We start from the raw sequence: 72089 nt of genomic DNA on the forward strand, positions 1-72089 counted from the left end.
CTCAATCTCAACAGCGCCATGAGGAAGAACAGTACGGACCACAAAAGGACCGGTCCGCCGAGAGCGCAACTTCCTGGGGAATAGATACAAACGAGTTTGATACAAAAGAACTTTTTGACCTGGAGAAAATGACTTTCGTAAAATATTCCTATCATGCACAAGTTTCATTTTGTTCTTATACTCCTTAGCACTATCGTATGCATCTCCACGAATCTCGTCCAACTCATTGAGCTGGAGCTTGCTTTGAGCTCCTGCCTTGTCAAGTGAAAATTTTAAATTCTTAATAGCCCAATAGGCTCGATGCTCTAACTCAACAGGTAGGTGACATGCCTTGCCAAACACTAAACGATAAGGTGACATTCCAATGGGTGTCTTAAATGCAGTATGGTAAGCCCATAAGGCATCAGTAAGCCTCGACGACCAGTCTTTCCTATTTGGATTTACTGTTTTCTCTAGAATACGTTTAATTTCCCAATTGGAAACCTCTACCTGACCACTAGTCTGAGGGTGATATGGGGTTGCTACTTTATGTAATACCGTATTGTTTCATTAAAAGAGCAAACAGTCTATTAAAAAAGTGTGAACCTCCATCACTAATTATAGCTCGCGGCGTACCAAAACGTGTAAGTATATTCTCTTTCAAAAACTGGACTATGAACCTGTGGTCATTCGTTTTACACGAAACCGCCTCAACCCACTTAGACACATAGTCTACAGCGACAAGTATGTAAAGATAACCAAACGAAATAGAAAATGGACCCATAAAATCAATCCCCCACACATCAAAGACCTCAATCACTAAAATAGGGTTCAAAGGCATCATATTTCTACAGGAAATGGTTCCTAACTTCTGGCAACACTCACAAGAAACACAATGACTATGGGAATCTTTAAACAACGAAGGCCAGTAAAATCCACACTGCAAAATCTTAGCAGGAGTCTTCTTAGTACTAAAATGACCCCCACATGCATGTTCATGACAAAAGGAGATAATACTAGACTGGTCACTCTCAGATACACAACTCCTAATAATCTGGTCCGGACAATACTTAAACAGATAAGGATCGTCCCAAAAGAAATGCTTAACCTCGGCTAAAAACCTAGAACGATCTTGCTTACCCCAATGTTGAGGGGTTCAACCAGTAACAAGATAATTCACTATATTTGCATACCAAGGTGATTGGGAAACAGAGAACAATTGTTCATCAGGAAATCTATCCCTTATAGGAAGGGAATCACTAGGGGAACTAACAACTAGCCTAGACAAGTGGTCTGCTACTACATTTTTTGTACCCTTTTTGTCTCTAATGTCTGGGAAAATTCCTGTAAAAATAGGATCCATCTAATCAATCTAGGTTTGGTATCCTTCTTAGATAAAAGGTATTTCAAAGCAGCATGATCTGTATAGATTATGATCTTAGAACCTAATAGGTAGGACCTAAACTTATCCAAGGCAAACACGATGGATAAAAGTTCCTTCTCGGTAGTTGTGTAGTTCATTTGGGCATCATTCAGAGTTTTTCTAGCATAATAAATCATATGAAGTAATTTGTTTTCTCGTTGTCCAAAAACGACGCCTATAGCATAATCTGAAGAATCACACATAATCTCAAAGGGTAGGTTCCAGTTAGGTGCCTGGACTATCGGGGCAGTAGTGAGTAAAGTTTTAAGCTTCTCAAAAGCCTCTAAACAAGCATCATCTAAGACAAACTTAACATCTTTTGCAAGCAAATTGCAAAGAGGTCTAGAAATCAAGCTAAAATCCTTAATGAATCGACGGTAAAAACCTGCATGTCCTAGGAATGACCTAATATCTTTTACGGTTTTTGGGACCTGTAAAGTCTTAATAAGGTCAACTTTGGCTTTGTCTACCTCTATACCCTTTGAAGAGACGATGTGCCCTAGCACAATTCCTGATTTAACCATGAAATGGGATATTTCCCAATCAAGCACTAATTTTTTTTCCTTACACCTAGTCAACATTAATGTCAAATGATGCAAGAACTCATCGAAAGATGAACCAAACACTGAAAAATCATCCATAAAGACCTCTAAGAACCGTTCTACCATATCAGAAAATATGCTCATCATACAACGCTGAAAAGTTGCAGGGGCATTACATAGCCCGAAAGGCATGCGTCTATACGCAAAGGTACCAAAGGGACAGGTAAAAGTGTTTTTCTCTTGGTCTTCTGGGGCAATAACGATCTGATTATAACCGGAGTAGCCATGTAAGAAGCAATAGTGACTATGTCCAGCTAATCGCTCTAGCATTTGGTCGATAAAAGGAAGTCAATACACACACGCCATCCCGTGGTCACTCGGGTTGGGATTAATTCATTATTATCATTCTGGACTACAGTGATACCTGATTTCTTGAGGACAACCTGAACAGGGCTGACCCACTTACTGTCTGAAATTGGGTAAATAATACCTACATATAACAACTTAAGCACCTCTTTTCGAACTACTTCTTTCATGTTAGGGTTCAGTTGACGTTGCATCTCCCTATAAGGTTTGGAGTCTTCCTCTAAATGAATCTGTTGCATACACATAGTAGGACTTATACCCTTAATATCTTTTATAGTCCACCCTAAAGCTTCCTTATTATCTTGAAGTACATTTACTAGCCTACTTTCCCGATTACTATCCAAATTTGAAGATACAATCACAGATAAGTCTCAGATGGGCCTAAAAACACATACTTTTGAGTATCGGGTAATGGTTTAAGGTCCAACTTTGTGGGCTCTTCTAAAGAAGAAATTAGGGTAGTCTCAGAAACTGGTAACGGTTCGAACCTAGCTTTCCATCTATCAGTGTCTAACACAGGGGTAGAATCTAATAGAGCATTCACCTGTTCAATAGTGCTATCGTCGTCAAAATCTAAGCCAAAATGGGATAGACAACTTTCTAATGGGTCTTCAGACAAGATGTTTGGTAATGACTCCTGAACTAAGGCTTCTATCATGTTCACCTCTTCAACACATGTGTCATCTAGCTCATGAGGTTGCTTACTAACATTAAAAATGTTCATCTCCATATTCATATTACCAAAAGATAAACTCATCACACCATTTCGACAGTTAATGATCGAATTAGACGTGGCTAAAAATGGGCGACCTAAAATCACAGGTATCTGGTTCTCTGGGTCAGGGACAGGTTGGGTATCTAGGACCACGAAATCCACTGGATAAATAAACTTGTCGACCTCAATAATAACATCCTCGATAACACCTCGAGGGATTTTAACAGACCTATCAGCTAACTGCAGTGTCATCTGAGTAGGTTTCATTTCACCAAGTCCTAGATGTAAGTATACATGGAATGGTAGTAAGTTCACACTGGCTCCTAAGTTAAGTAAAGCTTTTTCTACCCGGAAGTTACCTATTGTGCAAGCAATGGTAGGAGAACCTGGGTCTTTGTACTTTGGAGTTGTGGTGTTCTGAATGATTGAACTTACGTGACTAGCTAAAAAGGGTTTCTTATGGACACTAAGTTTTCGCTTTCGCGTACACATATCCTTAAGAAACTTGGCATAAGCAGGAATTTTCCTAATTGCATCTAATAAGGGAAGGTTTATGGTAACTTGCTTAAAAACCTCCACTATCTCATTAAAGTTCGATTCCTTCTTTGTTGGTACTAATAGCTGAGGAAATGGGGCTCTAGGCCTAAAATCAGAGCTTTCAGGAACCGAATTCACATCATCAGAAACTTTATCAGTCTCTTCAGCTACTGGTCCTGAGAGGTGAGATCCTGAGGGGCGAGATAAAGTATGTTCACTATCGGGCATGGTTACCTTATTGTCTACAACTCTACCACTTCTAAGGGTTCTAACAACATTCAATTGATTCGATGGTTTTTCACCTAATTAATGAACTCCCCTAGGGTTGGGTTGTGTTTGACTAGGAAACTTACCTTTTTCTATCAAAGAATCACTTATCAGACCAACCTGGGTTTTTAACTCGGAAATAGCCTGACTATTTTCTTTTCATATCCTGTTACTAGCTTGTAGACTCTGTTCTACGGATAACTGGAATTTTGCAGTTTGCTGAGTTAACAAGGCGAGAGATTCCTCTAAACTTAGGATTTTCTTATCTGACTGATTCTGAAACTGAGCTAGTCCTGAAGGATTCTTAGTATAGCCAAAACCTGGGGGAGCATTAGAATTACTAAACTGACCTTGACTTTGGCCCTTAGACCACGAAAGGTTCGGATGGTTTCTCCAACCAGGATTATAGGTTTCTGAATATGGGTCAATCTTTTGACGGTTATCAAATCTAGTGTTATTATAAAGAGCATTGGCCTGCTCTTCAATATTCTGGCCTTCCCAAAAAGGCTCCACTCTACCACTAGTCTGGCCCACTTCTAAGGCTTCTAACCTTTTTGCTATAGCAGCAATTTTGGCATCTGATTCATAGCCTCCTTCTACCCTATTAACGTTTCCTCTACTTAAAAGAATTGTTTTCTGGGGTGCCCTACTATTTTCCCATTGCTGGGTTTTTTCGGCGATTTCATTAAAAAATTCCATCGCCGCATCAACAGTTTGGTTTTCAAATCCACCAGTGCATAGAGACTCAACCATGGTCGTTGTGGAATAATCTAAACCCTCATAAAGGATCTGAACTAGCCTAACCTTTTCTAAACCATGATGAGGACACTGGGATAATAAATCATTGAACCTTTCCAAATACCTATATAAAGATTCTCCCTCTTGTTGTGAAAATGTGCATATTTGCGTCCTAATAGACGATGTTTTGTGCCTAGGGAAAAACTTATTGAAAAAGGCAGATGTAAGTTGTTCATATGTCTCAATTGACTCGGAGTCCAAACTATACAGCCACGACTTGGCCTTATCTTTCAGGGAAAATGGGAATAACCTAAGTTTCAAAGCATCATCATCTAAGCCTCTAATTCTTAGAGTACTACAAATTTCCTCAAAATCCCTAACATGGTAATAAGGGTTTTCATTTTCTTTCCCTAAAAAGATTGGGAGCATCTGTAAGGTCCCAGGTTTCAGTTCATAGGGTGCCTCCGTTTCAGCTAACTTAATACACGAAGGACGGTAGTCCTAGTTGGATTCAACAAAGCTTTCAAAGTTGCCATTTCTGGCGCTATCGGAGCAACAGGATTCTCTCCTCAGTCAAAGACGTTCAAAAACAGACTCTTCAAAAGTCGGACTTTCTAGATTAAGGTAATCGAGACGCTTCGAACTACTAGGTTTCTCTTTAACAAATCTACCTAGTGCGTCTCTTTTACGTTCAGGCATACAATAGAATTTTCTAAATTGGAAGGGTAAGCAAACACAGATCAAGGCCGACTCAACCAAATCAAACCTATTGATTTCTAGCAAACAAAAAGCATGATGGCTCCACTTAGATTGTTTCTAGACCAGCTTCTAATCCTTCGAACGGGAATTCGTTACAATTTAAGCAAACCCCTCTGGAATCAATCCGAGTTAACGTAAGTTGAATAGAGGCGAGGGAAGCTCGGTGGAGCTTTGATACCCAAGGCCTCACCGGTATTACAAGGCGGCGCAGTCACGCATTCAACTTACAGAAACCGTCAAGAACTTCGAAGTATGCTTAAAAGAGTAACCAATATTTTTCGAATGACTTTCCTGTTAAGCTCGTTACCCTATCGGTCTCGTTCTAGTCAAAATTTTAGGCTTAGGTTCGCGTAGGTTACGTGTTCCTAAAGCGGGCAAGAAGAGAACGGTGATGAAATCCGAACCCTTATCTTGTATGGCCAGGCCTTGCCCTTTACTAGAAAAAAATGTCCGTATTCAGTCCTCAACATATATGCATACGAAGGAGTCCAGTAACTCGCTGACAGGGGATTCGCGAGTGTTTAGAATCTTACCTCCCGTTCCAGACGGGGGATGAATCGGTTGTAGTCGACTCGGGCCACTGACTCCGATGTCTAGTGTACGAACCCAAGGTGCAGAGACAATATCGTAATTGTCCTCCTTCTCTGCAAACAGTTTATATTTAAAGTACCCTTCCGTAGGGTAATAAAAAAATAATGTCCCAAAGTCCAAAAGTCCAAAAAAATAAAGAAAAATTACAAAAATAATAACCCTAATACAGTTTTTTTTTAAAAAAAATAAACAAACCCTAAACTAAAATTGTCTAAAATAAAATTGTCTTCTTTTCTGTTCTTTTTGCTTTAATCTTTAGCTCCAAGTCTTTATGAAATCACCAAACTCCTTGGCTCAATTTTCTTTATGATCCAGAACCTGTAGACACAAGATAAATACCCAAAAACATAAAAAAGGACAAAATAATAAAAAAATAAATAAATAAAAAACCCTAAAAACAAGTCCGCGTCGGCGGCGCCAAAAATTGATGTGATTTGTAGATAGTGGTAAAAGTGGTTCGATTCTCAGACTTGTGAAGGATATTAATTAGACTTAAATTCTAATATTAAAATAGAAAACTCACTAAAAATTATAGCAAACTCAATCAAAGATGATATCAATAAAAAAAACACTGAGGCTAAGATTCCACTATTTTCCAAGTTCAAAGTGATTAAACCAATACTTATATTTATGCAATTTTCTTGTTTAATTTGATTCTAAAATATTGCAACAAGTAGATTTTCAAAAGTAATAATTGTAAATACCAAGTATGAAGCATCAAAAGTCTTAAAACTAAGCATACTCCATCAAAATAGATCACAATCACTCAAATAAAAATCATATTCAATAATAGTTCAAGGCAAATAATCATATAATTATTGCAAATAAAAAGATAAAATAGAATATACCACTTTTTGTTGGAAAAATAGCTTCCTCTATCGCCTCAGCAATGGGGTTTAGCTCCTCATATTAATCATGATCTCAAAATATGTGTTTGTTGCTCAAAAGATGATTAAAAGAGTGAAAAGTAATAACACAGACTGTTTGCAACAGTGTATTGGTGTTGCAAAACAGCTGTTACAATGGAACTGTTACAGAAAACTGTTGCTTTGTCGCTGATTTTAAGACCCTAAATACGACTGCCCTGCACAGCTTAATGTTCTTCAGCTGTTAAACAACGACACTGTTCTGCGACTTTCCGTGCGTCAATGTTCTTCGCGTTCTCTTCAGCAGCAGCAGCAGCAGAAACAGAGTTTGGTAAAGCTCTGATTTCTTCTTCTCTGGCTCTCCTTAGGTTCCCAAACTCTCGACACCTCTTCTATATGACCCAAGACATCTATTTATATCAAAAATACCGATTAAATCTCTCCCAAATCTTCCAAAATCTCTTTCCTTCTCTTCACGGCCAAGTTGCGGCAATTTCTTGTTTTAATTTCTACGCGTTTCTGAGCTTTCCTTTTTATTCTAAACTCTTCCTTAGATAGATACAAATCTTTGGGAAGGTTTACCACTTTAATCTCTCTAAAATTCCCTAAAACAGGTCACACACGTGACTTTCCATATTTTCTTGTGAGAAAAATCCGTCGATTGAGCCCAGTCTAATCGATTTAAACACCCATATCAGATTCCTAGACCCATAAGGAGTCTATCCTATGAAAATCAGAGGTTTAATCGACCTCAAACTCCTCCAAATCACGATTGCCAAAACTGCCAAATATTTCCCGCCAATTTTCTGGATTTGAAACTGTGAAGAACAAAGGGCGCCCCCTATCTAGAGTAAGGGTGCCTTTAGCAGCTGCCTTAAGGGGTGTCCTGGGGTTGCCCCTTATCCATGATGGGGGTCCGAATAGCAAGTGTCCTCCGGGTGCTTTCGGTCAACTTTTCGAGCCAATTTTTTCCAAAAATGTTTATTAGCCAAATATACCTACAAATAAATAAAATACCATAATAAGTACAAAAATGAGCCCTAACAATATATAAAATCGAGACAAATCGGACACAAAAATGTGTCTATCAGTAAGATACGGCGCATTCGTCGGTTTAGCATGCTGAGATGCAGGAGGACGATTAACAGCATATCGGGCACCCTGAGAACTCCTCGGAGGATCCCTCTCTTAGAAGATGAAACTCGGGGACCAGACGCAGATGTAGTCTTCTGAGCTCGGAGATCTGGCTGGGAAGACCTAGGTGAACCACCCTTCCGCGGAGATACATCGGGACTTTTGGATGGTGGAGATCTATAAGGGCTCGATGGTGGAGTCTGATATGGAATCCGATGACGATCAGCCATATCTACAAACAAGACGAACAAAGAAAGTGATGAAGTTCATAAAATGAAGCTTTGTATACTTATGTCGTTCGCCAGAAATATCATCAGAAACACAAATATAAGTAACCCAGTAAAATATAGAAACCCTAAAACCCTAATCCAGTCATGACCATCAAAAACTAGCTTCAAACAATCAACGGGGAATCCTTAGGTTTCATGATAAAGAATCATGGGCAAGTATATATACTTTCGTATATTTGTTCTTCATCACAAAACCTAGGTACAGTAGCAGGAAAATAAAATTGATCGAAAGCAAATAAGAGTTGGAAAAACTCTATACCTGAATCAGAAGTATCCATAATAGGATGAAGATGATCCGCAAACACCTGAAGAGCAGCAACAGTAGGGGACCTCCAAGGATCTTGCCGAAACTAAGCAGCACCAACAGGAGTAAAAAACTGAAGAACAAAAGAAAAAAATGAAGAGGTTCAGAGAATATGAACTGACAAGAGAATGAAGAAAGAATAAAATTTATTTCAATGACATCCTCTCTCCTATTTATAACAAAGATGATAAAACCGTCCCATGATTCAAGAAGGAGTTATTGCAAGGAGTGGGAAACGTGCCCTAAAATCTAGGGGAAGTTATTGTGGAAAGATGAAGAAGCTGTGAAGACAGTTTTCTTTTAACTTTTACTAACATCCAAATCAGAAGAAAAGGGGCAAATTGTATACACATAATTCATCATTTGCCACGTGTCGGAAGAATTACACATGGAGGATGCACAGCCTGAGACATCAAGGAACGATGCCATGTCTCTACACGCAAGGGACAATTATCATCTACATATGTTCATCATCGAGCGGATTGGAAGGCTAAGAACCTAGGAGCACTGAAGTATCGAGCCACTGAGAACCACTGAAGAACACCCTAGGATATACTTTATTCCATCTCTAGGAGGACCCAGGATCAACGGTGGAGATTGGACATACTGACGTAGATGGGACAGGAGCCGCAGACACCTATCTGACGCGTGCAGACGACCCAACCACCCGCATTAAACACCCTAAACATAGAGTACGTGTCAATCAACCTGTGGAGAAGAAAGAGGTGACCCATCGTTACCAAGCATGACCGTTGAGAGTCATCGGTCGAAAACGAAGATACCAGCGGGATTAGTCCAAAGATCAAGAAGATAAGGTTGCAACTGTCTCTAACAGTGGAACCCATATTACATCCCTATAAATACCCCTCTCTACTGAGAGATAAGAGGTCGACCAATTTAGAGTGAGGATAGGAGAAGATAGTAAGAGAGAGAAATAGGAAGAGTAGGTATGAATTCCATTTCCCCTTTAGCTTCTTCATTCACACAAAGTCATTTGACTATCTTTGTAACTCTCAAACACATAGTAAAACATAAACTTACATGGACGTAGGCCTTAGTGCTGAACCACGTAAATCATCGTCTCATTTACATTCTGCACTTTATCTTCTGTACTTATTGTTACATTCTGTTGTATATGCCCCATGCTCACGAGAGCAACCGATTTATTCTCCAATGACTAGATAAGGACGAGCCCGAAGGCTCTGATTCGATGAGTCATCGTATTTATATCATTTTATGTCTATTTTACTTCCATTCGATGATTTTATATGCAATGCGAATATTGTTTGTGAACATGATGATACCATCTTTATTTCTGTATTCACACTTCGAGTAGAAAACATTTGTAGTACTTATAAACCAAACAAGTACTTTCCCCGTTAGGATAACTCCATCTTCGGTTGCTCTAGGGTGAGAGTGAAGTGGATTAACACCACCAGGTGCATAATCGACACGATTCATTGAAAGTCCAAGTTTGTTTAACCCAGGAAATGAAAGAACATTACCTGGGGTGACGGCAAGCCCAAAGTTATTGCTGGTGTTTCCTTCCTGGGTGAAGCCACTAAAGAAGAAGTCACTTGATGAAACTTGGGACATTGGCTTGCAAGGAAACCCATTCAGGGAAGTTGCGGTGGCGTTTAAGTCAGCAACACAGAAATCTTGTAGCTGGTAGGGGCCAGAATAACATCGTGAAGTGAAAAATAGGATCACAAAGAAAATGGGATTCAAGAAGAAAAATGAATTTGATACCGGACTTCACAGCCATGGTCTTCTTACTTGAAAACTTGGTAAGCTTCTGAAAAACTCAAATATTTGCAATTATAAAGATAATGTCTGCTTATTGCCATTATTTATATAGGCTTAGATTTCCATTGTACGGAGGTGGAATTGGTCAGGCCACACCGAAGTACGTGTTTTGACAGTGTAGTGCTTGTGTTTTGTGTAGCTTCTTATACTATTAGGTGCAAGTTAATGAAAAGGAAATGCAAAGCCAATTAACAACTGTAGTTTTGTTTCAAAGATCAATTATTCTAGAGGTTTAGTCAACTTTACATACTTGAATAGATCAAGGATGTTTAGCTTAGTTGAACTTGGGATATAGAGAAGGTAAGACTTGTTCTAAAGATAAGATTTCAACCTTTTTATCTCAGAAAAAAAATAAGACTTGTTATAAGGAACCACATTTTCAAAAAATAAAAAGTGATTTAAGATTTTCATCCATGAGCACATTGACTATTATTTGTTGATGGACTTAAATATGACATGACTTGTAAAATAATCTGAGTGATGCAAATGCAAATGTGGACATGATGTTATCAGACAGTCATATAAACGTCCTGCTTATTAAGCTTGCGATTCATCTATCGGGTTGTTTTTTGTATCAGATGAGACCCAGTCACCCAAGGTTACACGATGACATAAACTGAGAGAATTAAATTAGCTAGAACCATGCACGAACATGTCAGATCAGGCATGCAACCTAAAGTTGGATATATATCAGCGGACCAGTTTGGGTATGTGACAACCATTACTACAAGATGGTATTGTCCAACATAAGGGCAGTGTGATCTTACGCAACAGTCTTTGAAGCCAAGGAATCCCTCAAAATGGGTTAGAAGACTGAGTTGGCAAATATACCGATTTATGAGCAGTTTGGAATAATGTAGAAAATGGAATCCAATTTTGTGAACACTAGATTTTGTGATAAATAAGATCTTTCCAAAGATGAACATCAACTATAAAAATACCTGCAGCAGCTCATGCAAAGTGATTACTAAAAAAGTCTTTTTTTGTAAATTAAATACACTCAATGTTTTTTCCACTTAAAAAAGAAAAAAATGAAATTGCTGCGGTAGGACTTGGTGGCATTTGCTTAAACATGTCTTCTATCATCCTCACAGTGTCTATGTCCTTGTTTCGACCAAGTTCTCCTCCATCACCTTCCTCCGTAGCCCAAGCTCTTAAAGAAATCAGGTTTTCAACATGATTAGTAACATGATAATTGGAACCACATTTACTGCCAACTCTTACTTGATTAAGTGCTCTCGACTCCAAATCGTAAAATTGTATCATACGACTTCTTCTTCCTTTATGAATCTTTAACTTCCCCCAATAAAGAAAAATTCTACCAGTGAATCCAATAATCCGAATACAAGCAAGATTTATATCATTCTCACTAGGAAAAAAGGTAATCTTATGGCAGTAAGTAGATGGGCGTATAGTTGTTGGAATATCAAATGTAATAGTTTTTCTTACCCAAACTTCCTTGATCCTGTCTTCCAATATGTATAGCTTAACCATGCCACTATGAGCATCCGATTCCTTAATACTAGCAACACACGGACATTTTCTATTTTCCAATAGAACATCTCTTAGTTTTGAAAAATTGTACGGATTACATTTCTTAGGTAGTTTAATCACTTGAAACTTCTCTTCGTGCAGGTCAAATGATAACAAAGTTCTCATGTATGAAACTTTCAGACAACCACCAATATAGACCTCATGTTTGTATGGTAAAATTACTTCTACCCCAAACACGATGTTGATGATGATTTTACTGAAGATCGATCCACTGTTTATTCTCCAATTGAATTGAGTAATGGGGTACCTGCAAAAAACCCTCCGATGATAAAGTCATATTAGGATTTTTCACAGATAATTTTGTGTGTAAGATTGCATACCTTCTTAGGTTGCGAACCCCTCTATTTATATGTTGCAAATCAGGATCTCAACCTTATAACTGGTCGTTGCATGCCTCCTGTCTTGAATTGCATAATTGGCCCTTGCATGCCTCCTTCCTTGAATTGCATAACTGTCTCTTGCATGTCTCCTGTCTTGAATTGCACAACTGGCCCTTGCATGCCTCACAGAAGTTTCCAGAAGCTTCCTCTATGGCTATGGAATCAACCTAGCCAAATAGTGCAAAGGGTTGCCCAACCAATTAACCAAGCCTAATAGTTTTTCACATGCTAAGTCCAAAGGGAGATGTGTGCATAAGCCCACAGTGGGGTGTAACTATCCACAATACAAATCAGAATGGGTAAATCCAAGGGCTGTGGAATTAAATTACACCACGATTTACTGAATCAGGGCTATGGGGTAAAGCTGCTCCGCGACATACCGAATCAGGAGTACGCTATTAAGCTGTATCGTGTTATACAGAATCGGGACTATGCATTTAAGTTGCATATTTGCTATTTTGCTTATCATATTTGCTTATCCATGAAATGTACTTTTAATAGTCTATTTCCCTTTTATCAACGATTGATTTTCATAAATATGGTTATGGATGATACGAAATATGGGGATAACTTCAAGGTCTTATCCTGGAATCTTCAGGGAATTAGGGCAAACTTGAAACAAGACCACTTGAAACACCTTTGTAAAACACATAAACCAGACATACTCTTCCTTTCAGAAACAAAAGTTAAAATGCAAACTGTAGAGAAAGTTTTTAACAAACTGCAGGTTAAGGATTGGTTTATCATCCCCTCAATAGGAAAATCAGGGCGATTTGCTATTGCGTGGTATCAGGGAGTTTCTGCAAAACTCATATCTTTTATGCATTATGTCTTTAACTTTCATGTCATTAAAGATAATTTAAGTTTTTATATTTCATTTGTTTATGGTGCTTTAGATAAAAATATAAGAATTAAACAATGGGAATTTATTTCTAGCTTTAGTGACCTAAATGAACCCTGGGCTATAATAGGAGATTTGAACTTTATTTTGCATAGGGATGAAAAGGAAGGTGGTAGTGATGCAAACTCAAGTAGCTTAGCTTATGTTTACCGCTGCATTCGGAAACTTAGATTAGTGGACTTAAAATTCACAGGCTTACCTTTTACTTGGACCAATAAGAGACTAGGGAACGAGAACATTCAGGAAAGAATTGATAGGTCTCTAGTTAATCATAAATGGTTAGAAATCCTTCCTATATCAATTACACAATATTTAACTAGAGACATGTCTGATCATGCGCCTATTATGCTAGAAACTTTGCCGAATAGGGAGAAAGAAAATAAACCATATAGGTACATGAGATGCTGGCAAGAACACAAAAATTATAAGAGCCTCGTTGAGGAATCCTTATCTATCATTTAGGTTAGAGAGTTAGATTTTTGTGGCACTATTAAAAAACTAGAAAATGATCTTAGAATATGGAATACGAAAGAATTTGGTAATATCTTCATAAATATCACTAGTATACTAAATGAGATAGAAATAGAGAATAAAAGAGTTTCTAACTATGAATCTAAAAGGAGGCTAGAATTTTTACATAATGAACTGGAATCTTGGTATGCTATAGAGAAAATATACTGGGGGCAACATGTGAAAGAAAGATGGATAAAGAAAAATGATCATAATACGAATTTTTTTCACCAAAACGCTTCTGAGAGGAAAAGAATGAATAGTATTTATGCTCTTAGAGATGATAGTGCATTGTGGATTGTGGATTGTGGATTGAAGGTCGGGATATTTTAAATGACCTTATTACAAAACACTTTAGGAATATATATCAAACTAGTGACAAACCTATTGACCTTATCTTTGAAAGAATTATAAAACATAAAATTAAACAGGAGGACTATGAAACTCTTTATAAAATTCCTGATGAGAAAGAAATAAAAGAGGCGCTTTTTAGTATGAATTCTTGGGGTGTACCTGGGTTTGATGGCTTTCCCCCAGGATTCTATCAAGATCACGAATGAGTTAAATGGAGGTATAATTAGTTGGGTTTAGCAAGTTTTTAGGAGCAAGAGATTTAACCAAAAGTAGAATCATACTTTATCTCCTTGATTCCAAAAATAGTACGCCAAAAACCCCACAGGACTTCAGATCCATCAGTCTAAGTAATGCTCCTTACAAAATTGTAGCCAAGATTATAGCTAATAGAATTAAACCCTATTTAGAAAATCTCATTTCACAAAATCAAATCGGCTTTCATTCCAAAAAGGCAGATAACGGACAACGTCATAGTTGCTCATGAAATATTACATACCATGAAGACTAGTAAAAGAAAAAATGGTCATATGGCTATTAAATTAGATCTCTCCAAGGCTTTCGATAGGTTAGAGTGGAACTTCATCATTAAAATTTTCAGTTGCCTAGGTTTTTCAAATGAATTCTGTGATTTATTACATGCTTGCATTTCCTCTGTTTCTTATGCTGTGCTAGTCAATGGAATTCCAGGAGATTCCTTTCATCCCACTATGGGAATTAGACAATGTGATCCGTTATCACCTGTCATTTTTATAATTTGTATGGAGGCTCTGTCAAGTCTGTTAAATTACGAAGAAGAGTTAGGTAAAATTGTTGGAATAAAAGTTACAAAAAACTCTCCGACTGTTTCACATCTGTTCTTTGTGGATAACTCCTTTATCTTTGTCAATGCTAATATTCAACAAGCTCGTAATTTGCTTGATGTTCTTAATATTTTTAGTGACTCTTCAGGTCAGCTCATAAACTACAAAAAATATGGTATATACTTTAGTAAAAAGGTTCAAAATAAACATTGTAAACTGTTAGCTAGGATATTAAATGTAGGTAGAATTACTAAAACTGACACCTATTTAGGTACTCCTGTTTTCTTTAATAGATCGAAATCCTTTAATTATCAAAACCTCTTAAACATAGTCTATAATAGAATACAGGGATGGAAAAAAAAATTCCTTTCTCAGCAGGCAGAACTACGCTTATAAATTATGTTACTACTGCTATGCCTATGTTTCAGATGATGTTCTTTTCTCTTCCTAAATAAACGCTAGATAGAGTTGATGCCTTACAAAGGGATTTTTGATGGGAAAAAACTAAAAACAACAAAGGTATATATATATATCAAAGCCTGGGATGCTATATGCACCAGTAAGGATAGTGGAGGTTTAGGAATTAGAAACCCACATAAATTTAATCTAGCTCTACTAACTAGATTAGCCTGGAGACTAATTAAATTTCCTTATAAGCTTTGGTCTGTGATTCTTAAATGTAAGTATTTTAATAACACAGACTCATTAAGTTATAAGAAGAAGAGAGTTAAATCTTGGGTTTGGACTAGTATTTGTAAAGGTCTAGACATTATAAAAGAAAACCATAGTTGGGACATTGGCAATGGAGAAAAAAATAAAAACTTGGACTGAGAAATGGATTCCAGAAAATGTTATTCCAGTTCCTAGAGAAGATTTCCTTCCTGATTTAAACCAAAAGGTCTCTGATCTTATAAATAGTAATTGTACTTGGAAATTGAATATGTTAACTGATATGTTTGATGATAATAACGTTCAGTTGATTAAATTGATAGAACCCAATAATGTTGGTGACAATGACAACATTAAATGGATAGGTACTCGTGATGGAGAAGTCTCTGTCAAATCTGCTTATAATTACCTGTGTAACAGGAATCATTTAAATGTTAAAGTAGATTGGATAGGTATTTGGAAGCTTAAGGTTATTCCTAGAGTCCAAATGTCCTTATGGAAAGCTTGCAGTGACTGTGTACCTGTTAAAGATGAGTTAGGAAGACATATACCAATAGATACTCAGTGTATTCTCTGTAACAAACTAGTGAGTGAAACTACTTACCATCTGTTCTTAAATTGTCATTTTGCTGAAGGTGTCTGGAGGGGTATGTCTCTCTCTACAGTCTTTTATAATGGAAAATCAATATACTTTAAAGATTGGTGTGTGAAGTGGCTTAAGGATAAGGATAATAAAAAAGTTTATGCTTATGTTTTATGGTTTCTATGGAAATACAGATGTAGAGTGGCTTTTGATGGCATTAAACTAAACCTAGTTGGACTGATAGAAAAGATTAAGACAGAGTTAAAAAAATTTATTAACACTAGTAATAATGGTAATGATAAACAAAGGTCTAGTTCTAAAAATAGTTGTGACTGTTTTCATCCAAACTGTAAATTTGGAAAGGATGGTTATACTTGTAGTGATCCTCATTATATTATGTTTGATGCTTCCTTTAATAAATCAAATTTGAATTTTGCTTATGCTGCTGTCTTGTTAGATTGTAATGGAGCTATTCTGAATTTTGCAGGAGGGACTGGAAGATGCACAAGTTCAGAAGAAGCAGAATCAAGAGCTTGCCGAGAAGCAACTAGATGGGCAAAAGACGCAGGAGTAGATAGTATAACCTTTCTAAATGACAATCTCAATGTTATCAATGGCATCAAGAGGAAAAATTTTGCAGTCAATTGGAGAAGTGAAGCTTTTATCCCTAAGGCTTTAGAAAACACCAATTCTTTTGCTTCTTCTTCTTTCTTTTATATCAAAAGGAATTGTAACTATATAGCGGATAGTTTAGCGAAGTATTTTCTTAAATGTGGCTTGTCGGAAATAGATTCTAGGAACTGGAGTAAAGATAGGAAGAAGGTTTTCTTTTCAAAAATATGTAATATAAACAATGTATGTTCTTTTGCTTAGTGTTAATGAAAGTTTCCTTTTATCAAAAAAAAATCAAACTAAGGAATAAATATTAAATAATAAAAATTAAATAAACTAGTATGTAACTCGTGCTACGCACCGGCACTAATGCGATTATCATGTTGGTGTGGCGGGGCGAAGGTCAAATGCTTCTAAACATCTTCAAAAAGTTCTTGATTAATATGATTTTTCTTATGGGTAGGAAAATTTGATAGCCTTTGATAATCCCATTATGATATGTGTGCTGAGTTTTTAAAAGACTTAACATGAGGAAAGTATGAATGATATTTTAAGTTACTCGTCACATAATTTTTTGTTAGAAATGATTAAATCACAATGTAATCAGTTCGTACATACACCCTTGACGATGGCAACAAAACACATTAACCAAATTTTTATATATTACTATGTTCAAAAGTTTGGTCGAACTTTAGTCATGCTGGAAAAGATTCCCAAAGATCGCTAGATGAGTACTTGCCGGGCATGAAAACACTGAAATACCTAGAGACTCCATAAAACTGAGGGTGTGGTCCAAATAGACACGAGGGGGAAAAAAGCACTTAAATGCTACTTAGAGACTCCAGGTTTATACTGCAGGTACCTTCCCGCTGGAATGGGCTTCCCTACACCTGCCTCGTGCCATGCGTACCTAATGCATAACAGACGTGTAAGCTTTTTATTCACCGAGGAAAGATATGTCCCTAAGGAGTTCTGGATGGTCATCTTTTTTTTAAGAATTTCATTTTCTCATTTTAAATGAACTTCCCAAATTTTCAATCTTCTCATTTTCCAATCCGTGTGTATGAACTTCCCAATTTTCTCGTTTAAAAAGATTAGATCAATTTTCTTGGATTTTATTTATGTTTTCCAACTTGATAATTCTTATAGTTACCAGTGCTCACGCTCCTTAGATAGGTTTTATTTACATTTTTGAATCTTATTTAAATTTTAAGAAATAGATTCATTGAAATAAATAAACCAGTTTCGAGGATGATAGAGCTGAAAAATTATCCAAAATGATTGTGCACATTGTCGTGCATCTCCACAAAGAGAAACTGGACCAAAGAATAACCTGCAGGCGTATCACTCTGGACCCGTGCTACGTAAAATTAATTTGTTGAGATTAGAAAACACACCCAACTATCAACTGGAATCAAAATGAGGACTCAAAAAGAGATTAAGACGGGTTTGTGCCCTTAACAGACCACATAATTTGCTCAATACTTCAGTAGTAATTGAATATCGTTCTAATTTATAGGTGTTAATTTCTGTTCAGATATTTTGTTTGTAAATCAGAATACACTATATACATCCTCTTTACCCCCTCCGCGAAAAGTACTATCTGGTCGAATTGAAAAATTGTCTTAGTCTCTTGAAAAACTGAACACCATGAAATTGAAGTAGAATAATAGTCAGTAACTCCAAACTAAATTCAAGAAGGATTGGATTAAAGACTATTCACAGGATAAATGAATTTGCTAAATGAAACTGCAAAAATCTTAATTGTTTTCAAAAGGACATTGCTACTGTTGTTTGTCCACAATTTCCCGATATATGTTTCTTCTCATAAGAACATTATAAGAACCTGGCCATATGATCTGGTTGAACAGTTTCCGTGGTATATAGGGTCATGCCCAAATGTTAACGTCGATAACATATCATCTAATGGATGGTAGGGAAATGCTCCTGTAACAACTTCCGGATATATAAAATGTGAACCCGATATGGAAATGCTCTCCACTGTACGATCACGAAGAAGTTTGAATAATAAGAAGCCTTTAATTCAATACATATTTCATACAAAGGGTCCAATAAAACAAAATACAAATATAAAAGCTTTCATCAAGTCAAGAGTATGGTATAGTCTAGATGGTCCGTTTAGCATGTACCACACTGTCGAAAGGACAATATTTAACCACATAATTAGTAACGGAAGCTATAAGATGATCATCATTGACTACATACTGTATGTTATATTAGTTTTCTAACTCATCATCATATGATCAGATCCGTAACTATCTTTAGTAAAAGTTAATCATATGATCAGAACCATTACTATCAAGTACCACGAATTATCATACAAATTGTACGTACTCTTTCTACAAACCACGACAGTGCAATCGTATCCAAGTAAATAGTTTGCAAGTCAGATTTATATGAGTGTAGCTATGTGTAAATACTCGTGAAAATCGTAACTGAATTTCGTTAGTATGTATTTAAACTCACAGAAAAGCACACAGTTACAAATTTGAGGAGTCTATTAAAGTGTTGCCGAGGCTGAGGTGCTAATGAAGTATATATTGCATCTTTAGCACAGATTTAAACTGGACTACTTACCACAACTTGCTCTTACATAAATTCTAATATCACAAAAAAACATACTCTTTAGTCCTTTAAGAAACAAACCTACAGGCCGACATAAGACTCCTGGGGTGAAAATTATAAGAACTTCTTCCAATTTATAACATTTCCACTTGGTATTAGGACGAAACTCGTACTAAGCCGTACAGTTAGATATACAAATTGTTCACAATTGGAAGAAAAAAAAAAAGTAAAAATTTTCTTGGTTCTGTTGTTTGAAACATTTTCCCCACCAGGAGTTTAGTGGCAGAAACAACTACACATACCTGAGATCAGTTATAATACCTATCACCCCACTAATAGTGCCCTAATCACCGGAAGCAAAATGTATTTGTTAGTCAGATCATACCTTGGTGTCTCTGTGTGCTACAAAGTTCAAAAGTATATCCACATTATAATAATCAGATCGATGGTAGTCTAAAAGTGTTCAAATAGCTACCCCGAAACCTCATCCTCCTATTTGATGTCTTTATTTCTATGTATATCAACATAAAGTACTTGTTATCATACTTAACTTTCTCGCGTCCCATATTATTTTACTTACTTGGGATTTTCATCTCAGCAACAGCACACCACTGTTAATCGCAGGGCGGCTTCTCTATTAACCCTTAATTTAGGAGTAACCATAACGCAAGGGAGACACCACTTCTCTTTTTGTCCAACAGTAGGCCACCCAACTAAAGAAGGCGACTGAATAACAGCACCGCTGTTAGCATCAGCTAAATAAATCCTTCTCTTTTAGGAGTAACCATAAACATTTTCACTGAAGCCCTCAAGCATACTAAGCGACGTAGCGTCAACGTCAAGCTTCTTAAGCACAGCCAAATAAACGGAATGTGAAAATGGCAGCGACTGTGTGTTAAGTGATCTACGGAAATGAGAGATACTGGCTAAACAGGCACATGGAGCTAAAAGTATATGTCAAGAAAATCTATTTTTACGATAATTTAAGCAAAAAGTAGCCTCTAGACCAAAACCAAACTGCAATTACCTTTAATATAATTCACAGGGATAATTTCAACAAATTTAGGGCTTTTTACAAATCTAGGCCTGTTTTTTTTATGGTTTACAAAACTAAGCATCTTTTTTTATTTCTCACAAAATTAGACCTTATTTGACCAAAAACGATGGATAGAAAGTTAGCTGCAGTTATCTACCACTTGTCAAAATTTCCCCAACTTAAACGACGTTTTAGTCCTTCAAAGCTCCATCAACTGCACATATTGCCTTTCAAAACAAACGGCTATGATTTCGTATACAGAGTACATGCTTAAGAAGTCTAGCCACCAACCATATTAGTTCATACTTGCTCTTCTTGCCAACTCATTGGCCTGAACCCAGTCCACCTTCCTACATCCTGAGCAGATAAACAAGCACACCTCTCTTCATTATCGGACGTCTTCCTAAATCTTCCATCCATATCACCTTCTTCCACTGATTCAACACTTCATACAGTTTCATACCAAACAACATATATAATCAAATCCGGCAACAAACAATGCCTTTGCTTAGTCTGTTCACAACCATGACCAAGGCAGCAACAACTTCCTTACCAGCACAATCAACCACCACCATTGAAGATTCAATCGTTCAACACTTCTGGTATAAACTTCAGACTGAATACAACTCAAATCTTCATTGATATAAACACTAACTTGGTTGTTGTCATAATCTTCATTGAAATTTCGATAACTACCCATACGACCAACACACTAAATCACCCAAATACCCATTGTTGCTGCTGTGAAATCACGAACTGCAGAGACCCCATAATGCAGATTTGAACGCCGCCTGTAGAATATAGGTTCGTTGTTCTTCTCTTGATAACTGCAGACACCAGCCATCATCACCGGCAACTATTTAATCACCTGATTTCATATCGCAGTTCCTTTCCTCCAGCTCAAGAATTTGTCAACGAGCCATACAATTTCAGACCACACCAAACCCCCTAAGCTCCCAAAATCTGTCCTGTTGAGAGAAACTGATATAGTTTGCTTGAACATAAACCTCAAAAACACCACAGAGATCAACCTAAAACTATCTCAAGTTTGTACCATCTTCTCTTTGTGCTGCTAATTGCTCTCCAAAACCAAAAACTCATCGATGTTGCGGTGTAAACACCATTGGTTCAACCAATTTCATCTCCTTCTGGAACCTTGATGCTGTCAATTCTTAATATGAGAATCAAACTGCCAAGAACAATACAGATTTGCATCGAACAACCCCCAAAATAGATCCATTTAAGAACCCCCAAATTCAGTTGATGTTGTTGTTGTAGAATGACCATCACTGCCTGCGAATCTTCACATACCGGTATTCCAGGTGGTGCTAACACCAAACCCATCTAACTGTTTATTGCATCTCTCTGTGAAGTCTCGATCTCCCGTTATGGATTGGAAGATGGCAGCAACTGCTTGAATGAGAAATGAAATTTCTTAGGAAGAACTTGTCTCTCACGCATTTTCTCAAACACCTTGCTGATGATTTGTGAACCCCCTGTATCTCCTTCCATGCATCAAATTCCATATTTAACGTCAACCCAACTTTCCAAAACAATTACAACCGCTACACACACGTAACATCAACCTAATCCATTTAATTAACTCAAAAATTACAACCTGTACCTATTCAATCAATCCCCCCTTCCAATTTCTGTAATCACAACTCAGAACCCAAATTTCCAATTCTTGGGAAAGACATGAGAAACCCTAATTTTCTGTTAAACCAAAACTAAACTTCATGCAAACATATCTACTTCATACTAGATCAAAACACGTCACTATTATTCAGTTTATCAATAAAATTCACCAATTAAATCTTCAATTAAGAAAACCCTAATTTAAATTATCTTACTGTTAGGTTTGAATTCACCAAATCACCAGCACCATCAACTACTCCTTGATCTTTCTCCATTTCTCTCGATCCCAAAACTTATGTTGATTCCTTCATCTCAGGAACTAAACCGTAACACTTTTTGTTTTTTTTATTCAATCCTCTTCAATGTACAAGAAATCCTAACTCAATCGAATCTTTGATCTCGGTAACCCTCTTCTCGATCCATTGATTCTACTAAGTTTTTTTTATTTCTCGCTGGTAACAGATACCAACATGGATTGTTCACTTGTTTTGATTCTCTTATTTTCAAAAATGGCTGGCAAACAACAGTAATGAATGTATACTGGATATATCTTAGCGTTCAATTATCATCGAGATTTCCTGTTCTTGGATTAGGGGTTCAGATCGACACACATGGGCTAGATTCAACTATACAACTGTCGCACGTGAGGAAAGGTCATTTTAATAATCTTTACACGTTCACGAGATCTCACTACATGAGATTTTAGGGAGATATTGACAAGTCAACATGAGATATTGACTGAGCTAACGGATTTGGATGGAATCCGTTCAATAGGCTTAGATTTATAAGAAATAAAAAAAAGAGGCTTAGATTTGAAAACGAGGGTCCAGAACAGGTCTATACCTGTATATATTCCACAAATTTATCACTCTCTGGTTCTTACCCCACCACCACCCACAACCATTACAGTCCTCAACTCAACAGGGACACTAAGTTTCTCCACACTCCATTCATCTTTTAAAATTTTGGGATTTGGATACCTTGATGCAAAACAAAAAAAAAAAGAAAATTCAAGCAAATATTTCAAGCAACCAAAATCTGATGTAGCTTTAAGATTAAAAGCCAAAGTTTTGTGACGACACTTGTGAAGTCATAATGAAGCAACATAAACCCTTGCTTATCTGATTTACCAATTTCTCGGACACCTCTCAAATTACATATTGATCTTAGAGCTCTTAATTAAAGGATCATTTTCCAAGCCTCCGTTTATCTTTTAATCAATCTTCAAATAGCGTATTACTTTAAAGAAAAAATTGATCGGCACGTATTACCTAAAATGTATGCTGCTAAGTGCTAACCTATTCTCGGTAAAGCCCCTGAGTTGTGTGGTGTCACCTACTAAAATAAAATGCTAAGATTATCATAGAAAAGATAGTAAACAATGTAAAATATGCGAAGTTAAAGTTTAGCTAAGGTATAGAGTAAATTGGCCAATAGCTCATCAGTGAGAAGTTACAAATATGAAGTAATCATTTACTCCTATGACAGGATAGTAAATGCACAAAACACTTTACCTGCACTTTCCAACCCGTACCAGCTGCAATGGCTTGAGCAGCAACAGACCATTGAGCATTGCCACCCCTTTGATCATTCGATACCATAATAGCACCACTATCAAGATCAGTTACTGGAGCACCACCTTGGCTTCTTAGATCCCTTAAGAAAAATATATCCACTTGAAAACATCAATTTCTGGATATTACATATATTGTTGGAGGAGATAACAAAAAATAAAAATAAAAACACTTAGTTCACAAACCACTAATTACAAGTGACTGAGAAGAGTAAACTACCTTTACCAGTTATTTTTAATTAAAAACTATATTTGATGAAGAGGAAAAATGCAAGGCAAGAGACATAGTGATACGGTGCATCTCAAAGAAAAATCATTAGTTGGATGTTTTACCACACTCAGCTGAAGTCCTTGGACAATGGTGTCACGCATTTGCAGAACCAGCCCAGCCAACATATTGATACCGATGCAAACATATTGGGTTTATGAACACGTGTCACAGAATACATTGTGGGAATGTTAATTACCAGGATCAGCCTCCTTTATTGGCTGCAAATTATCAATGAAGATGGAATTAGAAAGTAGGATAAATATATGTATATTGAACAGACATATCACTTTTACATAAAAGCAGTGCATCATGAGTAATCTCAGCTGCCAAGAATACGCATATGTCTACAAAAATGAAGAGATCCACGTGATGGTTGCTGAGATGTGTCTTCCAGTCGGTGGATGAGCGAAAAATTAGTAATCAAGCTTCAAAACAGCCATCTGTCTAGATGGCCTAGCAAACTAAACAATGATATGCAATGGGTTCTTAAAGGCAAACAGTAACCCAAGCTACCATCATAGGCTTCTCTCATGTTTTTCCAAGGTTATAATGCATATACCTATCAATCAAAACCATTAGTAGTCTAGATTTTAGCTGCACAATGTCCTGCAAAACCTTAAGTTTGATAGCTTGTCACAAATAGTACCTTCAGCTTTACAATACAAAAAAAAAATTGTAATCAAAATAAAACCAACGACCAAAGTGCCGATAGCAAGACACTACACCATTTTTCCGATTCGAAACGGTTATCGAGCGTTACGAATCGGGGTTGTAACGGTTCCGGACCGTTACGAAAAGGGGTGCTACAACTTTTTTGTAACGGCCCAGCAGCCGTTACGATTTTTTTTTGTAACGGCTCTTGTAACAGCGTAGAGCCGTCACTACGTGGCACTGTCGTAACATGCGAGAGCCGTTACGAATTTATTTAGTAACAGATCGTTGTAACAAGATGAAGCCGTTACGAATTTTTTGCAACAGTAAAAAAATTACTGCCGATCAACCTTGACCTGGTCAAAATCAGTCATCAATGACCAATTTTGACCAGGTCAAGGTTGACCGGCAGCTCATTCTCGGCCGGAATACGCCGGAATTCAAAATAACCACCTGCATACACCTTTCATTTATCCTTCACAATCAACATTATTTTTTTTCAATCAAATTCATGTCCATTCAATCAATTCTAATCACATTCAAATGGATTCATACAAAGGATTCATACAAAATAGAACTTAAATTATTCTAAGTATCAAATAGTAGGGGAATGTATACAAATTCCCATAAGTATCAGTTCATAGAAATTCCTATGTTCACAAATTTATATAACTGAGACTGTACATAGAAACTTACTGCAAATTTTCTATGTTCACAGCTAGAGCTTATAAACCAACTTGAAGCTGCAAATTTTAAGACTTCAAGTTCGAAATCCATGCATAAAGTTATAGATGAAAAGTATCTGCTAAGTTTAAACTTCCTAAGCATATATACCAACTTATGTTAAAAGCAGAAAAAACTTTCAAAAAAATATAAATTGGGGAGAAGAACAATGAGAAATACTTACTGTGGTTTTGTAATAAGAACAAGCCCATGATTTAGTCATCAAGAGCTTCAACTGAAACTGCAACCACTGATCCAGGCCATCATTGCAATTGGTCCTGATACAAACCAAAGTCCATAAGCTCTCTCGCACGCGCAACAAACAAAAGTCCGGTAAGAAACATGGAATCTAGAAATATACAAGTTAAGTACTTACCCGGTATTCTAGCAGGTACACAAGTTGATGCCAATCCAGATGTAGTTCACTTCCCACCAGCATAATACCTCGCAAGTATAAATTGAAGTTCAGAAACCACGCCTCTTAAACTTTATAGTACAAATATAACCAAGTGAAGTAATTACCAGGGATTGATATTTCCCCGGCTGGCTACTGCTGCTTCAGCTGACCTTGCGAGAAGTCCCCTGTGCATTCACATATAACAGAACAAAAGCCACCCACACATATACAAATAAATGATGAACTGAAAGTGCATATCCATTCATAAGCCGGTTTGTGTTCACATAATTCAGGAAAAAGTTACATCGGACAAAAAAAGTTGCTTCAAGTAAAGCTATTCTTATGCACAACTGCATAAGAGTATGTGTATGAGTCAGCATACATACAAAAGTGTGAACTGCAAAAAAAAAAGGGAAAATAAGCCTAAATACTTGTTATGCAGCACTGCAGAAGTTGCTTCAAGTAAATCTATTCTTATGTACAACTGCATAAGAGTATGCATATCAGTCAGCATACATACAAAAGTGTGAACTGGAAAAAAAAAGGAAAATAAGCCTAAAAACTTGTTATGCACGTATGCATAAGAGCATACGTAAAAAAGTTTGAACTGCATAAAAAGACCAAAAAGAACCATATGAGTTGAGGCAGATACCACGCGATGCTCAAAAAGGTTGACACATCAAAAAGAAAGAGATGGTGTTTCGTAACTTGAGAGGCACATCTTTGGATGAAGCATATATCCTCCAATTCCAACGTCTCTGAAGGTCGCTGCATACTTGTTGGCACTCACAGTTATTGCATCTGGCTTGGAAATAGTATCGATACACACCTTGGCAAGATGTAAGGGTACAGGATCTCCGTGAATTATTTCTCCTAAACCACCAGTACAGATGTTACCAGTTGCAACCACTTGACCCTCGAAGTTCAGTAATGAACAACGCGGCATGCCATGTACTCCTGATGCATCTGGTGAACTCGTCGCAGCTTGTGGAGATGATAGAGGTGAAGCAGAAATACCCTGTGGAGATGATAGAGGTGAAGCAGAAACACCCTGTGGAGATGGAGCTTTTGAGGTGTTGGCCAAGTTTGAGCCAACTGATGCTGGCATTGCAGATTGGATATCTTGAACTATGTGGCATAATTTGCCAAGTCCTTCGATTAGAACCCCCACCTTTCCACCTAGTTCTTCCACCATTTGAGTAACACCACCCTCCTTCTGTTTCAACTCATTGACCTTGTGACGCGCAGGAACAGAAAGTTGGACTTGTGTACGAGATACAAGTCCAAGAGAACGAGCCCGTCCTCTAGTATCCTTTCCAAAAGCCGCAGCAAGTACACAAAGTTCCTCTACTGGAAGACCTGCATCCAGTTTTTCTTTGATCTCTTCTTGCGCCTTCTTCAGCTTATCCTGTTGTGCCAAGCATAACAATCGAGAAAATTATAATATGTTTAACTAAAAACAATGAGAAGACTTGAAATAACTGAAAAGTGAACTGACTCACAGCATATGGCTGGGCGCTAGGTAAGATTGAACCACTCTCTTGTGTATGAGCTTTAAGCCACACATCCTCAGGACTAATCTCTACACCAGGATTCTCGGCCTCCTACATTTACAGAGATCAAGACGAGTTGTGAATATATCAGAGTTTGAGGCATTATTGAAATACAACAGAGATGGGGAAAATTGTGAATGTAGAAGAGATCGAGAAAACTTACGTACCAATTCAGCTCTGACCAAACAATGAGGTTTGCGACCGGAACAATGTGTGTAGCCATATTGTTGTCTTTTCCGCTTATGGTCAATTCTACTTTGCGCTGCCTTTTCTTCTTTTTCATTCTCACAAAATTTTATCCAATCCTCTTCTCTTACAGTTGGTGGAACATGTAGAATCCTTTCTTCATGAGTAGGGTACAAATCATAATGATCGGTACGTAACTCAGTTTTAAATCTCCTCCATGGACCATCCATGGACTTCTGAACAATATCCTTCGATGTTTCAGGGATATTAAATTCGTCCTGTAAAGTCAGATCTCATTACTGGCTTACTGAGGATACAACCACTATAAAAGAAGTTAAAGGAGTGAACAACAACTGAGGATACAACCCTCATTAAGATAAGTTTTGTACCTTAAGGGTATTCCAAACATCATCCTTATGCTTCTGAGGCACAAGCTTCCAGTTTTTGTATGAAACAGGCACATGTGTACGAACCAATGAGCCCTTCCGGTGACCAGCTGTCGTGCAGTTCCTGGAAACTGGTTTTCCATACTCATTGACGACTACTGCTGCCATATCCTGGAAAAAAAACAAACATCATGAAAGAAAATATTGCACAAGAGAAAACAGATCACAGAACAAGCAAATAAAACAAATAACACCTCTCAAATAATAAGCGATCAAATAAAACAAAACAAAAGCAAAACAAGAGCAAAACAAAGGTAGTCGTTCTTTTTATAGTTATTCGTGAAGCGCAACACATTGCAAAGGTGGCATCAGTTTCATTTCAAATAGAACCAATTGAAAGCAACTTTTTGAAATTCTCATTGTCAGTAAGAACTGATTGATAAGCTGTAGGAACTTCAAATTTATCTACTGAACAAGTTAACCCCTGATGTGAGTGCAACACCACGGACCATCCCTCATCTGTAAGATCCTTCGAGTAGAACACTTGAGCCGCTTCAGATGCAAGGATAAACGGCTCATCGGACACTCTAACTTTGTTTTTCATCTTGGATAAGTTGACCTTTATAACCTTTAAAACTGCATCAACCTTACACGCATTCTTATCTCCAACACTAACCCAATCACAACAGAAAACAGTTTCTTCAAACTCCATGTAATTCAAGACGATAATCTCTTTAATAACTCCGTAATAAGTTATTTCTGCTTCCTCGGCCGACTTCGCTTTCAGTCTTGTAAAAGCTTTCATTGATACGACACTGTTTTGCGATATATTCTTCGCCTCACAACCTAGTGTGCTAAAATTAAATCCATTGACTTGGTATTTACTGTAGGATCGTGCCTTGAAGAGGGGTCCTTGCACGAGTCTCCAAAGTGTTGAATCAGTCTCTTTGGCTTCTATCAACTATAAAAGTTCATGTTAGAGTTAGTATCACAACCAAAAACATAACAAGTTGGGATGAAAGATTTAAGATATCATGTTACCTCGTCGCGCAACCATACATGAAAACTCTTTGAGGTCTACTGACCATTAGACGTGTTGCCGCTAACATAGGAATCATACTTCCTGCAACCACATAAAAATAGTATCAAATAATGAAAACATCTTAATGCATCAATTTAAAATTCACATTGAAGCAGTAATGTTTACCTTCTCCAGTCATCTATCTCAAAATACTTAGATAGGATCCAGCTGCGGCATTGTTCAAATTGTACTTGAGTTAAAGTCATACTCTTTCCAGTACTTAGAGGCATCTCATCTGCAAACTCATAGTCATCATCTAAAAAAGCCCGTCGAGTATGTTTATGAGTACCATCACCATCATCTGACATGCCATCCATAAAAAATAAGCTAGCTTCTCGCAACGAATACCCTCTCGCAATGCATCCCTCAATGTACATTTTATTGCGTACCAACCCTTTAAAGCCTTTCATTAACCTACAAAGAATAGTAAAGTGTAGAAGCTGTCAAGGCCTTATCAAGCATGATTCTTATACTAAGTTGTCAACTTCATAAAATTTCAGAAGAAAAAAACTTCAAATATAAACTTTCTTAATCAAAGTATCTTACACTCAGCACCTGACATTCCATATAACATTCTCAAATTCAATTTAATCTATAAAGCAAGGGTTTGTACCCTCCATATCAGCACTAGCATAACACACATAGTAAGATGTTAAAAGACACAACCTTTCAATAATGAGAACAAACAGTTCCACTCCTTTTTATGGTTACCATTGGATTTTTATACTACTGTGTTAGTCCAATCATGCATTTAAAGTCATCCTCTAGCATAAAAGAAATTAATCATGACAGCACAATAAACAAAATTGCTAAACAGGGGAAATAGTCAAGTGGGAAATTTACCTCTCAAAGGGGTACATCCACCTAAATCTGACCGGACCGCAGATTAAAGCTTCATCTGCCAGATGAATCATCAGGTGGATACTAATGACAAAGAAGGATGGAGAAAAGTATTTTTCTAAAACACACATCGCCTCCACCAAACTAGCTTTAGCTTGTAAAAGATGCTCTCTGTTAATAACCTTCGCACATAAGATATTGAAAAATAAACTAATCCGGAGAAGAGCAACTCGCAGATCTTTAGGAAATGAAGTTGCAGTATGAACAAGCAGTGGAAACAAAGACTGCATCATAACATGGTAATCATGAGACTTTAAATTCTTCAACTCCGGTGGATTTATACCAACGTTGTTTCGAAGATTGGAACAAAAATTTGAAGGCACCCTTAAATTCTTCAAAACTGTATAGAAAGCAACTTTTTCATCCTTTGTTAAGGCAAAAGACCCATCTTCCATTGTTGTCTTGCCCGTGTTGTCATCCTCTTTCAACCATAACCGCTTTTTAATCCCCATAGCTTCCATATCTTTACGTGCATTAAGACCATCTTTTGACTTGCTATTTCCCAATACAGTATTAACAATGTGCTCAGTTATATTCTTCTCGGTATGCATCACATTTGTACAGTGACGAACTGTGTTCGCTCCCCAATACGGCAAATCATAAAGAATAGACCTTCGAGAAAATAAAGAGTGATCGGAAATTTCTTCATCATCATACCCTTCAGTCCCTCTTTTACGTTTCTTTGATGGTGGTTTTCCTTTACCCTGTTTGCTTTTCAAATTAGCTACCATCTCTTGAACTTGCAATCCTGTTAGTGGCCATGGAGCTTTACCATGCTCAACTCCTCCACTGAAGTTTGTTTTATCATTTCTAAACTTGTGTTTCGTTGGCAGCCATCTTCGATGTCCCATATAACACAACTTCTTACTATATGGCAGCCACTCAGCATCTGTTTCTTCTCCACAACTTGGACAAGCAAAATACCCATGAGTTACACATCCAGAAAGAGTCCCTAATGCTGTAAAATCATGAATTTCCCATAACAACCTAGCTCTCATCAGAAATTCAGAACCGGTGAAGCTGTCGAAAGTCATAACACCATCATTCCATAACTCTTTCAACTCTTGAATCAATGGTTGTAAGTAAACATCGATATCTTTACCTGGTGCTCTCGGGCATGATATCAACAAACATAACATAGAAAACTCCCTCTTCATACACATCGAAGGAGGAAGATTATACGGACAGAGAATTACCGGCCAACAGCTGTAATTGAGACCAAAGCATCCATTGGGGTTGAAGCCGTCAGTTGCTATACCAAGAGTAACATTCCGTGCTTCCTTAGCAAACTCTGGAAAAAAACTATCCGCACAACGCCAAGCTGAAGAATCAACGGGATGACGCATTACATTGATATCTTTCTGTGCTCTAAAATGCCAAAGCATCGCCTCTGCTATCCATGGTATACTATAAAATCTTTTCAACCTTGCAATTATTGGAAAGTGTCTCAACGTCTTCTGCGCAACTTGAGTAAGTTTTCTCTCATCATTGAAAACTCTTACATACCGCGGTTCTTGACATATACAGGGCACTTCAGCAATGAACTCTTATCCTTCCAAAAGAGTATACAATCATTCACGCAAGCATCGTAGGTTACATAATCCATCCCCAACTCTTGAATTATCTTCTTGACATCTGGAAACTTACTTGGCAGGGTGTTTTCTTCGGGAAGCAACTCTTTTATCAATTCTAACATTGCAGTCATACCATTATCTGAAATCGCATACTGAGTCTTTATGTTGTTCACCATTATCGCTACATACAACGCCGACTTTCCTTTAGGACACGAAGGATACAATGGTACTCTTGCTCGCTCGGCCGCTGATAACTTTTTCTTACAACACCCCTTGGTCCCAACATTCTCATCCACATCCACATTTGTTGTAACATTCTCATCCACATGCACACCTGTTGTAAAATTCTCATCCACATCAACTCCTCCTGTGACATTCACATCCATATCCATAGCAGATGTAACATTCACATCCACACCTACTGTAACATTCCCATCCATAACTGCTGTAGTGTTATCCCTATGTCTTGACCGTGCTGCTACTGAACTTTCACCATGATGACGCCATGTTGTATACGTCAAACAAATACCATATTTGAGCAAATGCAATTATATCTCACTAAGTGAAACTAAACCTTTACCATTCATACAATTTCGACAAGGACATGAAAATAAAACCCTCCCACCACCATTATTCTTGGCAAACTGTATAAATGACCTCACACCTTGTATGTATTCACCAGACTTACGGTCACACTTCATCCATTTCTTGTTCTCATCAGATGACATATTAACCTTCAAAATAGACTTTATAGGATCAAACCAAGTACTTAGTCCTAGTGGTGGGTTTTCCGAAGCCCTCATGAAAACGACAGAAACATCCTCTCAACGAGGAGAGGATGGTCTACAAGTAGTTCATAGAAAACAGATTACAAAGAAAACATAGTTCATACATATGGTCTACAAGTAGTTCATAGAAAACAGATTACAAAGAAAACAGGTTGTCGAAGCCCTGGCCAAATAACTTCATATGCTAGTTTACATAAAACACCATAATCTTAACATGCTATAAAGAAAAAATTAATTCATACTAATTGAAACCCTAAAACTGAAATTAAACAAATCAATTCATACTAATTGAAAACCTAAAAATAAAATTAAAAAAAATCAATTCATTCTAATTGAAATTAAACAAATCAATTCTTATACCTTCAACTTCAGATCTTTGGAGTTTTTCAAAGTTCTTCAGTCTTTCAAACCCTAACATGAAATCAGGATATCAGTTAGTACATATCTTCAAATCCTAAAACTTGATTTAACAGATGATAAAACAAATACCTTCAAAGTTCTTCATCTCTTCCACAGATAAAACCCTGAAATAAGAGAAAGAAATCGTATCAGATTTATATCAGATAAAAATAAACCTAAAACGAAATCAGAAATAGAAATCATAATAGATTTATCAGATGGAAAAACCCTAAAATTAAAAACCCCAATGAAAAAAACAGAAGATGATTGAATGAATAAAAAAAAAAAAAACAACTTACGATTGAAATAACAGATCGATAAATTTGAATACTAACTGATTTGAAACTTACGATTGAAATAACAGATCGAAAAATGTCTTTGATAAATTTCTGGTATCTTTTGCAGAGGCAACCCTTATCTCTTCACGATGATAAATTAATGGTATCTTCTGATGAGAAACGAAGAGAGAAAGAGAGTGAAAAAAATGAAATGAGTGTACTCGATGAAACCCTCATCTCTTCACGAGCTTATCTCTTCAGGGGAGGAATAATACTCTAGCTTAGTGAACTTGGGTGGAAAAAGGGGGCACACGGCTGAATGGCACACGCGCAATAATATCTGTTACCGGCTCTAGTGTCACCAAGCGTGTGACTGACACACGTAAAAAATTAGCATGTTACTATTCGTAACAGTTTCCCCCTGTTACGAATCTGGAAAAAATTTCGTAACGGCTGCTCCCTGTTACGTCTAGGTTGTAACGGCTATTTGTAACATAAAAGTTTGTAATGGCTGCTGGGCCGTTGCAAAATTTAGTTGCAATTCGGGGAAAATGGTGTAGTGAGAATCCGTTCACAAAATTAAAATACATAATACAGACACTACAATTTGTACTAACCAAATACCTGTAAACATCAACCATAATCAAAACCAAACCAACAACCCATCTAAAATTAAGATCATAACCCATAACTCATAGAAGCATCAGAAGAACAATTAAAAATTAATCACCTGAAATCACAGAAGCAAACCAGATATTTAGGGCCGAACAACAAAAGAACAACCACGTAAGAAGGTGTGATTTTCTTTTCGATGAAGAATACTCTTTGCATTACGGTGTTGATGGATGCAAAATCGAAAGTGAAAACTACGGTGAGACCCATTTCTTAGATTTTTTCCACTGAAAAATCCACGCTCACAAAAAATCACGTCGCATCCATTTTTTAGGTCAAAATTTCCCTCACATCCATATTTTCTTAAATTATTTCTTTCTTTATTCTTCCTCCGTTTTTTTTTCATGACTTTTTTTATCAAATTAATGGAGTAATAACGGCATCACTGGAAGAATCAAATTAATGGTATTGTTGATGTTGATTTATGTGAATTAATGGATCGATTTGAGATCGAGATGGAGACTTGAAGGCTGCATTCTCGGTGATGCTCTACAACAGCAAAAGAATCGATCTGGTGTTGTGTTTGAAAGCATGAAAACAAATGAGTACTTGATTGAACGGGCTGTGGATAAGGGATTTGTCGTCATCACAAAAATAAAAGAGAACACGTGATTTAGATATTGATGGAAATTGTATGGGTTTCCCTGGTAATTCTTCTATCTTTCTTCCCATAGGATAATTAATTAAGTGTAAAAATTAATTAAACTCAGGATGTTGTAAAATGTATTAAGATGCAAATTTTGATTATGAAAGTAAATTGATTGATTTTTGGATTAGTTATGAAATTACTGATCAAATGATGTATTGGTTTGTCTTTTCCAGATTTTGTAGGATTCGATGATGTACTTGTGTGTGGTGCTGCTAGACCGGACGCAGATTCCAAGGACGTGCATAACCCAGCTAGGACACAATTCCACCGGGTACTTACCTGGTTATACTTAAGTAAAGATGTATTGTTTATCATATACGTGAGATTGTATTGTGATTAATTAGATTCCTATCACACATAAGATAAACTTGTGCCATACTCTTGGTGTGGTGGTTTGTTGGTTGAATAAATGTTGTCTGCATGTTGACTAAATGGTGTTGATTGCCAGCAATATGGGAGATGGTGTTGGCTCAGTTAGACTTAATGGGGATTGCCAGCAATATGGGAGATTGCCAGCAATATGGGAGAATGGATGTAACCTGCATGTGGTCTTCAAACAAGTGAAGACGGGTACTAGATGTTGGATAAAATGTCTGCATAACGTGTAATGTATAAACATGTTATGCAGTCATGAAAATGGTTACATAACAAGTTATATATAAACATTTTTATTACTATTGAAACCAATAAAAACAAAGACTGCATAACTTGTCATGCACCTATAATAATATATGCATAACATGTTATGCAGTCATGAAAATGGATGCATAATCTGTTATGCATCCGAAAATATGACTGCATAGTGCATTATGCATCGAGAAAATTGTTGCACAATCTTTTATGCATCGAGAAAATAGATGCATGACCTGATATGAATCCGTAAATATGGATGTATACTGCATTATGCATCAATTTTTTTATGTACGCACTAAAATCAACCAAAACAATGGTTACATAACTTGTTATAGATGCATAACTTTGTTATCCAAATGCATAATTTGTTATGCGTCTACAGAATGTGTTATGCATCTTTTTTGGTAGCTGCATAATAGTTATGTATCAAGTTTTCGAAAATTTTGCCTAAAATGATGATCAGCTCCGATATTTTCGTGAAAAACAAAAAATTGATATCCTTGTTTGTACTCGTTGCGTAGCTCTCTTAAAAAGATTCCCAACGATATAAAATTTGTAAAATTCCAATGCACGGATTTTTAGATATATTATATCCAAGTTATGTTGCCAATTATACCCTTGATGCATAACCCGTCATGGGAATGCATAATTCATCATACAGACATTTTTAATAATTCCATATAATTAAGGGTGTCACGGAAATAATTATGAGTGTCACGGTACCTAAAATTAATTGTGGGCATGACAATGAGAATATTATTTTTTTTTGGACCTATGCCTAATTTTCGCGAATCGAAATAACTGTGTTATGAGATTAGAGTAAAATAAACTTGGACTCCACGAAACTTCCATCCTTTTCCATTAACTGCCGAAATCACTCGTTTACTAAATTTAGCATTAACTGCCAATGAAAGAATCGCTAAATATTCATGCCAAAAATATATCTCCAACCAAATCATATTTTTGGAAATTCTTAGATTTTTCAACTAAAATATCTCGATGATATAAATCCCAGAAAAAATCAAGAATAACATCTCTAATATTAATTGTCTATCAAGGGAAATAAATTAAATCAGAAAAGTCTAAAAAAACTTATACATGTAAAAAAAAATGTGACATCTGAGTGTTCCTACAACACATAAAAATCAGCCTAGTAATGGAACAAATAAACGTATCAGCTACAATCAAGTTCCTGCCCACCAACAGATTGGATAACTTCAAATTGTGACGGATGATTGGCGGGTTGCAATGAAAATTCATGCCTCATATGCTTACAGAAGGACCAGAACACGTCAATAAAATTGCATGAGCTCATAAAAGTCGTGGCCAAGAAAAGTACTCATGATGTCCAAACTCTACAACAACAGCAGCAAAAAAAATAAAATGAAGACGTTAACAAAAAATAGAATGAAAAAAAGGTGAAGTCATTTGATTTGGAGTGAGTGACAGAGAGGGCAGAAAGAATACAGATTTGAGGATGATTTTTCGGCCAAGCTTTCGTTATTAAACTTGCCACTTCAAAGTAGACGCCAACGGAGATACCAGAATCTACATTTTCTTTCCTACTTTATTGAGCTTTACAGCAAGTTGGTTACAATCCTATACGAATAAGTTGAAACCCGCATCCCGAGATACACATATTCTACGCCGTTCAGAGATAGTTTCCAAGGAAGAGAAAATAACTTTCCAACTCTATTGTAAGTGTTTTAGTATGGCATACCTCAGAAGGCATGCATCCTACTTCACCCAAGATTGGCAGTTTAGCACGAACATATATCCTCCAAGCAAGCAATCGAATATGTCACTAAAACAGCAGCCACGTAATTCTAACCCCAACAAAAGGACCATGATAAACCAAATCAAGGTTCACATTTTAAGGTTACTTTACAGAGAACACATTTTATAAAGACATTTTATTAAAGCAACAATGCCTGTTCGAAAAATTTATAAAGTCAGACATAATTGATGTCCAAGCTTTCATGGATATGGATAATGAAAACAAAAACCTAAATTGATAAATACTTTTACAACAAAAACATTCACCTAAATACAGACAACAATTGTGAATACAAATAGCATGACAATAAATTCCCAGTTGTTCAAGAAAAAGCCATGAACCATACCAGACAAAGCATCTCCATTGTTCGAATTCAAAAAGAGACATGATTGTTGATTTCATCTAGCTTTACTTATTCTCTTATTTCGTGAAGAGACATGATTGTTGATTTCATCTAGCTTTACCTATTCTCGCAACAAATAAAAAATCAAAAGAGAATACAAAAGAACAATAAACCCCACTGCGAAATCAATACACGTCGGGAAAAAAAAAAAGGGTTATTTCTCTAAATATAGCACGGGCCTGATACATCCTTGGCTCCATCATCCATCTTTCCATTCACACAAATGTTACAATGCAATTAAATCTTGCAGGTTTAGGAATTCGTAAAATGGGTCATTTGTCCAAATATTTTTAAAACATGATTTAAATGGACGAGTAAAAATTAGTGTGGGTGAAATGGACACTAAAAAAATAGTAAGGATGAAACTGGATTCATCCTGACTTAAACTTAAAAAATAGTAAGGATGAAAATGGATGCATCCTGATTAAATTAAAAATAAGAAAAAGTATTTGAAAATTGGTAGGATGAAACTGTTTACATCTTGGCTATTTTTACATTTTTGTCCATTTAAACAATATCAAAATCTAAATGCCATTTTCATCCAAGAATTATTGATTTTGGTCTTTTTAACCAATTTTGTGTTAGGAGTCCTGTTTATGGGATTCTGATAATTGTTATACTTGATCATGTGGTCTGTAGCTGATTGATCCTGATTTAATTGCAAAGAAAGCCAGACATCTTAAAGGCGAAGAAGTTGCTCGGATGGAACCAAATGTTAGTCTTTGCGAGGGATTTTAGACAGAGGCTTGGAGTCGCCAAGAATTAGTTGTCACACCATAAACACGTGAATGGGGAGAAGCTACAGGTTGGGTTCTGCTGCCATGTGAATGGTGACTACACATACTCCCGTCATCTGCGCAAACAGTAAAATAGATTGTCACAATTGTTATAGTATTTCTGTTAGATAATAACATAAGTCAGAGAGAGGAGTTTACCGCGATTAGTCTCTCATCACCTGCAAATAGAAAAAATATAAATCATTATCAAAGAGAAAACAATCACACACTAACACAAAAGAGAAAAAGAAAAAGAAAAATAATAGGACAACTAACAGTAAGCGAATTAGGGTTCTAAGATAAGAGACGTGAGAGAAGAAAAAGGCGCATAATGAATACGGAAAATACTTTGATTTATTAAATACAGAATCATCGATGATTAAAACAGGAAACCATATCTAATAGGAATGGTAAGTATCGCCATTGAGTTAGATTTCTTTCTGAAAATAAATTGAACAGGGATGGTAATTTTTTTCTTATCTTTTTACCGATCAACTTTTTTTTGTTCTTTTCTTTTTGAGAATGGTGAAAATTTCAAAGGAATCCTTAAGTATGTCTATGACAAAATATTTTTGGAAGTTCTTAGATTCATCGATGACTAAAATATATTAATGAATTTATTTAAAAATATCTCGATTTTAATTTAGAGCATCAGATCAAATCAATCCAGCTAGAAATTAACGGCCACGAAATGTAGGGGTATAAGTTGCTTTTCGACCAATCAGGAACGAGGATTTCGTTCACCGACCAATGAGACGGGAGGTTACCGCAATTCTCGACGTGGAGTGAGAGATGGCGTGGGGTTTTTAGGTTGTTGATTGATGACAAAATATCTTAAAATACATACAATTCTTATATTTTTGGATAGCTACGTTATTCTCATATCACCATAATTAATGGTTACAAATATTTTTGTATGAAAAAGATAATACATATCAAAACATTACAAAATTAGAAAATTGGTATTATTTAATTTATTTTTTTATTTAAATTTGTTGTATTTTTAATTATAGAATGAACAAAATTAAGAAAAATAATATCAAAATGAGATTTATTATTTTGTCATTGCTTGATATTTTGTATGAGTTTTTGTACGTATTGGCTCGCTTTATATTTTTATCTTGCTTTAATCTTTTGTTTTAGATTCTAATGATTCCGTAATTTTTTACTTTTAGACAGCACCACCAAAAAACATATTCGCAAGAAAGACACAACGTCGGATTAAAAGGTTAGTACACATGATCAATTTTATTTTTTAATAATTCTTATATGAATTGTAATTTTATTCTTTAATTTTAATTTATAGAATAGATATGTAATTAGGAAAAGAATGATTCTGAATGCTGTAACCGGACATTGGAAATTGAAACATTTTTTTACATTTTTTTAATTCATTAATATGTGATTGATTTTGATGCATGATTGATTTAATTTTTTGATTTTTATGATGAGATTGTGAATGCGTGATTGATTATTGATTTGATGTATTTTTGACAATATTATACTCTTCGAAATAATTGCTCGAGAATTACATATATTATACACGTTTTTTTTGGTAGTTTTGGTAGTTTTATAAGATTTTATTAGATTTAGTTATTTTGGTCAATATTCTTGTTTGATTAATTGGAAAAAAAATATTTTCCTAAAATATTATTAGCGAAAATATGAAAACATTACCAAAAAAATTATAATAACGTGGGACAGAATCAACCAGAAGCGAGAATCAACCAGGAGCTCCGGTGAATGAGATCGCTTTAAAAAAATTTGTTATTATATAGAGAATACTCCTCATTTTCATGGACTTCACAAATACCTTTGTCAATCAATAATTACACTCCTCATCTTCTAAACGGTCCGCGAGTTATAACCCCAAAGGTGTCACTATCCATCCACAAACTCCAGCAGAAATTCACGGACGTGAACTTTCCATCAGTACGCGTACGGATACGCATACTCACTCGGATTTCCAACAACCGCCAGTACATGTACGGGTACGCATACTTTGGGTTCCCGGTTTTGAACTTCTACACAAATATGAGAACACACTATGTTTATATCCAAAGATGGTTACATGTTCTAAACTCTTATCTCAATCATTGAACTTTTCTTAGAGGATGTTATATAGTTGTTATTAGGGTTGTAAATTGGGCCGGGCCGGGCGGCCCGACCAATTTATTAAATGGGACGGTATAGGGCGGGCCGAAACATTTCTTATCCATGAAATTAAAAGGGCCGGGCGGGCAGGGTTATTTATCTACAATTAGTACCCATGGCCTACCCAAGCATGTTTTGTAATTTGGGCTCGGGCGGGTAGGGCCGGGAGGGCCTTGAATATTACAAACAAATATATATATATTATACATATATATTGTTAAAAATAAAAAGAAAGTAGTAATAATACACAAGTTTTACTTAAAATTAATAATCAAATACGAGAATTGAGATGGGAATAAGATAAACCAAACTTCCTATAATTTTTCCTGAATTGAATCATCAGAAAAGGAAACTTCCTTAGATTTTGCTCAATATTTTCTCTATATGGTTAACAAAATTAAACTCCAATGGAATAAAAGTTAAGAAATACATATGAAAACTATGAGGGTTGACTGTATTAGGTATATGTACCAAGTATATTCTAGGATAAAACAAATGAGAACAGTCACTTAGGCTAGGTAAATGGATAACACTGGCGGGCTAACATGGCGGGTAGCATTGAAGGGATAATAGGGAGGGTATTGGGCCGGGCAAGAAAATTTGAATTATGGCTTGTGCCCGCCCTCTTATTTAAATGGGCTAGGTAGGGCCAGCCCGTAAAGGGCCACGGTCACCCATGGGCAGTCATGGGACAGGGTGGACAGTACTGGGCCTCGGGCTGCCGGGTAAATTTTACACCCCTAGTTGTTATTCACAGACTTTTTTTCATCAAAGCGATTTTCAAGTTATTGAAATAATCAACATGACTTTCTTCACGAGTAAAGATGAACTTGACCAAAGCGAAAGCTTACCAACACATATTTCGAGAAGTAGATAAGCGAGATAAACTCGGATCAAAATAGAAAATGTGCATAATCGAAGTCCATATAGAAATACGACTTTTATCTCAATATAGGAGATAGAATATATATACTTGTGAGTGATAGATAAGTTCAAGTCTCCACATACCTTTTGTCGATGAAGTTCCACAAGTTCCTTGAGTAGTTCTTCGTATTCAATTGATGAACATCGTACAGTATAGAGTTCAACTACACTTACTATCCTAATCCGAGACTTAGCTATAAGTAGACTAGAAATCAAGACTTATAGTTTTAGCAATTAAACTTGACAAACAAGCTTGAGATAGCAACGATTGCGAGTTCGACCGAGCAGTGCTCCAATAATATCCCCCTTTGTCAATTTTAGTGACAAAACTATTAATACCTATGGAATACAAAATAAATAAACTTTGTAGCTTCTCATCCAAATGCTTGATCTCCTTGGTTCTTCAACATTACTCGAAATCTTCGTCACTTCCAATTACTCCAACGATTATAAAGGTATTCAATTCAGCATTATCGTTGTTAAAGTTCCGTAGCCATAACAATGAGAAAACAATAGCTCTCAATCATTGTTATACAGTGTCATAGTATTATTACACAACATCAAAGTTCAATTGTATCACAACTTCGACAACAATACTATAGTGATATGCATCACTGAAACTTAGTCAATACTTCATCTCACATGAAAACCACTCCCCCTTACATAATGATCCGAAAACCATATGTATTTGTAGTGTGAACTACACATTAATTCTCCCCATTTTTATCAATAAAATTGGCAAAGGTACGAAAACTAGTGGGATCCTAATGAAATTTCCATAGAGATACTTCATGACCAAAAGAAAGAACATATCAACTTTTTAGATGCAATCATATAGCCGAAACTAAATGCATTCATTAAGGAGTTTATAAATATACAAGATAAGCCCTATAATATTCTATAGCCGCACTCCCATAAATATTTGGCAATTAAGCACAAGTTCAATTAAGAACTCTCCCCCATAAAATGTCATTCCCGAAAGAACAACAAGAGCGACCTTACTTTCACAAGAAAAGAAGGATTTCTTTGGACATTAACAAATCACATGAAACATGACTTGTATCCAAAAATCTAAATTAAATTAATCACAAGAGAACCCATGATTAATGTAATAGGAAATGCTCACATAATACGGAGCCGCACAGTATTTACATAAAAATATGGATCAGGGAAGATCAATATTGCGGAATAAACAAAGATTAATTCTATTGTTCATCACTATTTGCACAATTACATATAATAGACTTAATCTTTGCAAACAAAAGCTCATCCTATCTTCCATCATTATTTGAATAATGACATAATAGGCTTATCTTTTGTTTGTCAAAAGTTCATTCTATATTTTATCAATACTTGCATATCGACATATGAAAGACTTAACTTTTGATCACATATGGGACAATCATAGTTCACGGACGCAAGCACACATATCCCATAACAAGTTTCTATATAAAACCATAGCGATTAATACTCATCTTCTAAATAAACTTTAGAATTTAAATAAATAAATATAAAAAAATTGCAAGATGAAAATCGTTGGAAATAGCTATGTGTACTCACAATAATGGCTATTCCAAACCCTAGTTATCCTTCTTAAAAACAAGAATAAATTCTCATAAGAAGTTTCCTAGACAAAAGAAGAGACAACTCTTAGAGAACATAATTCGAAAAAAAACATTAAACATTGCCAGTAACTAGAGATCGAACATGGACGAGCTCATCAGTTGCTTTCTTCAGTTCGTTTTTCAGAAAATCAAGATTCTTTGTTGCAATTCCAAGTTGTTCACGTATGACCTCAAAATCTCGAAGAAGATTTCATACAAGTTGTGATGACATCTGAACTGGTAGTTTATTTTCATGATCAACGGCATGATAGAAGGTTATGAAAAAAGGGTTCTCGTGAAACTCGATAGTCGTACCCTTCTTAACTTTGTCTTCCTTGTTACATCCATCCATTGTGCTCACACAAAAAAAACTCAGGAGAACTTTTTGATGTTACGGAACGTGTATGTATCAAAAGGAGCATGATACACACACACACACATATATATATATATATATATATGTATATATATATATATATATATATATGAGTGAATCATAGGAAACCCTAGGGTTACTCGTATATGTTTCGTATGGGTCAGATGTTCGTGCACTTATGGTTACAAACTTGGTACAAAACCAAGAGAGTTTTAGATCCAAATTTATAAGTAGTCTTGATAAAACTCAAAGACGCATTCTAAACAAATTGACGACAACCTTAGTTCAAAAGAACTTAAGACAATTTTTGATGAACAAAAACTATTTGGTCAATGGGAAGAGGACAAGAAGAATCCTTGAATGCAACCAACAAAGAAATATTCTCAAGAGTGGGAGATCAATAAATTACACCATGTAAAATACTAGAGCAAGGCTCAACAATTTTATGATCATCATTACGTAAGATAATGAAAAGAATAATATAACAACGACTACTTTCTCAAGAAAAAAGATCTTCTGGAGAATTATGAGCATCCTCCCATAGTTACAAGGAAGATGCTACATTGAGCAGTCAAGTTGTATTTAGATGAGCATTTTGCTCATCAAGAATATTGACTTCTTTTCTCTTTCCTTCATGAATATTTTTAGAAAAATCAATAGGATTAGTCGAAAGAGATTTAAACAGAGGAGAACAAGGGATACCTGAAACTGCTGCTTTCCTTGCCTTTTTAATGCTCCGTTTGAGTCTGTTTACACTTGTTGAAAATGCAGGGGTCTATCAACCTAACCCAACAATTCATTTGGAAATCTGAGAAGACTTACTCCAATATACTTTCTAGAGAATAAACTAGACAGTCAGACTCAATCTAGAGAAAATTATATCAAAGAGTTTAATATCTCTAACTCTTAATTCAATCCGCAATCAGCAAATAGAAATCTACGGGCCCGATTGAATATAAGAGGAGTAACTTGAACGGTACCAAAGACCAATGTTCAAGTGTCAATAAATGTAAATCAACAACCAAAGGTTGGATATTCTAATTGATTGATCTTAACATACAACCTGTGATATTTCAATTATATACAAAATATAATGCGGAAAAGAAATAACACAGACACCAGAATTTTGTTAACGAAGAAACCGCAAATACAGAAAAACCTCGGGACGTATTCCAGATTGAACACCACACTTTATTAAGCCGCTAAAGACACTAGCCTAATACCAATTAACTTCATACTGTATTGTAGTTGAACCCTAATCAGTCTCACACTGATTCAAGGTACAGTTGCGCTCCTTACGTCTCTGATCCCAGCAGGATACTACGTACTTGATTCCCTTAGCTGATCTCACCCACAATTAAGAGTTGCTACGACCCAAAGTCAAAGACTTGATAAAAAAATCTGTCTCACACGGAAAATTCCATAGGATTGAATAAATCTGTCTCCCACAAAAATACCCAAGAGTTTTTGTTCCGTCTTTTGATAAATCAAGGTAAACAGGAACCAATTGATAAACCAGATTTATATCCCCGAAGAACATCATAGTATTATCAATCACCTCACAATAAACTTAATCGACTAACGAAACAAGTTATTGTGGAATCACAAACGATGAGACCAAGGTGTTTGTGACTACTTTTCTATCTTGCCTATCGGAGATATAAATCTCAAGCCAATTTTATAATTGCACTCAATCACAATAGAAACAACAAGATCAGATCACACAACTACAAAGAGAATAGTTGGGTCTGGCTTCACAATCCCAATGCAGTCGTCAAGTCGTTAACATACAGGGTCTCGAGATGAAACCTAAGGTTAAGGGAAAATCGACTCTAGTTATGAAACTAGTAACACACAGGAGGTGTGGGGTTTTGGTTTCCCAGTTGCTAGAGTTCTCCTTTATATAGTTTTCAAATCAGGGTTCGCAATCCAAGTTACCTTGGTAACAAAGCATTCAATATTCACCGTTAGATGAAAAACCTGTTTCAACCAAGCTAATATATTTCAACCGTTAGATCAAATTTAGCTTGTTACACACAAATGAAATGTACCCTCATTTAGGTTTATGTAACCATACCCAAACGTGTACACCATGTTGGTTCACAAATAGTTAACCGAGGTTAGCCATATGATTAATCTCATATCAACCTTATTCATCTTAACCACAACTAGTTCAAATGACTCAAATGAAACTGGTTAAAGAGTTGTTCAATTTCTATATTCTCATAGATTTATACAAGAACACAATTGAAGAAAAATCGGTTTGATTCATTCGAATCAATACATGAACATTAAAGCCACGGTTTGCAAAGATTGCATTCCTTATTGATAAATGTTTAGGTTCATGTACAACCGATTTTACAAAGTAACCTACTTAAGTATGCGTACTTAAGTAACTGGATTTGAGTTTGTTTTAGTTTTCAAACTCAGCAGAAATTCACGGACGTGAACTTTCCGCCAGTATGCGTATGGTTACGCGTACTTTAGGTAACCGGATGATTTTGGTTTTGGTTTTCAAACTCAGCAGAAATTCACGGACGTGAACTTCCGCCCTACAACCTTTTTGTATACACACAAGAATGCATACTTCAGATTCCCGGTTTTGGACTTATACACTAATGTGCGAACATACTATGCTTATATCCAAAGATGGTTACAAGATTTTAAACTCTTTATTTCAATCGTTGAAACATTCTTCTATAATTACAATAGCCGTTTTCACACACTATTAGTATCAAAGCAATTTTCAAGATATTGAAATAATCATTATCGAAATATTCTAAGTCTTACACCAAATGATTGTATCACACAAACCATGTAAGATGTTACTCGGCGATTTTTTCATGATATAAGATGAACTTGGTCAAAGCGAAAGCTTACCAACACATATTTCGAGAAATATGTAAGCGAGATATATTCGGTTCGAAATCTCAAATGTATGTAGAGAAAACTATATCGTAACACGACTTATGTCTCAATATAGGATATAGAGTAGAAATATACTTTCCAAGTGATATATGAGTTTAAGTCTCCAAATACCTTTTGTCGATGAAGTTCCACAAGCTCTTCTTAGTAGTTCTTCGTCTTCAAGTGATAAACACCGTGAAGTGTAAGCTCAACTACACAAACTATGTCCTAGTCCGAGACATCTATAAATAGGCTAGAAATCAAGACTTATAGTTTTGATCACTAATATTGACAAACATGCTTGAGATAGCAACGCATGCGAGTTCGACCGAGCAATGCTCTAACAATCTCCCCCTTTGTCAGTTTTAGTGACAAAACTATCAATACATATGGATTACAAAATAGATAAAAATCGTAGCTTCTCATCCAAATGCTTGATCTCCTTGGCATCTTCCACTCGACTCGAAATCTTCGTCACTTCCAAGTACTCCATGATCCTAAAGGTTGTAAGTTCAGCATCATAGTTGTTGAAGATTCGTAGCGATAACAATGAGAAAACAAAGTGCTCTCAATCATTGTTATACAGTGTCATAGTATTATTAAACAACATCAAAGTTCAATTGTATCACAACTTTGGAAACAATACTATGGTGATAAGTATCACTACCCCTTAGTAAATACTTCATCTCGACATGAAAACCACTCGCCCTTACATAATGATCCGTAAAGCATATGTATTTGTAGTATCACACTACACATTAATTCTCCCTCTTTTTGTCAATATAAATTAGCAAAGGTACGAAAACTAGTGGGATCCTCATGAAATTTTCATGGAGATACCTCATGACCAAAAGAGAATACCATATCAACTTATTTAGATGCCATCATAAAGCCGAAGCTAAATGCATTCATCAAGGAGTTTATAAATATAAAAGATAAGACCTACAATATTCCATAGCCGCACTCTCCACAAAGATTTGGCACTTAAACACAAGTTCAAAAAGAACTCTCCCCCATAAAATGTCATTCCCGAAAGAACAACAAAGGTGACCTTACTTTCACAAGAAAAGAAGGATTTCTTTGGACATAATCAAATCAAATGAAAACATGAATTTGAATCCAAAGTTTTCAATTGAATTAACCACAAGAGAATCCATGATTAATCCAATCGAAATGCACAACTAAATTAACCACAAGAAAACCTATGATTAATTCAATCGGAATTACATAACTAAATTAACCACAAGAAAGCGATCAATTCAGTTGGTCATGCTTGTCATAAGATAGCTTACGGAGCAACAATTAAACTGATCACAAGAGAATGATCAATTCAAGTGGTCATGCTTAAACGTAAGAAAAATTATGAATCAACATAGTATATGCACAAAAATGTGGATCGGAGATTGACCAATACTGCGGAACAGACAAGGATTCATTCTATTTTTCATCACTATTTGCAAAATGATATGTAGTATACTTAATCCTTGTAAGCAAAAGTTTTATCCTTTCTTTCATCAAATAATGAAATAAAAGGCTTTAACATTTATAATGTCCAAAGTTCATTCTATCTCCTATCAATACTTTCAAACCGACATAATAGAAATAACTTTTGGACAAGTATGGAACAGTCACGGGCTCACGGACTTAAACAACATATCCCATAACAATTTGCAATATATAAAATCATAAAGATTAAAATTGCAAAAATCATCTTCCAAAAACTTAGAATTTAAAAAATTGAAGATGAAAATCGTTGGACATAACTATGTGTACTCAACCGAGCAATGCTCCGAACTCGACCGAGCAATGCTCTAACACTTGTATTGAGCTTCGAACTCGATTATTGGTATGAATGAAGTCTGGAGCAGACACCTTGGATTCAAGGCTTTCCTCAGAGAAACAAAAAGAGTTTGAACCTTTTCTCTTCCTCCTATGGATTTTTCTCTTTTCATAGTAATTTAAAGAGTCAGTTGTCCACCTGACATTCTCTCTTCTACAATTGTAGGCGTTTTTTGTCTCAAAATCATAATCAAGAATTGGCTCATCACAACATTTTTCTTGATTGCAGACAATGCCTTTTACTCCACCTAGATGAGAGACAAGTTTATTAAACTTCTTTAGACATCCGTACAAGAATGTTATGAAGTTTTTCATTCCTCAGTCGGAAACGATATCTCCTTTCAAGGTGTCCTTTATTTCCGCAATAATAGCAGTTAAAGGAATTGTTCTTGACTGTTCTCATGAGAGTTGATTTCGAAGGTGGACAATTATTGTTCCTAGGAACGTCAGCTGCTTAAGAAGGTTTTTCAGATGGATACTTGTCATTAGCACGAACATAATTGATCTTACTAGTACTTGAAGCGTTTATTCCTTTATATCCCAGACCACGTGTATCATAATGTTGTTTACATCCACCAAGCATAGAAGATAATTTTGTAAATCTAGGATTGAATTTTTCAGACTCTTTTCCAATGAATTTACCTTATCAAGGGCAGCATCGAGATCAGTCTCCAAAATGTTTTTTGGCGAGAAGACTGATTTCTCTTGCATTAAAACATTTTTGTTGAGAGTCATATCTTGCTTCATATTCTGCAAGTCTTTCTTTCAACACAAAAATATTTCGAAGAAGATTATCGCATTCGGACCTTTTTAACGTACATCTTCTTCTCGATCTTTAACGGCAGATTGTAATATTTTGTACCCACAATCATAACCTTTAAAGAGTTTTCTCAACTTTTTGTTTTCTTGACAACGGGGTGCCAAATATTTACCCAAACAAGTTGTTTACTTCTTTCCTTTTAAAACATGGTTAAAGAGCTTGATATATTGAGAGACTTCCTCATCAATACTTTGTCCTTCTTCTGAATCACTCTCATCTGAAAGATCATCCAACTGTTCATCAAGAAATTTTTCCCAGTTGAACGCAGATTCAGTCAGAGGTGCGGACAAAGGAAATTTGTTAGATGTCTCAGGATTTTGAAACAAATCAGAGTGACTCTGAACTGGTGTTGCGTTATCAGATATAGTATTGACGTCTTTAGAGCCATATCTCTACATACACATACTTATGAGGTCTTAAACGTGTTTGCCTGCTCTGATACCAATTAAAAAAGAGAGGGTCTAACAACCTTGCCCAATATTTCTCTTAGCAATCTGTATGGACTAACTATAATATACTTTCAAGAGAATCAACTAGACAATCAGACTCTATCTTAAGAAAAGTATATCAAGGAGTTATTTCTCAATCTCTCAATTCAATCCGCAATCAAACAAATAATAATTTGCGAGCCCGATTGAATATAAGAGATATAACTTGAACAGTACCAAGGACCAATGTTCAAGGATCAATCAATTTCAATCAACAACCAAAGGTTGGATTTACCAATTGATCGGTTCAACGCACAACCTGTGATATTTCAATTTGTTAGAGCATAGCTCGGTTGAACCCACCAAGCGTTGGTATGTCAAGTTTGGTTGTCATATTTTAGTGAACCAAAACTCATTTAAGAGTCGCTTGATTAAATGTACTAGAGTCAACTTCGTATAGGTTAGCTTGAAAGTATTAGTATATGAGACATTACAAGTATTGCGACAAATTGAAGAAGTGAAGAAGTAAGGAGCTACAATCACAACATCATTCTTCCACTTGAGGTTAGTGATATTTGAATTTAACTGTTTCATTCCCTGACGTATCTTTCAAGTCGTGCATATTGAAAACAAAACTGCGAAGCAGGAACACTCTAGATAGAATAGTATTAAGGAATACAATACGAAGTTTATTTCTTAACCATTAAACTTTGTACATAAGACATCGACATAATCGTTTAAATGCTATTGTGATTATGTATGGGTATGAGGTGAGGATTTCATCATAGGAAACAATGTTTTACATGTGTTTTAAGGAAGTAAGTTCACGAACTTGTTTTGTGAATCGAAAAGGAAATCCCCAGACATTATTGGGATTGTTCTTCATTGCATATCTTATGAACGACCAATACGTATGATTAGTATAACTGCTCATGACTTGTTTGTGTTCTTGGTAAAACTATTCACATGAGGCCTAACTTATGTATTGGTATGACTTTTATTAGTGAAACCGATCTTAAGCAATCACCTGTGAGGTATGATCGAGTTTGTGATTCATTGAACCGAATTTGGATAAAGGGGAACCGATCCTATGAAGAGGTGCAGTACATCACAAAGGGGAATCGATCCTTGTATGAGGTGCAGGAAGGTTTATAGCATAAAGGGGAACCGATCCTATGGACATGTGCAACACATATAAGTTAGATACCATATATATGTGGAGAACTGATCCTAGTACCTAGTCAACCAAAGTTTGGAAAGCTAGTGTGACTATGTACAATACACACGTGCAGGTAGAACCGAAACTTGTTTTGGTAGAACCGTTAAACCCATGTTTTGTGATCAAGTGTTTCTTGATCAATCACATAGTTATTGGAAGTCAGATGAACCAATTCTAAACTTGTTTGGAAGTGTGGTAAATTGGTTTCAAGTGTGTAAGTATGAAAGAGGGCTTACAAATTAAGGATGTCGACACACTTTGAACATGTGCACTAATGCGTATCTTTTATTGTTCAAAGATATTCCTTAACAGCTAAAAGGAAGAAAATCCCATGATCGAAATTAAATAAGTTAATAATCTTTTAAATAAGGTTTTTAATTTTATATATGGAAAATAAAAAATAGTAGTGTGCATTTACTAGTTAAAGATTTTCCAAGGATATTTTCGGTCGTTATTTTGGACAGAGCATTTCCAGGAATTGTGAAAACCGAATTTGGAAATTATATTGCATATCTTGAGAATGTTTTAGGTTTTGGAAATTCCTTGGTGTCAAAACTTCCTTGTCTATAAATACTTTGAGTTTGCATTTCTAGCAAACTAATCCTTTGTGACAACAGATTTCCTGTTACTGGTGAAGCCGTTTATTCGGAGAGGAGAGTAACCTAATTAGGCGAAATCTCTTACGGCTGCTCAGTTTAAAGTCTTCTTTGGGATTGAAAAGCTCTATTAGTACCGTTGGTGGGAAACTAGATAATTGCGGTTTATCTTTTGTTTTCGATTAATTTGATTGACTGACGGTGGTTAAACTTTGATTGCACCTAGTTTGTTTATGCTTGAGAATCTTCTATTCTGATATAAGATTCACTCAAACTAGTTCGAAGTTTCGACATGGATGTTTATATTGTTGTTAGTGCTAAAAACGATCTTGTGATAATCCATTGTTAACAGATTCCATTCTGTGTGTGATTGATCACAAGAGATTCAAGTAGTTGCATGCATGTGTTTATTGAAGATCTAAGAAGATTTGACGACAAAGAAGAGATAGAAGATTTCTGACTTGGGTTTATAAATCCTTGGTGTGCACAATACTTGTTTCGGTATAAGAGGATCCAACTATAATCGGTTTATCCTTGTGGTAGATTGGATTAATTAGTTGTGTAGATCGGCATCAATATAATTCTTGGTGATTAAAAGTATTGATTGCAAAATCTTAACAGTTACCTTTGGTAATTGAACATAAGATAGATCTAAGTACCTGACGAAGGAGTTTATGTTAAGATAAACATAAGAGCCTTTGTACAACTCATATCACTTGGTTGAAGAGAGTTGATACCAAACAGATTTGTTGTTCCTTTACTGTTTGGAATACGAACCAAAGAAATTGTTCCAAGTACGTGACTTATTCATAAGTTGGAGGCGTGGGAATACATACGGAACTAGGTGAACTATAGGTTTAGTTGTTTGGTCTCAACTATATGAAGTTGGTTTATTTTGTATAGCGGATTAATCCTGAGAGTATTCAATTCTGGACAAGGTCCCGGGGTTTTTCTGCATTTGCGGTTTCCTCGTTAACAAAATATTGCTGTGTCATTTACTTTATATTTCCTCATTATAATTGTCTTATTATAATTAAAGTAAATTACACAAACGTTAATTCCTATTTACTTGATAAGCAATGCTATTGTGTTTGGTTAAGTCCGAACCTTTTATCAAGTAAACATACTTCGTTGTTGTATTGTCTCGATCTCGTATCCATAGACGATCACACGAAGTGTGAACCGATTAGTTGCATTGTCTCGACTCAGTCCATAGACAATCACTTTCGGAGAAAGGACTTATAGGTAGGAAAAGTTTTATCTTGAGCCATATTTGGGTACCATCGCCTTTTCAATTGGTTTCGTAGCAGGAAAACACAAAAAGATCTAACAATATGTGTTTGATGCGATCCAACCTATAGTAAATGGGCCAAAGTAGATTTAAGCGGGAGCGAAAAATTAAGAAGGACCCAGATAACGTATCGCAAGACTTTGGAAGTTTTGATTTTAAAAAATGCTTAGAAGGGACATCCTCATCAAGTTCTACAAGCTCAGTTGAAAATACTTCTGAATATTCTCAAGATGAGATTAAGTTAAACTGATGATCAAGGACCTTGAGTATGAAAAATATTCTGTAGGAGATGAAAAGGTTGATCATGTGAGTGTAAAAACTTCCGAGCTACAAGATTTAAAAGAATCCTTTGACTCTTGTGCAACTGAACTCACTCTTGGGCTAAAAAGAGAAGGAAAATTTTTAGAAGAATTAGGTTATTTGCAAAATGAAAATGAACAACTTGTTCATGATATTTCCTCCTTGATATCGGAATTAGATTCTATCAAGAATACATCTTCCTTAGAGATTCAATCCTTGGAAGAGAAACTTGTTGAATCTAAAGATAGGATTAACTCTCAACAAAAGAGTTTTGAAGAGAAGCAAGGTACATATATTTCACGAGAAAAATGCCTTGAGGCTGAGCTAGCTGTTGCTCTTGATAAAATCAAGACGTTGGAAGAAGAAATTTTGGACCTTAAAAAGTTCAATGTTAGCTCAAACAATTTAACCTCAATGTTAGAAGCAAGTAGAAATCATCGTGATATACGAGGATTGAGATATAAGAGAATATATGCTTCAAATATTAGCAAAGAGGTAAAATTTGTTAAAGCTAAAAAAAATTCTAAACCAGAGGCTTCCACTGATGACAAAGATTCTCATATTTCTTGTAAATAAGGAAAGTCTGTCAAGCCTAAGAATAGTGTTCAACCAGCAGTAATCAAAGAAGGAATTTCTACTAATGTCAAGAAACCAACAACGTTGAACAAGAATAAGAAAAAGAAAAACACGTCAAGCTCCAACGCAAGAGGATCCACAAAAGGGTAATATTAAAGCTCATACTTCGTATATTTATACTAAGCATTGTTATTATTGTGGTAATAAAGGACACTTGCAATGGGGATGCAAAGTTCGTAAGATGCAAGATGCACTTTCTATTGTATCAAATGAATTGGATAAGTTTTCTTCTCATAAGAACTCAGATCGGTATTGTCCTAAGTTTAGGCAAAAGAATTATTATAATGATAGTTCAAAATTTTCATATCACTCGACAAGGTCATTTCATAAAAGACCCAATTATAGAAAGAGAGATGTCTTTTTAAATGTAAAAACAAGATTTGATGTTCCAAAATGGAGAAAGGGTGTTTCGCAAAATATTCAAAAGGACAATGATCCTAATGGTATGAAGGAGAAAGCTGCTCCTGTGAAACCCAACTCTAAATGGGTCCATAAGTCCTCCATATCCAATAATGGACCAAATGTTAGTCACAAGAATGGCTCTCAGTTGTTAATTGTTGGTGACAATAATTACAAGAGTCTTCTTGAAAGACTAAAGAAAGACATCATGTCTGAAATCTCTTGTACTAGTAAAGGTTGTGATAATGACACTCTTCATCACAAGTGAAAGAAGAAAAACAAGAGATGGAACAAGAGAAAACAAACCAAGCAAGAGGTCAAGAATGATGAGTCTATCTTAGTCACTTGTGACGAACAAAACAAGGCTCAAATTAACACAACCTAGTTGTGTTAGATTGTGCATGCTCACCTTAGTGCTCAATCTTTTTAAAGGTGAGGAAGCACATGAAAAACCGATCACATGATCTCTCAATTATTTTATGACTAATTAACATCTTTAAGGAGATTTATTTTTTATATTCATACCTTCTATATCTATTTTAGAGATTTTGATATAAAAGGTAATTTTTAGTTTATGATGTTGATATATACTGATCATATATGTGTAGCTCTTTTTTTTACGGTTAAAACGAGCCAAAAATTACTGAATTCGGACATCATGTGCAAAAGTTATGTCAAAAACAGTTTAGTGTTGTGATCTGTCACAAGTAACACTTGGGAACCGATCCTAGTACCATGTCATAGTGTGGGAACCGATCCTAGTGAGAGGTCCCCATACGAAGAAGTGTAAAACTGTTTTGTCCATAACTTCTTCGTCCGAACTCGTAATGACCTCACTCTTTTTGCGTTGGTTTCACAATTTAATTCCCTACAAGATAGATAAAGTCAAAACCTGACTAGATTCAATCTAATATCTTTCAACCGTTAGATCGAGCTTAGCTTGTTATATGCAAATTAAATGCGCCTTCATTTAGGTTTGAGTAACCGTACCTAAACGTGTACACTTGTCGTTTCAACACTAGTTAACCAATGGTTAGCGGTATGAGCACTTTCATATCAACCTTATTCATCTTCACCATAACTAGTTCAAATGACTCAATGAACTAGTTAGAGAGTTGTTCAATTGCTTAGATCTTATAGAAGTATATAAGACACAATCGAAGCAAAATCGATTTTGATTCACTCGAATCGATTCATGAATATTATAGGCACGGTTTGAAAAGACACAATCGAAGCAAAATCGATTTTGATTCACTCGAATCGATTCATGAATATTATAGGCACGGTTTGCAAAGATTGCATTGCTTATTATATAAATGTTTTAGTTCACGAACAAACCAATTTTAGAAAGTAACCTACCTAAGTATGTAAGTAACCGGATTGAGTTTGTTTTTCACTTTCAAACTGCAGCAGAAATTCACGGACGTGAACTTCCGCCAGTACGCGTACGGGTACGCATACTCACTCGGATTTCCAACAACCGCCAGTATGCGTACGTGTACGCATACTTTGGGTTTCTGGTTTTGGACTTCTACACAAATGTGAGAACACACTATGCTTATATACAAATATGGTTACATGTTCTAAACTCTTACTTCAATCATTGAAACTTTCTTAGAGGATGTTATATAGTTGTTATTCACATACTATTTTTCATCAAAGCGATTTTGAAGTTACTAAAATAATGAACATGACTTTCGTCACGAGTAAAGATGAACTTTACCAAAGCGAAATATTACCAACAGATATTTCGAGAAATATATAAGCGAGATAAACTCGGATCGAAATAGAAAATGTGTATAATCGAAGTCCATATAGAAATACGACTTTTGTCTCAATATAGGAGATAGAATAGATAGACTTTTAAGTGATAGATAAGTTCAATTCTCCACATACCTTTTGTCGATGAAGTTTCACAAGTTCCTTGAGTAGTTCTTCGTATTCAATTGATGAACGCCGTGGAGTCTAAAGTTCAACTATATTTACTATCCTAATACGAGACTTAGCTAGAAGTAGACTAGAAATCAAGACTTATAGTTTTGGCAACTAAACTTGATAAACAAGATTGAGATAGAAACACTTGCGAGTTCGACCGAGAAGTACTCTAACAAATACAACTATAATAACATAAGGTCGTAGCACACAACCTAGCCATTGTATCAATGGAGCTTCACACTGGTGGATGCGAACAAAAAACTACAACGAAATAGTTTTTTTTATCGTTCGACCTCCATGAAGAGAAGTTTCAAGTAATTGAACCAGTGAAATCTTTATTCAATTGATCATTATTATCAATTGGAGTATAGAAGATGTTATTGTGTGCATATCAGAAGTAGTTTTTCAACTTCTAAGAGTCGAAAAGTAAATTGGCTATCAAATTTCAAAACGACTTTTAGAAGTCGAAAAGTTAACTTTTTGTGAAGCAAAATAGTTTTGCTTCTTACTTCTGTTTATGACTTCCACTTCTGTAGAAGAAGAAGTCAGAAGCAGATTTGTACCCAAACGCGCTATCAGAAATCCAATACTCATAGCGGTGTTGTTGAGTTATACATATTGAAAGATAGGATCAAGAAAGTTCGGTTAACAGATATTACTACATTTGATCTTCCTATAACTGTATGGATTCCTACTCTACCTACTTAATACATCAACGAAAACATCAATAGTATTCAAATTATTTAATTAGATGGCATAAAAAAATTTTATTGGGAGAAGTTACTAGTTTGTAAAGGAAGAAGTCCATTACACAGTTTTACGATTTGCAATCTAAAGAACTCATAGAAGTAATGGTTGGTAGTAAATATTATTTGGACTATCTTGTTGCTAATCATAATGAGAACCTCCTGTATTTGAGATCTTGGGCAACAATAAATGGAGATGGGGAGGAGAACTTGGTTGGCTCGGTGATAGAAGCACAAGTTGGAAGATACAAGACATGTTTAATCAAATACCACCAAGTCATAGTGAAGCAGTTTCATTTTGTCTTCTTCAAGTGTAAAAAGAAAAATAATGAGGTAAATACTTTATTAACAATTTATTTTTATTTGATATCAGAATGTAGATCAATTAGAAAATATATGTCGAACGAGATTGTGGACACTAGTATATCTAGTGAGATTATTAAGAAGAAATAAAGAGACCTAATAAAGCCAAAAAAAAACTCTATCAGTTGAAATGTATCTTGAAGGAACAAAGATGGATATTGGAAAAAATGTTCATCAGGTTGCTGAAGGTTCAAGCACGACTTCAAATGATCTTTATGTTCCCCAAGGATTGGAAAAACAGGGAGAAATTGCTACAAGTCAGTTGGAAATGGAAGATTCACATTTATCTTCACAAAGTCGTCTCCATCTAAGCCAACTTTAGGCTCGACCAGAAAGTTGAGCTCAAAAACTAAAGCTACGAGTTTTTTCCCTGGTGGCAGAAAAGAAGATTCGTTCAAAATCTTTTAGTGATGTTAATAAGATTACAGTTGTTAGCTAGCCTCAATTAAATGGGTTTTATTATGGGACAAGAATTCCATTTTCGAAGAAAGATTGTCAAAGAATGTACAACGACCTTATGAAAAATCATGATGGTTTAATCATTGACGATGTGGGGGGAGATTCCTAGTTGATTTTCTTTCAGTTGTTTTATGGAATTCAGGTTGTAGTAAAAAAAAACGTTCTTAGGTTCGACAAATTGATTCTTCTCTAGTTGATCTTTCTGGGTTTTCAGTTTTGTTATTTCTTTGATTTTCATTTGTGCTTTTGATTTTTGTTTTGGATTCTTAGCCTTCGGTTGTACTCTCCTGCACATGAATTTTGTGTCTTTTAATATATTTACTTTCACCTATCAAAATAAAAACAATTTATTTAACAAAGTATTCTTGTGAAAAAAAAAATTAAGGACTCCAATATCAAATTACATATTTTTTGGTTGGTAACCTAGCAACAAGCTGGGCTCCAACTCTTTTTTGGATTGCAATACCTAATCTATAGAAAATAAAATTACCAACTCCTATTTATATTTGAAAAACCTTTATTTTTGGCCCAATTTAGTTAGGGACCAAAAGCTACCTCAAAAGGTAAAGAAATTACTTGCACAAGGAATATTTATTTAAAAAAAAAAGAAACCTCTTCCTCACCCAAAAATTATATTGAAAACTACAATGCCATACCATTCAACGTGAAGCCTAAGTGTAGGTTTAGAGTCCCGCCCATTTTTATTCTGTTCAAGTTTGCACAATCTCATTTTCTAGTAATTTGTATGTTGTTTCTTGCTACAAGAAATTTGATGATTATAATTGAATTTGCTTTAAAATATTTTCCATTATACTCTCTCAGTCACAAAATAATATACTGGTTTCATGTATAATTTACACATGAAACCAGCTTATTATTTTGAAACGGAGGTTTTAGATATTGTTAACAAAATTATCCACTTAGTCACAGCTTAATTCAAACCTGTAAAGAAATGACGCATGATTTGGGCCTTAATGTTTATATCAGCATCACGTTTGACCCATCAGGTGACGAGCTCTCAACAATAACCACTACAAGACAATATTTTCAAACAGGGAATTAGTGTGATCGGCAAACTCCTTGAAGTCGAAGAACCCCTCAAAATGGAGAGAATACTGAGATGGCAACAAAACTAATTTGTTGAGCAAGTTTGGAATAGCAATGTAGAAAATGTAACCCAATTTTTACACACTAAATTTCGGAAAATAATATATTTCCAAAGATGAACATCATCCACAAAAATAAAACCAACAACTGATGTAAAATGGATACTAAAAAAAAGTTAATTGAACTAACTCATTGTTTTTCCACCTAAAGAAGAAAAAAAAATTAAAATGTAGTATTAAGATTGATGGAACTTTCTTAAACATGTCTTATATCATCCTCAAGGCGTTTTTATCTATGTTTCGACCAAGTTCTCCTCCTTCATCTCCATCCTTTGTTTCCCAAGTTCTTAAATAAATGAGGTTGTCAACATGATTAGTAACACGACAATTGGAACCACATTTACAACCAAATCTTACTTGTTTAACTTCTCTTCATCGCAAATCGTAAAATTATACCATAAGACTTCTTCTTCCTTTGTAAAGCAGTGACATCCCCAATAAAGAAATTTTTTTACTAGCGAATTCAATTATTCGAAAAATATAAATACTCATACCCTCTCCACTACGTGAAAAGGTATAACTTTGTGTTGTTTTTGTTATTAGATGGACATACAGTTACTGGAAGATCAAATATAATAATATGTTTTATCTAAACTTGCTTGATTTTGTGTTTCAATGTGTATAACGAAATCACACCACTGTAGGTATCAGATTCCTTAATGCTAGCAACACAAAGACATTTTCCACACTCCAGCTTAAGTAGTCTCTTTTTTCGATCAATATAAGGTTTAAATTCATTTGGTAATTCAATTACTTGAAACTTCTCTTCGTGGAGGTCCCACAATAACAAATCTCTTATATACAAGAATACATCATACAACCACCAACGATGAGATCCATTGATATAATTTATATATTACCCTTGTGGTGTCGCCGTATTTTTTATCTCTCTCCATATTTGAGTATTGTTACTTCCTAGTGTAAGGATATAGTATTTGTGTGAGTTAGCATTACTAATGAGTAACCATATCCAAATTAATAACCATGCACCCACATTTTTCTGGGTTTGTGGATGCGAGAGACAATACAAAGTTTCTCGAGTTTACTAAAGTTAAAAATATCAATTACAAAATACGACTAGCTGCCTCTATTAATAATATATGTATCATCACCAAACGAAACACACACTATACCGTTACATCTACTAGCTAACCTGTTCCAATAGTATTTTTCCCTAAGATTTAATCTATCAAGTTGGGGTAAACCTTTTTCTTCCTAATAAAAGACTTATTTTTTGCAAATAATACAGGTGATTAGTTTGATATGTGGTAGGATTTTTGATATTATCATGTTCTTCGGATAAGGAATTGAATATGAGAATTGGATTCTTTTGGGACTTAAGAAAGTGATCTTCGAGAAATAGTGGGTTATTCACGATAGACTCAAACCATACCTTAGAAACAAAGTTAATTTCATCAAGAGTCTTAGCAGGGAGTTTTTGTAATATATGCAATAGTACATCGTGAGGAATGTTTTTGCCTCTCAATCGATAAAAAAAACTTATTATAAAATTGTTATTAATTAATACTTAATAGAGTTGTAATAAGTATATTTATTTTTATTAAGAAATTTTCTTAAGAAAGTTATAAGAAAGTTTTAAAACATAAGTTATTAATAACTTCTTACGTTTTTATACAAAACTAGGAATAAATTATTGTAATACAAAAGTGTAAGTATTGATATTTATTCATTCATAACTAAGTTTTGATTCATCATTCATTAATTAAAGTTTTTTTGTAGTATCGCTTATGTAAAGTTTTTATTACCTAGTAGAGTTTTTGTTGCCGCTCGTTTCTGTTTTCCCATAACTTCTGCTTATATGACGCTAAGAAATACTTATTGTTTCAACTTTTTATATATTATTATAACCCTATAAGAAAATCTTTCCATTTTTTCATCTTAACATAGCCTAACTCCTCGGATTCACCGACGGGGTATGTGTTTCGGCAGGTGGACATCCGGTCCATTACGGATAAGAATCTACAGAAATTGCAGATAATGATTGTGGTGGTGTTAAGGATAAAGTATATGTGTGAGTTAGCATGACTAATAAGCTGACACATCAACTTATATTTATTAGATAAGCAATCATATCCAGATCGACATCCATATACCCATAAATTTGTCCGGGTCTGTGGATGCGGGAGACAATAAGTAGTTTCTCTAGTTTACTAAAGTTAAAGATCACAATGATAAAAATGCGACCAGTTAGGATATGAATTGATACCAGTTGAAAAATATACTAAACCATTACAATTACCAAGTAACCCCTTCCTATAGTAGTTTTGCCTAACAAAATACTAATCTTTTTGAAAATAATACAGCTGATTAGTTTGATATATGTTATGGGATATTCCTAATTATTTACCTTTTGGTTAAGAAATCGATTATTTTAAGAGTCAAGAAAGTGAGCTTTTATGAATTGCGGGTCCTTCACGGTAGACTCAAACCATAACTTAGAAACACAAGTGAATCCCATTAGAGCCTTGACATGACGTTTTTGTAGTATTTGCAAAATTACTTCGTGAGGAATATTCGCATGATGATAACAGTATATTTTCACCTCCGTATCCATTAATTTTGATGCTCGTTTCCGTTTTACCATGGCATGCACTTTATTTTGTAGTCGCGGTTATAGTCGACTAATATTTTTACGTATAAGACTATATTGGAGATGAGAGAAACCTAATTAGGTGAAATCTCTTACGTCCACTAGTTTAAAGACTATTGTGTGATCAAGAAGCGTCTACTAGTATCGTTGGTGGGTGACTAGAATTTGCATTGTTATTTTAGTTTTTGATTATTGATTTGATTGAAACCTTGATTTCACCTAGTTTTATTATTCTTGAGAGACTTTCCTTATGATATAATAAGTCACTCAACCTAGATCTAGAGAATAATGTTAGTTTATTTATGTTTTTAGATCTGACCGTGACTTGTGATCATCCATTGTTAATAGACGGTCTATTTCATGCGTGATCGATCATAAGTTGGAATCAAGTTTGTTTGTGCGGGTACTTTGAAGATTTTGAAGACAAGAAGAATTTTTCTTAATTTTTATTCTTTGTGTTATACTTCATGCACACACTTGATCGACTGGGATCCGACTAGACTTTGTTTATATTCGATTTACATCTTATTTTCTATTCATATTAGATCGCAAAAATATCATTTGGCAGTATCCTTTAGTATTTGTATCTGATAGTTTGTATACCTTGATCTAGTTATCTTGATAATCAAGATTTCGGTAGATATTACCCAAAAAAGGAGTTCATTTTATTAAACGAAAGAGCCTTTGTTGAACTCAACTATAATCTCTGATTCATTTCTTGAGAATGAAAGTGTGATTACCAAACATATTAGTCGTTTACTGTTTCGGAAGACGATACAAAGTAGTTGAGTGCTTAAAGTCTTCACAACGGATAAAACAACTTAAGATAGTGGACTCTATCTTAGGATTAGCGTGTATTGGCCAGATTGGTTGTAGGCGCAGGGATACTGAGGTAACTAGGTTTAGTTTACTTGGTCTCAACTATACGCAGTTGGTTTTAATCTTTGTATAGTGGCATAATTATAAGAGTATTCAAAACTAGACTAGGTCGTGGGATTTTTATGCATTTGTGAATTCCTCATTAACAAAACGGTAGTCTTTGTGTGGTTTTACTTTTTCTGCATTAAAGTTATATAATTGTAAAAGATTTTCTCTTACCCGTATGATTGAAGACCATTAGATTCGAAGAGATTGTAATATACTTGGTGCCCTCATCATTTCGGATCATGTAAGTCAACATTTAACCAATGGGCAAATATCATGCAAGTCCAGAATGAGTAAAACTAGACCTCTTGGTAATGAGGGAGGATCTGTGGACATTCTTATATGCACATTATCATACATGATATGCATCCTTTATTCTGTAAAACTCAAATGATAGTGAATTTAAGTCTAGAATTTTTATGATATATTCTTCCTATAAGACTCTATATTCATACCAAAAATGAGCGCAATCCTATACGTATAACACCACCATATACCCCTTTGAATATAAGGCGTTAAAAGTTAACTGTTGAAATTAAGATCGGTAAATGGTGGGATTTGGTATCTAGGATCATGCTCATTTTTGGTAGAAATATAGAGTCTTCTAAGAGGAACGTATAACCAAATATTAGCTTTAAATTCATTGTCGTTTGAGTTTTAGGTAAAAAAGCTCAAATCATGTGGTATTATGTACATATAAGAGTGTGCACAGATCCTCCCTCATTGGTAATAACCCACGAACTTATTGAATGAAAGACATGGGTTATCAAATTTTATAGGGAGTTACCATTCTCAAATGATCCAGTAATGAGGATCCTTTTGATTTATATAAATTTAATTATTTTTTCCCCATGAAGTTTGGTAACACCTTGTAGCAGCAACATACTTGTTTTGATGGGTGAAAACGATTTTCTGGTTTTTTAGGTAAAGTGGAAAGTTGTGCAACAAGAGGATCCTCGATTGAGCAAATTGCCTAAACCTCTAACAGATGCACTGCACGAGAGTTCTTTGAGTTCGAGAGATCAATCTGTAAGACTCCGGCTAAACTAAGACAATGGTTGTTCTAGAGTCAATTCAATCACAAAGAGGGATAAAGATCGATATGTAGGAGAAAAGCTCAGAAGTGTATAAGATCAATGATAATTGAAGGATTGTGGGTGTTGGAGACTTCTGCAAGTTTAGTAAACTATTGAGTTCAGATAAAATAAGTTTTGATAGACTGTATGATCATGGATTGATGAACCTATTTAAATTTCAGACACATTAATCACATTGATCTCCAGTAAGTGTGACTGTTACAGAGGATTGAAAGAGTGTGGAAGAGGGAAATCGTGGTTAAACCAGTATTTCATGTCTAAAGAATTGGTTGATTGTCCATCCACTACTTTGATAACTCCTTCAATTAAATCCACGACTTACTCACATTTATCATCGTGGATATACACAAATGGTGTAGGACGTCAGACCAAAACCCTAATGAATATCCTCTATGTGACATAATTGATGTGTCATGAATGTGGAGTATGCAAGGCAGACGTTTATTTAATTGGTCAATTGTTAACTTGGCTAGACCATGAGTCTTAGCCTTGATGAGTCGAGCATAATGGACGAGTGTGGTATGCTCTGAGACACATGGGTCGAGCGTAAGGTGTCTATTGAGACATAATAATGCACATACGTCGAGTCTAATAAATTGTGATATATCATTTTTACCAGTTGAGGCAATAATGATGTTCTGATAATTTGGATCGACGAGTGTTCAATGAGATTTCTCGATCATAGACGAATTCTGATATTCAAACATTTGAAAAGAAACCAAATATTATTGAGTTATGTAGAGTGCTCATTCCTGACCTAATATATCATGAATTATGGAATGACAAAGTAAGAATCAAAATATTAAATATTGGATGATTAGTGGTTGTCCAATTAAATATTGGATGATCGGCCAAGTGGCTGGCCATCCAAATCATGCTGCTCTCGGACAGCCGAGCAACTAAAATGTTGGTAACATGACCGAACATTATAACCAATTAAAAAATTGATTGTTGGATCAATATAAAAGTTATTGATGTTTAGCGAATTATTGTAAACTCGAAACCTTAATTTTGGACAACCCTGAATCAAGATGAAGAGTCGCACAATGTAGGTTAAGGAATATCGACCAACCAACGGGCATAAGAGCCGTCCATTGGTGTGAATAGATATTCGAGCGTGCGGAGAAGTGTTAGTGAAAAAGGATTCACTAACATATGGAGAATTATTAGAAAATTATGAAATATATGGATAATTAATTAAAATAATAATTAAGATGCATGGGACCGGCCGGCCATGATGGTCAAGGGACCGGCCAGGTCTGGCCATGGTTGAGCTTGTTTCTGCTGGCCGTGAATAAAAAACAAACCGTTTCTTATCATTAGTATCAGAGCTTAAAGACTCATGATTCTAAGAACCAATACACCAAACAATAACACTTTTCTTAATATTTTTCTTGTTAATTATCAATGAATGGAAAAGGCTTATTTATAGGCTACATTACTTGGAAAATAAGAAACAAACTCTAAAAAGATTACTTTTAATATAAATCATAATTCTAATAAAATACTTATTTCTCATGATAAAAATTCTTAATAAATTAAATAACTAAATACTAAATTGTAAAACTTGTTGTTGTCATGCTTTGCAATGGCTAGCCAAGGTGGTTTCCATAACTTGGATAAGCTTGACCCATATAATGGACCAACAAGACCACATATGCTCCAGTGTCGTATCGGGTCAACAACGTTGACATGACCGATAATACGTGGTCTTATCATTCCACCCTACTTAAATGGGACTTTGCCCTAAAAGTCCACTATATATATCGATATTGGCTCCACATATGACCTTATCATTCCACCCTCCTTAAATAGGACCTTGTCCCCAAGGTCCAATATCGACACCGCTATGACTTGTATTTCTTCAGTCTTCGACTCGGTGCATGTCACTTCGGTAATATCAGTGGAACAAACATCTTCAATAACCTCGACAAACATGTGTGATGACATAGAGTTGCAATTATGTACTTCTTCATTTTGCTCATATTTAGCTACTTTAATCGCTTGATAGTCCTCGTAAGTCATCTCTCCAAACTAGACAATATACCACACAAAAAATTATACCAAGATCCCATATAAAAAGTTTCCCACTTGTACCATTTTAATGCATTCCCTTCGAGGTGTGCAACGGCTATTACACTTTTCCCATCGGATGCAATATTATTAGACTCAAAATATGATTCCACTTCAAACAACCATTCTACAGCATCTGTACCATCAAAAATTAGAAGGACTGGAGATGGATTTTTATTTCGGTATTTGCTGTACCAAGACATCTTGGTGTAGAAACCGGATGTTACTGGGCTGGGCTTGAATATAATTGGACTAAACGGAGATGCAATAACTGCTGGCTATCTAGGGTTAGGTGTTTCCTATGTGATATGCTGACATGCATGTGATGGTATATGCAGTGATGCAGCGGATGTAGGAGTGATAATGCGAAGGAAGACGTGTACAAATCAAACGGAGAAAATATGCAAACTAAATCCCCAAACAAACAAATATGCGACCTAAAACTAATTTAACCAAACAAAAGTGTCCACCTAACCTTATAATGAAGAAGCCTTGACTGGGACAGATGATCACGCCACTGGGCAAGTGCTGTGGATACGCCGATGTCTTCAATTCAAATTTTTTTTTTTTTACTGGATACGGTGAAATATGACGGTGATAGCAGTGGGTGAAGCCACGATGATTGATGATAATGATATTCACGGAAGCTGGTATAGGAAAGAACTTGTCTGATACCAATGATAAGAAACGATTTGTTTCTTATTCACGGCCAGTAAAAACAAGCTCAAAGGCTCATGATTCTAAGAACCAATACACCAAACAATAACACTTTTCTTAATATTTTTCTTGTTAATTATCAATGAATGAAAAAGAACAATTTATAGGCTACATTACTTGAAAAATAAGAAAACAAACCCTAAAAGAATTACTTTTAACATAAATCCTAATTCTAATAACATACTTATTTTTCATAATAAAAATTCTTAATAAATTAAATAACTAAATACTAAATTGTAAAACTTGTTGTTGTCATGCTTTGCGATGGCTAGCCAAATTGGTTTCCATAATTTTAAGGTCAGGTCACTCTTAGTCAAAATCACAATTAAAAAGAAATAACCAACCAAACTCTCACACTGTCTTCTTTACTAGCCACACTACATTTAAGGTCAGGTCACTCTTAGTCAAAATCACAATTGATCGGTTTAGAAACATTTTCCAAAGGGACATCAATTTTAGACAAACAACTCACTTCTGCTAGAATCTAGGTGACTCACCTGGCGCCATTTACTCGCCGTCGCCTTGTTTCCATAATCCTGTGGCCGATTAAGCTTTTATTCGCATGGGTTCCCTTCAAAATCTTCTATCATGTTCATCAAGTGCAACTAAGAGATTTGCTAAGAAGTATTTTTTGACATGATCACTAAGTGTATTTACTCTTTCTATCAAAAAAAAAGTGTATTTACTCTTACGCCATGAATTCAAATCATTCAAAGAACAACTTTTAATTCCCGTTATGCCATGAATTCGAATTCATTAAAAGAACAACTTTAATTCCTGTCATGCCATGAATTCGAATCATTAGAAGAACAACTTTTTTAATCGGACCACGTTGATACTGATAGCATACAATCAACAAAATTAGGCCCAAAATAAAAACCCCGTTTTACCTCTTATAGCACATACATCTTTATTTTACTCTCCCTAAGTGGCTCTGCAACAACAACAACAAAGCAAACATAAATCTCAATTTTTTGAATCAACACTATTTCTGTATATTAATAAATCAAAACTCTTTTTCAATTACATACATAAACCCCCCAATAAAATTACCATATAAATAAAAGAAGGAAGAAGATATTGATGTCAGTCGTGCCATATGGATCGATCTAAGAACCCATATCTCGAATTAGGTCAAAGCGCAAGGGATTTTTTATTTCTTTTGCAAACCCTAACTTTTCTGTGGAAAATCAAGCACGGGAAAGATTGAAGAGAAAATAGTGGTGGGATTCAACAGGACAAATATTTCTCTTGAAGGGTTTAATGGTGGAGGGCTTTCAAGAGAAAGATTGAAGTGAAAATGGTTTTCTGAGAAAGATTAAAGAGAAGATGATTTGTGTGAATATTTTTCTGTCAAGCTTAGCTCATGGTGATGGTGTTTTGGTGATAGCATAAGTGAGTGATTTTTTTCTTTGAAGTGGAGAGTGAAATAGAGTGATAGCAGAAGCGAAGGATAAGGAGAAAGAGAGACGAGAGTGATAGCAGAGGCGGAGAGGATGATGGGATGTGTTTTCTCTATCTCCTTGAGGATAAATGATTGGGTTGAAGTGAGAGCTTTGATCCAACCGTTCAACTTTTTTAGACTTAGGCTTATGGGTGCTAGTGTTAGCACCTAGATTAGCAATCCACGTCACCTAGCATAACTACCTAAGTCTTATGAGAGTGATAATCTAGCATGGTAGTCGCTGAAACAGAACATCGCCAAGCGTTGAACCATCCATCGTTTTCACTTTTCGCTGAACCATCCCGCGCTTGACCAGTCAACTCGGTCAAAGCGCTGAATCATTTCGCGCCTGGCGCTGCACCATTCAGCGTTAAAAATATCGATCTAACCCAACAGAAGGTCGATCTTCTTCTTCTTCCTATTTCATTTCTTCCTCACCCCAAAACCCTCTGAATGCATGTGGTCAGGATTTCCAGGGAGTTTCGTCTCAAATCATTTGAAGGGTTTGAACATCATCACGATTGGAATCATTTGAGATAGGTTTGGAGCGAATCTGTCCACGAAATTGATTTGGGTAAGATTTTGAAACTTTAGGTTTTTTTTTCTTTTTCCGATGATCATGATATGTTGATGAAATTGATATGTTTAGATGATTTGGTATTTGTTATTTAGATGATTTAGATGATATTTCTAGTATTGTATGATTTAATTTGAATTTTTGTGATGAAATTTGATTTGGGGATTAAATTGATTACTTGTGATGAAGATGAATGATAATTTGTATGAGAGATTACATGATTATGATGAAAATGATACTTGTAGTATTTTTGATGAAGCTAAATTTGTATGAATTATGTATTATGATGAAAATGATAAAATGTGTATGAATTATGATGAAAACGATAAAATGTGGTTGATAAAATTATGAATTTGTATGATTATGATGAAAATGATAAAAAGTGGTTGATTCTTTTTTTTCTTTTGTTATTGATTGTAGTATGAATATGGAAGAAAATTTAGATGATTTGGAAATAGTATCGGCAAAGGGAGATAGGCATGTATCTAATAATTTGAGTGATAGTCGGGCTATAAACTTTAGAGGCAGTTTTAATGAGGTTGAAACGTTAGTAGTGAAAGATAATTCGATAGCACAAAGATACTGTGATAATTGTGGGTTTTCTTCAGTCTTTGAGTTCAATTTTTCCAATGCAAATAGAGGTTTAGTTGAAGCCATAGCTGAGAGATGGCGGAAAAAAACCAAGAGCTTCAATTTTAGAGAATTTGAGCTTGGCCTCCTTCCTTTAGATTGGTATATGTTAACGGGAATTCCCATTGGTGACCTTATAAATATAAGGCTATATCCTCAAGTATTGTACAACCCGGCGCGTTAGGCGGAACTTCGCGAAGAACTCACTACACACATTTGTCTACGACATGGAGATGGTTTGAGAGATAGAGATATTCCGAACATAGTGATGGAGGATGCCTTACCGGAAGTTCATGAGGGTACAAGCGACGTTAATACCGATGAAGACCAACATGACCCTCAAGAAGATGGAACATTTTATGAGAATGGAGAGTAAATTTCATACTCCGTATTTCAATCAAGCACGTTTTCATTAAGTAGACAATTTAATTAGTTCTTGTAAACTCCATAATATTTCATAATAATTAACTAGAACTTCAAATACTTCATAAATACTTCTTCATGCACGTTTACAATTGCATTGCATGTTTAACTAGAACTTCATAATAATTAACTAGAACTTCATAAATAATTCTTCATGCACGTTTACAATTACATTACATATTTAACTAGAACTTCATAATACTTCTTCATGCATATACTTCATGCAAATCAACTTCGAGCTCCACCAAATATCTCCAAAGCGGTGATATGAATGAATGGCATTCTATAATCCGTTTGGTATAAATTCAAAGCATCTTCAAGATTACCATTTGACATCATTAATGAAATGTGAAAACTCTTGCAATTATGCTTGATGCTTGATAACTGAGTTTATAGTTGTTTTTTGCATCTTTCATTAGCATTACTATTGATTCTCACAAATTCTTCAACAACTTGTTCCCAAAAGGAGTTGGTTGTTATTTGAGTGTTGTTAATTTTGCAATAAATTCTCACCAAGTCATTGTCTTCGGTAATTGAGAATGAAACCATGCTTGAATGTTGAATTGAGAATTTAGGAGAAGAATAATAGAGTGAAACTTCACAAGTTTGGGGTGGGGATTTTGGGTTCATGTGTTTGGTTTATATAGAGAATAGAAATGATCTGATTTTGAGCTGAAAATGTAGCCGTTGGACAAAACGCTGAACAATACAGCGCCGAGCGCTCTGCCCTATCATCCGTTAGATCAAAAAATAACCGTCATTCTCAACGGCTAGAAGACGACCGCTGTACTGTTTCGCGCTTTACGCTTGACAGTTTTGCGCCAGGCGCTGAACCATTCAGCGGTTTCATTCTCAGCCATCAGATCAAGATGACCGTTGCATTTTCAATGACTCGTATTTAAGGCCCGTTTGAAACCTCAACAGCTAGATTTTCAGGCTTCCCTATAAATTGAGAACTACTTCTCCTTCATCCCTCACACCAAAATCAATTGATTCTCTTCTTCTACAATTTTTTTCATACAAAATATGGGACATTTTCAAACAAAAGAGGATGATGCACTAATTCTTTCTTGGATTATAGCAAGTAACGATCCGATTAGAGGAAAAGATCAAAAAGGTTCACAACTTTGGAAGAGAATTATGCAAGAGTTCGTTAAAAGATTGACGCAAGGTACAGATAGGGATAAATAGTTATTGCAATCAAGGTGTAACACTTTGAGAGGCGAAGTGAGGAAATATATTTCATTTATAAGGCCTTACTTCTGCAATAAACCTTCGGGATTGAATGAACAAGATTGTGTAAGTACCGTTAAAAAAATTGATGTTTTTTTTTCTTCCAAATAGATTTCATTCATAACACTAATAAATTTTTTTCATTTTTTTCCACAATACCACCTTGGAAAACAAAATTATGAAGCAGCATGGGGTAAATGTTGGATACATGAATCGGTTTTCCATCTCTTGAAGACCTGTCAACCAGATTACAATCCAGAGGTGAATAATGATGACGGACCTAGTGAAACAACTCAACCTAGGACTTCCGCTCCAGTAACTATGGATGAAGATTTGGAGGATATGGCAAGGTTTGGTAGCTCATCTACCCAAGGTTCTGATACCTCAGACATATCGCTTAGATGACGCTATTTCGAACAAACGGATGATGTTAGAAGTTCACGAAGAGATAAGGTAAAGAAAAAGGCTCGTGAGGCTAAATCATCGGAGAGAGCGGATGATAAAATGGAAAAGCTCATACAACTTCTTGAAAATGCACAAGCACAAAAGGTTGCAAAGTATGAAACCGAGGAAGAGTTCCTTAAAAAAAAATATGAAAAACACTATAATCTTGGCACAAACCCAACAAAGAGAATCGGACTTGAAGATCCTATGCCAAAATTTGAATGAAGTACAAGAATGGGAGATACCCCTTTACAAGAAATAGAGGAACGAGATTTTGGTTCGTAATGGCTTATAACCAATGCCCTAAATTATGAGTGATAATTTAAGTTATTAGAAGTTCATTTTTAAGTTTGAATTAGAAGTTAATTTAGAAGTAGGATTTCAATTTCAATGTACTTTTTTAATTTTTAGAAGTAGAATTTTAATTTTAATGTACTTATTTAATTTTTAGAAGTAAAATTTTAATTTCAATGTAATTTTTAATTTCAAAAAACATTATTTTGCAATGTAATCGAAAAAAAATTTAGTTTGCCAAATTTTAAGATTTTGAAACAAACAACCGTTGAAACAAATTCTCAAACTTTTCAAAATTCAAAATTTGAAAACATACCTGTATGGTGGTGTAACATGAGTGTGAGAAAACAAGAATGAAAACAGTATAAAATTTAATTACTGAACTACTGATGGAGTAAAAAAGTAAAAAAAAGGTCAAGTGTTGTATCATTCAGCGCCATTGTGTGGCGCGTTTCAAATCCGCGCTATAGGTTTGCGCTGAACCATTCAGCGAAGATGCTTGGAATATTCTTCCTGGTGCTGTTTCGTTCCGCGAAAAGGTAATTTTTTCAGCGCTGAATCATTCAGCGAAACTATCTAGCTACCAGTTCACATGCTAGCAACTGGTAGGAGAGAGAACTAGTGTCAATTTTTTTCCCACACTTTTTTTTTTGAATTGCAACACTTAAGTGCTAATCTAGCACCTCCAATTTATCCCATAAGACTAAGTCTAAGAGCAAATCCTAAGTAGTGTTGCCATCCACTCAAACTCACCGCACATGTGGAGTGTTGGTGTTACCTTCACACAAGCAGGTAACACATGTAGTATTCTCAGCCGTTGCAATTCGCAACAGCTGGTGAGCGGTTGCAAAATTCGCAACGACAGAAAGTTGTTGCGAATTTTAGAGTTGTTGCAAATTCTGTTGCATATTCGCAACTGCATAAGAGTTGTTGCAAAATTTAGTTGATAATCGGGAAAATTGGTGTAGTGAAATCAAAGTAAAAGATACATCAAGATTTTGGGAAACCGTAAATGCAAAAAAACGATGAGACCTCGTCCAATTTTGAATACTCTCAAAATTAATCCGATATACAAAAGCTAATACCAACTTCATATAGTAGAAACCAAGCAGGCTCCCCCTAGCTACTTAGTTCCCTCAGTATCCATGCGAATTTGACTTCTAGAGTCACGCACGTGAATAGAGAGTCCTTTGGATCGTATTCCAAATACCAAAGGAAGAATTTGTTTGGTAACCACTCTAATCAATCTTACTACGAGATTAGATAATTCGTTGACAAAGGATCTTATGTTTAATATAATAAACTCCTTTGTCTTGTTATATCAATCTAACTTTAACTATCGAAATAGTCAAGTATATATTCACTCTCAATTAATATAAATCCCAAAGAGAAAATAGAGAATTCCGATCTCACGCAACTATACAATCAAATATATCAAAGATAAACCGATTATAGTTGGATCCCAGCCGATCAAGGTTTCTGTACACAAATTCACAAGATACAAAAACTAATAAGAAATCTTCTTCGTATTAGAATCTTCTTTAATCTTCAATAACTTGCATAACACCACTTGAATCTCATGTGATAAATCGCGCACAAAACAGAGTTTGTTAACAATAGATTATCACAAGATGTCTTTAGATCTAACAACGGTTCTAAAGATCCCGTCGATACTTTGATCAAGTTTGAATCAATCTTATATTAGAAGAGAAGATTCTCAAGCATAAACAAACTAGGTGAAATCAAAGTTTCAACAACCGTTAGTCAATCAAATCAATTCGAAAACTAATAACACAGAAATTATCTAGTTTTTCACCAACGGTACTCGTAGAGATTTTTGATTCCACATA

At 35.4% G+C, this 72089-nt stretch overlaps 2 protein-coding genes, 1 long non-coding RNA gene and 1 pseudogene across 4 annotated transcripts; 2 read left to right on the top strand and 2 right to left on the bottom strand.

The window, feature by feature from the left end:
* The first annotated feature begins 4640 nt into the window (after positions 1 to 4640).
* Positions 4641 to 4740, top strand: LOC113307156 (annotated as a pseudogene).
* Positions 4741 to 15618: 10878 nt separating this feature from the next.
* Positions 15619 to 16941, top strand: LOC113305155. The gene has a single exon (XM_026554250.1). The coding sequence runs from the start codon at positions 15619 to 15621 to the stop codon at positions 16939 to 16941; it is 1323 nt and encodes a 440-aa protein (XP_026410035.1).
* An 11118-nt stretch (positions 16942 to 28059) lies between these two features.
* LOC113305156 lies at positions 28060 to 31675 on the bottom strand. Its single transcript, XM_026554252.1, has 5 exons — positions 31168 to 31675; positions 29605 to 31054; positions 28888 to 29175; positions 28788 to 28803; positions 28060 to 28641 (listed from the first exon to the last, which is right to left on the bottom strand). Exons 1-5 carry the CDS (start codon positions 31673 to 31675, stop codon positions 28060 to 28062), a joined length of 2844 nt encoding a protein of 947 aa, XP_026410037.1.
* A 32179-nt stretch (positions 31676 to 63854) lies between these two features.
* Positions 63855 to 66712, bottom strand: LOC113302198. 2 transcript variants are annotated; one of them, XR_003336693.1, is made up of 3 exons: positions 66248 to 66712; positions 66085 to 66128; positions 63855 to 65971 (listed from the first exon to the last, which is right to left on the bottom strand). It is a non-coding gene; the product is annotated as an uncharacterized LOC113302198 (long non-coding RNA). The 2 variants fall into 2 exon arrangements; XR_003336691.1 differs by having other exon boundaries at positions 63855 to 66128.
* Between the last annotated feature and the right edge of the window lie 5377 nt (positions 66713 to 72089).

The sequence above is a fragment of the Papaver somniferum genome, chromosome 8 (assembly GCF_003573695.1).
Source record: "Papaver somniferum cultivar HN1 chromosome 8, ASM357369v1, whole genome shotgun sequence".
Taxonomy (NCBI): Eukaryota; Viridiplantae; Streptophyta; class Magnoliopsida; order Ranunculales; family Papaveraceae; genus Papaver; species Papaver somniferum.

Coding starts and splice junctions, on each gene's coding strand:
- LOC113305155 (XM_026554250.1), top strand. CDS start 15,619: ATGGAGAAAAAAATAAAAACTTGGACTGAGAAATGGATTCCAGAAAAT.
- LOC113305156 (XM_026554252.1), bottom strand. CDS start 31,675: ATGGATGGGAATGTTACAGTAGGTGTGGATGTGAATGTTACATCTGCT. Junction 31,055..31,167: donor TGTATATGTCAAGAACCGCG/GTATGTAAGAGT, acceptor TACCATGGATAG/CAGAGGCGATGCTTTGGCAT. Junction 29,176..29,604: donor TGGATGTACCCCTTTGAGAG/GTAAATTTCCCA, acceptor TATTCTTTGTAG/GTTAATGAAAGGCTTTAAAG.